Source organism: Bidens hawaiensis, unplaced genomic scaffold (genome assembly GCF_021521415.1).
Source record: "Bidens hawaiensis isolate Kalapana, Puna unplaced genomic scaffold, B.hawaiensis_p1.1 tig00028981_1, whole genome shotgun sequence".
In the NCBI taxonomy this organism is placed as follows: domain Eukaryota; kingdom Viridiplantae; phylum Streptophyta; class Magnoliopsida; order Asterales; family Asteraceae; genus Bidens; species Bidens hawaiensis.
Window position 1 is genome coordinate 144,633 of NW_027494757.1, and position 72,089 is coordinate 216,721.

The 72,089-nt window shown below is 36.8% G+C and overlaps 1 protein-coding gene and 2 pseudogenes across 1 annotated transcript; 1 reads left to right on the top strand and 2 right to left on the bottom strand.

Moving 5' to 3' along the window:
• Window positions 1–7,528: 7,528 nt before the first annotated feature.
• On the bottom strand, window positions 7,529–40,488 carry LOC143577964 (cytochrome P450 CYP72A219-like; annotated as a pseudogene).
• Window positions 40,489–42,720: 2,232 nt separating this feature from the next.
• LOC143577965 (chromatin remodeling protein EBS-like) lies at window positions 42,721–45,897 on the bottom strand. The gene is made up of 5 exons (XM_077061669.1): window positions 45,817–45,897; window positions 44,196–44,538; window positions 43,310–43,378; window positions 43,077–43,212; window positions 42,721–42,995 (listed from the first exon to the last, which is right to left on the bottom strand). The coding sequence occupies exons 1-5, from the start codon at window positions 45,887–45,889 to the stop codon at window positions 42,969–42,971; spliced, it is 648 nt and encodes a 215-aa protein (XP_076917784.1). The 5' UTR covers window positions 45,890–45,897; the 3' UTR covers window positions 42,721–42,968.
• A 17,016-nt stretch (window positions 45,898–62,913) lies between these two features.
• The window catches only part of LOC143577970 (TMV resistance protein N-like), a 17,368-nt pseudogene continuing 8,192 nt past the window's right edge, over window positions 62,914–72,089 (top strand).

Below are 72,089 nucleotides of genomic sequence, written 5' to 3' on the forward strand. Positions count from 1 at the left end.
TTCCAACAACGGGCGGACGCGAGAGGTAAACCGGGATATTCAACAATGCAAAAATGCACGGTGGCAATTCGTCAACTAGCGTACGGAACTACGAGCGACGCCATGGAAGAGTACTTACAGATGTCGGCGATAGTGGCTCGTGAAGCGCTTTACACATTTTGCGAATGTGAGTATTAATATTCTAATTATTTATTTCAAAACCGTAACATTTTAAGCATGAATTTCATAAAATTTGTTAAACTTAGGTATTCCACAACTATATCATAAAAAATATTTGAGGAAGCCGACTCAAAGCGACGTACAAAAAATATACGAGGTGCATCATCAAAGACACGGTTTTCCCGGGATGCTTGGTAGCCTCGATTGCATGCATTGGGAATGGGAAGCCTGTCCTGTTGCTTGGCAAGGTCAATATCATCGGGGTGATCATGATGGCCCAACAGTTATTCTTGAGGCGGCTGCATCATTTGATCTTTGGATATGGCATGCGTTTTTTGGGACGCCCGGTGCAAACAACGATATAGCTGTGATTAATGCGTCCCCTATTTTTGACCGCCTCACATACGGAGTCTCGCCCGACATCTCATTTTCCACGAACGATGTCAACTACGAATACGGATATATCTAGTCGACGGTATTTATCCGGAGTGGGCTACATTGGTTCTTAGCTTTACGTGCCCGATTGACGAAAAACGTCAGTATTTCAAGAAAAAACATGAGTCGGCAAGAAAAGACATCGAAAGGGCATTCGGCGTATTAAAGAAACGTTGGTCTATCGTTGGAAAACCGGCTCGTTTTATACAAATGGATAAGTTAAGAAACATAATGTACACTTGCATTATCTTGCATAATATGATATTGGAGGACTCGGGTAGAGCAGTTTGCCAAGACGAGTACAACGACGAGCCAGAGCCGATCTGTACACTAAACGAAGATGAGAAACTTGCTAATCTATTAAAACACGAAAAAGGGAAACGAATTTCAGCCTCTAATCGGATTTGGTTAAAATCTTTGGAGTAATAAGCAAGATGACGGCGACTAAAAATAGCTTTAGTTTTTTATATGTTTTTTTATTCAATTTATTTTGTATTTTAGTATTATTGTATTTTTTTTATTATTGTATTATATATTATTGTATTGGTTTTTTTGTTTAACAAAAATAGAAAAATGTTGGGCTTCGAAGCCCCCTCACCATAGATGGGCATTATGCCCTGGGGCTTCGATGCCCCCAGTGTCCACGTGGCCAGGGGCGGATCTACCTTGAAGGTTAAGGGTGCACGAGAACCCCCTAGTTTCGAAATAGTAATGTAATGCTATATATAAATTCTGGAGTGCACCCTTTTATAAATTTGAAGTGCGCCCTCTAAACAAATTAAAAAGGTGGTGGAGTGGCTAAGTTATTGGTTGTTAACATTGAAGTCTCGAGTTCAATTCTTGTTAGTGACGATTCATTTTGATTTTCTATTATGTTACTTAGGAGTGGGTATACGTCCAGCGTAATGCTTTTCTTTTCTTAACTTTTATCTCATTTTCATGATAAAATTTATTTTTTTTTAATTTTTTATAGATAGTTATTTATTTAATAAGTTAATATTAATACTTTCTGAAGTTTTGTTTTCTAGTTTGATTACAATCATTAGGTCATTTATTAGTTTAAATTTTATATATGTTATTTTATTTCTAGTCTATGGTTAATTTTATTTTGTGTTTTATATAGTGATTACGTTTATTTAAAATTAAGAAACCTATTTTATTTCATAAGGTTTTTTATTGATTGTTTTAATTTTACTTATTTGTGTTTCTAAGATTTAAGACCATTACTTCATCACTTGAACATTTAAGAGACGAGGAGGGTCCCGACCCCCTATTTTTTTTTTAGAAGTATAAATATAGCTCGTTTACTTTGAATAATGCTATGTTTTAATGTTTTCGGCTCTTAATTTAAATGTTCAAGTCCGCCTTCTATTGTATTGTATTTTATTATGTGATAAACTTTACCCTAATCGAACCGACCCGAACCGTCTAACCGGTCCGATTCTATGAAATTGAAACATCCAAAAAATAGTGTACCCCCTTAAAAAAATTTATGGATCCGCCACTGCACGTGGCGTTGACGTGGCACTGTGGAGGGGCTTCGAAACCCCCCACCATAGCACACAGCCTAACAAGTAGAGGTGCACAAATCGGTTTTTTTGAAAAAACCGGTTCGGTTATTAACCGGACCGGTTTTTTTTATCCAGAAAAAAACCGGTTCGGTTAATAACCGGACCGGTTATTAACCGGTTTTTATCAATGAAAACTCAAACCGGCCAAACCGGTTTGGACCGGTTTAGAAACCGGTTAGAACCGGTTATTAAACCGGTTTTTTTATAACCGGTTTTTAATAACCGGTCTAACCGGTTAACCGGTTTTTTTTTTTTTTTTTTTTTTTTTTTTTTTTTTTTTTTTGCTTTAGGGTTTAGGGTTTAGGGTTTCGTTGTTAGCATTCTTTGCTTGGAAGATTAAAAACACATAACTTTCATTTATAGCTTTTACATTAAAAATACAAACATTAAATCGTTATCGCATATTCGTAACTCAAAAATACAAACATTAAAGAATGCTTAGACACGATTACATTAACAAGTTGATGTTTGTTACTCATTTTCTTCGCTACCCGATCCCGAGCTATTCCTTAGGTAATCGTCGTACGCGGCTTCTTCATCGGTCATTGGTTGAGTGTGTCCTTGATTGACCTCGTCTTCATACAAGGCCGCCTCATACTCCATTTCCCCCTCGAGTGAGCGTTGATGTTGTGCCCTATCTAAAGAGTCCAAGTAATCCTTGTAGCAAATCGACATCTCTACAGCTGGTGGAGTGAGTCGAGTCCTCCTAATCGATATAACCCTGCCAGAAACAGAAAAAGCAGACTCCGAAGCTACCGTGGAAGCTTGGACCGTTAGTAAATCTTTGGCCATGGCGGCGAGGATCGGAAACTCATCCTCCTTACCTCTCCACCAAGCCAGCAAATCAAGACTTCTAAATTCATCCGGAGTCATGTGTTTCACAAAGTTGGTACCACCATACCTTCCAAGTTCACTGCTTGGGGTGTTTACCCTTTGACGTTTACCGGCGTCTTCCCAAATCATGTAGTACATCCCCATTTCAAGGTCGGTTTGGGATTGGGATTGGGCAACAGCTCTTAACGAGTCATGAATTTGGGAAGACGACCCGTGTTTTGTAAGGTAAACATCATACATGTTTGCCAAGGTGGTGTTGAAAGCATTCTTTAAAGTTTGGTTATAATGGGGGTTTTGATCGTCGTTTAACTCTAGCTCATCACAAATTTTTTCTATTAAAGCTTCAACACCACCAACATTGATGCAAGGGTTTAACGCAGCCGCACAGGTCAAAACAGCGGGTAGTTGTTGAAAATATTTTCTAAATTTTTCTTTCATTTTTGCACCCATATCAAAATAAGGTGCACCCCTACAATGAATTTCAGTCAACTTTGTGCACATGACAGCAATTTTTGGTAAAGCAATGGGGCTTGTTGGATAGTAAACCCCGGATAAACTAGTTGTGCAAGATTTAAAAATTTGAAGAACCTCCGTAACGATCTCAATCAATAACCAGTTTCTAGGATCGTACGGTGCACATTTACCCCTATTTGACAAAATTTGATGAAACGCAATTAACGATTGTTTTTGTTGGATGGCTTTCTCAAACATTTCACAAGTCGAGTTCCATCTTGTTGGACAATCCCAATTAGGCCCCAACCATTGACAGTTAGCTTCTTCACAAAATTTTTTGTATCTTGAAAATGTTGAATTGTTGCTAAAAACATCTCGTAACATTCTTTTAAAATTGTTTCTTTGCGTTTCGATCACGTTTAACCCATCTTGCACGGCCAAGTTGATAATATGTGCAATGCATCGGCTATGAAAAAACGCTCCATCACAGATAGGTTTATACTTTAATTTTAAATGGCCAACCGCGGCCGTATTGTTGGACGCGTTATCAAACGATATTGAAAAGATTTTATCTTCAATCTTGTATTGTCGAATGACTTTATCCAAGAGTTTAAAAATATTTCTACCCGTGTGCGGGTAATCAAACAATTGAAACGCAACGGTTCGTTTCATCATTTGCCACGACCGGGGGTCAACCCAATGAGCCGTCACACAAATGTATGAGTCGGGCGAACCATTAGGTACCGACCACACATCCGTTGTTAAGTTCACACCAGTTTGTAAGTTTGAAAAGTATGAAATTAGTTCGGATTTAGCGTTTTTCCATGCTTTAAGACAATCTCTTCTAAGGGTCGAACGACTTACGTGTTGGTAGCGTGGTTGAACATACTTTTGCATCATCTCCGTGAATTGAGGGTTGTCGAAGTGGTTGAAAGGAAGTGATTGTTGAATCACAAAGTTGCCAAACTGTTGACGTACCGCTTCAAGGTCGTACGTAAACACCGTTCCTTGATTCGTCATCTCCGGCTGCGAACTACTTCCGGATTCGTCCTTCAAGACCTTGCAAGAGGGCTTTTCTACATGAGCTCTTAAACTGGAGTTTGCTTCTTTGTTATAAAACTTCAAACAATGTTTGCATCTAGCTTTTTGGGTTCCGTTAGACATTTCGCATAGGTCGAAATGTTGCCAAATATCTTGGTTTCGTTTCGTGGGGATGACCCGAACGACGGTTTCTCCCGTGTTCGAGGCACCCATGTTGACCGATGAAGCAGCACTTTGGGAGGCCATGATAATCGACTACGAATTAAGAGTGGTATACTCGAGTATGAAATAAACGACTACGAAAGAAGAGCGTTTGGAGTTGTATAATCGCGTATGAAATAAACGTTTAGAGCGTTTGGAGTTGTATAATCAAGTGTGATCTAACCAATACCCAACCTAAACTATATATAGATGTTTGTGGGGGTAAAATGGTAAAAAAACAAAAAAAAAACGGCTAAAAAACGGTCAAAAAAAAAAAAACGGCTATAAAGCCGTTTGGTAACGTTCGAAAACCGGTTTAACCGGTTAACCGGTTATTAAAAAACCGGTTAACCGGTTTTTTTTATAACGGTAATAAACCGGTTATTTTAAAAACCGGTTAACCGGTTTTTTAATAACCGGTTATTTAAAAAAACCGGTTTTTTTTTATAACCGGTTATAAAACCGGTTTTGGCTCCAAAACGTATAACCGATACGTAAACCGGTTACGTAAACCGGTCAAACCGGTTTTTAAAAAAACCGGTTTTTAAAAAACCGGTTTCCGGTTGAACCGGCCAAACCGGTTCCGTAACCGGTTTTTTTGAACACCTCTACTAACAAGAATGATATGTGTTTAGTTTTTTTCCTTTTAAAGATTTACACGTATGATTTTTTATTTTACCACGTTTGATGTTAAAACATATACCAAGTCAATATAATACTTTTACTTTTAAAAAAACAACTAGATACAAACGTGGGTGATTAACTAAAATAGAACCCACAATCTCCATGCTCGATTGAATGTGAATAGTGATTTTGTGACATTGGTCACAATTCTAGCCTTTTTTTTTCTTAGGTTGACAGATCGATTTCTTATCTTTGATTTCCCTTATGTCAAACTAACAGGTCTAGTACGCATTGTATATTGTTATGTTGCATTAAATACTCTATACTTCTACTCCGGTTGTTGAGTTTGTCTAGGCAATTCAGTGTTTTAAATTGTAATGTTTGGACATCTTGGTCCGGTGTTATCGCGTCCGAACATTGTGGCTAGGGGTTGTCGTCCCAGGATATCATAGTTCGTGTTTCGATATCTGCGTAATCCAGCGTTACTACCAAACCTCAAAGTTCGATGTTACCGTACGCGTAACACCCACAAATTTGAAGACAAACTTCATATCTACCTAAAAGTTCAAGCATCATATTCACAAGAAGGTTCCAGTTTTCACAAAAAGTTTAAACGTCAGTTTTCTTTTTGTTTCATAACATTATATGTGGACTCAAATATACAAATTTTATCTTAGCCTTCAATTTTTCAAATTGATAATCTATTTACACATATATAAATGTTATATATGTGTAACTATACTATTTACATATTTGTAAATCTTTAAAAGTCAATCATTAATTTCTTCAAACTGAGCTTTAAAGATTTACAAATGTGATCGACTTAAAGATTTACAAATATGTGTAACTATACTATTTACATATATCTTAATCTTCATACTCATCTTTTACATATATTTGTTACTATTCGAGCACGTCAATGCTCTTGGTTGTAAGATTCAAGAACAGGGATATTGCGGTTTTGTGATTGTTGAATCTCAAAGCTTACATATAAACTTCCATTTATTGGTGAAGCTTGTTCTTATTCTTTGGTGGTTTTCATTTCCAAGATTAAAACCTTTCATTGCACACTTTTAAGTAGCTTTAAAGTGTTCTTGACATTGGTAAAGCTAAAACTAAATAAAGCTTGCAGGTGTGGATTTGTTTTGTTAGGATCGGTTTGCAAACACACACACAAACAAACTATAGAAAAGTAAAGAACACGCGAAATTTACGTGGTTTGGTCTAAACTGGCATACGTCCACGGGCTACAACCAGGGTATTTTGTTATTGCTACTTACAAGTACAAAATATGTATGTATATGGATACATTAGGTTTACTAACTTATTCAACAAGAAACAAAAATGGGCCCTAATAAAGAGATATAGGGTAGCCCAAAACCTCCCATGGCTTCTATCTTCATTAAAACCAAAACATTAGTGCGAACCCAAGCCTTCTCAAACCCAACATGTTTTGAAGAATAACACATTTGAGTTCTTACAGCTTCATCAAAGGACAACCACTTCTCATAAAAGATTGTAATGTTCTAAACAGCCTATTGATATTATTTTATTAGTTGCATCTTCATACATATATATTAATCTTGGTGGGATTTGTTTTATTAATCATCTTGACCATTTTATGAAATGGATGGCTATCGCTACTCAACAAAGGTTGTAATTTCAAAACACCTTTGATTTCTTATTTTACTTGCAAATGGATCATTGGTGGGATGTATATTTATAATGTTGTATATGTCTTTGCTTTCGTTGACTAAAAATTAAAAAGACCATATACAATGAATGTTGGCATCATTAGTTTCACTATTTATTTACTGCGGGATGACTCCATTGGTTTTTAGGTGATTTGTGTTGTAAATGGAACTTGTCCTGATTGGATTCTATCTTTGAGTGCCTTCAAATACCTCTGAAGGCCTATTAGGTGACCTCTGAGTTGGTCTTAATAGACAGACTTGGTATCTGGTCAAAAGTAGTTATGTTTTTCTCAATACTTTTATTCTATCGTGATGGTGTAAAATATAATTTCCAACACATCAATCTATGTACTAATAAAGTATACTGAAACAATCAATGGAGATTGAAGAAAAAAAATTCACAAGTTTAGATTCGAATATGAAGATTATTAAGAATCAAAATGATTGAAATTAAGAGCTGATGATTTAGTCGAAGACCACCAATTCCTTTTCTCTAGAAAATTATGTCACTTCATACAACATATGCGACATATATGTCACAACATAGATCATAATTAAACTATGATATATGTGATAGTTCGCTTAAAGTTTGTGCATGATCAAGTGAGAGCCAAACTGAGGTTGTAAAGTAGGCATTGCGAGTATGATGGAGATAGCTCAAAAGAAAAGTGTTGCAAAATCATTGAAAGAGCTATTTTCGCTTCTAGTATAGCGAAATTCTGGCCAATACATATGCGCGGCCCCCCACCAAACGGAAGGTATGCAGCTTGTCCTTTAGTAACCTTTGAAACACCGTCAGAAAATCGTTCAGACTTAAAGTCGTTCACATCTTCACCCCACATATCTTTTTCATGATGCAAAATCAATGCATTTATTTGGATAAGGGTCCCCGTGGGTAAGGTTACGTTACCTAATTTGGTTTCATCATGTATTAGTCGTCTCAGTAACACGGCCGGTGGATACAGTCTTAGAACCTCATTAAATATAACGTTCATCTGCATATAAAAGAAATTAGAACAATTGAACGTATTTTAAAAATAGTCATCAATCACATGTTTTAATAGTATAGTAGGTAAACTTACAACTTTTAGATGACTCAAGCCATCAATATCTGGTCTTTTATCTCCAAAGACATGTAAAACTTCTTCTCTAGCACGTGTTTGCCATTCTAAGTGTTCACCTAATAAAATCATAGTCCAAACAAGCATATTTCCTGTGGTCTCCTACCCAGCAAAGTAGAAAAGTTTGCATTCTTCAATTACATCTTCAGTGCTTAATCCGTAAATGTTATTTCCATGTTGTTTAATTTCTTTGTCATTGGAATCCAAAAGTATTCCCAAAAGGTCATCATGGCTAGCTTCCCCGGCTTTCATCGCAACAATTCATTTATTGATTATACTTTTTATTGAACTCCTCACTTGTTGGTCAATCTCTTTCATCCTTTTATTGTTTCTTGTCGGCAAAAATCTATTCGATCTTATTTATTAGCACAAGATTCTTCTGATGTTACCAATTTAATCGTCTAATAAAGTTTGGAAACTCACTTACCTTGAACCTGGAATGTAAACTGAATTTGCAGCCTTCATAACGAACGTTGCTTGTTCCCTTTGAAGCTCAAATATCTTTCTTCCTTCCTCAAAACTACTACCGAACGCTGTACGTGAGATTACATCGCTTGAAAAAGTTTGAAGATAAGGCCATACATCCACTTCACATGAGCTTTCTTGGGTTAAAAGTTTCTCCCATTTGTCGATCATCTCAACACAACTCACGTAAAAGGATGGTATCATGTGCTGCAAAAACAATTATAGACATTTTCTTAATAACTTTTAGGGATAATAGATCGGCAAGATTGGAAATAAATAATCTCACCTTTTGTGTATTGGCCGATAATTATCTCATCTTTAAAAATCTCTGTCAACGGTCCAACCTTTCTAACTATTTTTCTCTCAGTGGACTTCCGTTAAAAACACTTAACGTCGTTCATTTTTTTCCTGAATTTCAAACTGTTGTTTTAGGGCTTTTAATCGGAAGAAAGATATAAGTCGACTAATGTAAAAGTTATCTCAAAACGGTAATTCAAATAGCTTAATTTTTGTTAATTGGAAATTCAAACACCGAATTGAAACAATGTTTCGTCATTTGAATTTCCGTTTCAAGATAAGTTTTATATTAGTCGACTCGTATCCTTCTTTTGACTAAAAGCCCTAAAACATTGGTTTAAAGTTCAGAAAAAAAAACTTAACGTCGTTAAGTGTTTTTTTAACGGATGTCTATTGAGACAAAAATAGTTGAAAGGTTGGACAGTTGGCAAGGACTTTTATAGATGGAATTATTATCAGCCCATACACAAAAGGTGATATTACTTATTTCCAATGCCTAATAAATTAAGGTATGTTAACTAGTAACAAACAAGAAAAATGAATAACATGAAACCTTGAGCTTCTCCGTATGGAATGCAGGGTTGATGATTTTTCTATGTTTAACCCATTGATCACCCTCAGCATCTACTAAACCTTTAGCTAGCAACTTTGTTAATGGATTACCTCCTCTTGGCTTTTGGTAACTATTATAATTAGCCAACACTTCTGGTATCATAGTAGGTTCAGATAAATGTACCACAGGTTTTGTTCCCATCCATGTAAAACAATTGTTACCTATATAATCAAATACAAAAGGCCTAAAATTATAATAATAACATTTATTACAGTGTTAATTTTTTTTTAAAGTTATTGTTACACTGGGTCATGAGTTTCTCAACTCAAGTGGGCTTTCAAATTATCCGTTCTATATATAGGAGTAGGTTCATTTCTTAAGTGTTATTGATTGCAAAATGTGCGATAAATAAACATTGGTTTGAAGTTCAGAAAAAAAACTTAACGTCGTTAAGTGTTTTTTAACAGAGGTCCATTGAGATAAAAATAGTTGAAAGGTTGGACTGTTGACAAGGAGTTTTCTGTTGGCAGGGATTTTTAAAGGTGGAACTATTATTAGCCCATACACAAAAGGTGATATTATTTATTTCCAATGCCTAATAAATTAAGGTATGTTAATCTAGTAACAAACAAGAAAAATGAATAGCATGAAACCTTGAGCTTCTCCGTATGGAATGCAAGATTGATGATTTTTCTATGTTTAACCCATTGATCACCCACAAAATCTACTAAACCTTTAGCGAGCAACTTTGTTAATGGATTACCTCCTCTTGGCTTTTGATATCTACTATAATTAGCCAACACCTCTCGTATCATAGTAGGTTCAGATACATGTACCACAGGTTTTGTTCCCATCCATGTAAAGCAATTGTTACCTATATAATCATATACAAAAGGCCTAAACTTATAATAACATTTATTACATAGTGTTAATTTAAAAAAAAAAAGTTACTATTACATTAGGTCATGAGTGTCTCAACTCAAGTGGGCTTTCAAATTATCCGTTCTATACATAGGATTAGGCTCATTTCCTAAGTGTTTTTTATTGTAAAAAGTGCGATAAATAAACCAACCAATCATAAATTTTCATTTGTGATATGATTTATTTTAATCATAGAGGTAGTTTAATACAAATGATTTTTCTTATGTTTCGTAACTAATTATCTATGAATATAGTTACATACTAATTGTTTTTATATATTTTCTTATTATAATTTATATTTTTCCTTATTATAAGTTATAATTTTTGTTCCCTAATTCCAGTTTATTAAAAAATTATGAATTCTAACATTTTTTTATTACTTTTTTTTCTTATTTTAACAAACAACCCTATATTTTTTAATTCTGAACCATTTTTATATTATAATTTATACGTAATTCAAATTCCCATAATCAATATCTTCCCTTGTCAATAAATAAATAGATCTACATTTTTTATTTTATTTTTTATATCAAGATTTTTATATAAATAAAACCAACAGCGAGTTAAACAAATTAAAGCTATCATTATCCCTTTAAATAAAGCGAATTTAGCATTTGTGTATTGAAAAAAACAAGGCTTCATCGAAACAAAATAATATTTACGACAAAAACACACTGCCATTTCATCTCAGCTTAATTTAGACATGCATTGTGCAAGTGAATATTAGTTATATGCTAGTGAAATGAAAAGAACTAATAATCCCTGCGTGGTGAAATAAGATTTACGTGTAGGTCATATATAGGATGCCATATGCACGTTACACTAATGTAGAATGTTATACTAATGTAGGATGTCATGTTCGTCATGTAGATGATTAAGATCTATGCTTAGGTTATATGTAGGATGTTAAGTTCTTTTTGTATGTTATAATGTTATTTATGTATGTTACTATTTTCTATGTGTTTATTTGATGTGTAGGATGTATTAATTTATGTGTAGGTTATATTATTCTATGTGTAGATTTGATGTATAGGTTGTAACACATTTTTTTTGTAATGGATGTATTAATTCAAGTGTAGGATGTACCAATTTATGTGTAAGATACGTTAGTTTATGTATAGAATACAATGTCAAAATTCTACATGTTTGATATGTAAGAGAGAACGTTTTATGATTTCGGAGCACAACAAATTTGAAAGTTTATGTTTTACTCATTAATGAGAGGGCCGTCCCCAAGAGCTCAATGGTCTTTGTTGGCCTTGCACGAATTATAAATATGGGCTTCAAAATATATTAAAAGAAATAAAAAGCTCATATAATATATAAAATATATTCAAAGGAACTAAAAAATTATGTGTCTTGCACAATTGACTAGCTCACACATACTCTAAGACGGCCCTAAATTAATGACTACAATATCACATTTAATTAATGTGTATTTTAGAGTAAAAAATTTTGAAAATGTATGTTGTACTCTTTAATGGCTAGCATATCACATTTAATTAATGTGTAAGATTAATTGATTAAATGTGATATCCTGATGTTCAAAAAAAAATAAAAAAATTAAATGTGATATCCTAGTCATTAAATACACACATCCTATATATTAATTAAATATCCCACTCATTAAATATACTTTCAAACTCATTAAATATAGAGAAAATTTCTAAAATAGCCTCTTTTAGAGAGAGTTTTCTTAAAATAGCCATTTTTTCTTTAAAATTTTTTAAGATTTGGACTTTCCATATGCATTGGGAAAAGATAATAATATAGGGGTAGCAGACCAAATTTCTAAAGAATGTTAGGGAGGAGACCAGATTTGGAAAAATAATAAAGGGAAAGTTCAAATTTTTTTGAAATCTTGGAGTAAAAGTTCAGATTTTTACTAAACTTTTTTTCTCAAAAAACCGTCTTAAGAGATTGTTTTTTTTATGTTTCCTACCTTTCCCGTCCACATTTTCAAATTCTAGGAAAAAGAGATTTTGAAATATCGTCTTGAGAGACGAGATTCTTCCACCACCACCACCCACCGTTCGCCACCACCACCATCCACCCCCACCACCCACCCACCGTTCGCCACTACCATCGATCACCACCCACCACCATCGTCCGCCACCACTATCCATCACCACCACCCACCATCCTCCACCACCACCGTCTACCACCTGATGGTAAAGATGAAAATGAAGATGAGAAGGTGAAGATGAAGATGAGAAAGATGAAGAAGAAGAAGAAGATGATGATGATGATGATGACGATGATGACGACAACGACGATGACGACGGCGGCGGCGGAGGCGTGGGTGGTGGTGGTGGTGGAGGACGGTGGGTGGTGGTGGTGGATGGTGGCGGTGGTGGTGGTGGTAGAAGGCGAACGGTGGGTGGTGGTGGTGGTGGTAGAATCTCGTCTCTCAAGACGAGATTTGAAAATCTCTCTTTCCTAGAATTTGAAAATATGGACGGGAAATGTAGGAAACATTGAAAAACAGTCTCTCAAGACGGTTTTTTGAGAAAAAAAGTATAGTAAAAATCTGAACTTTTACTCCAAAATTTCAAAAAAAATTGGACTTTCCCTTCATTATTTTCCCAAATCTGGTCTCCTCCCTAACTTTCTTTAGAACAATGAGCACTACACAGGGGTTTTGTTTGGTTTGGTTTCATTCCTTGATAGCCCAATTAGTCTCACAACTGGGCCTTGCGTTAGCTGAGGCCGACCAATTTGGCCCAAAACCGATTACCGGTTAATCTTTTGTGAACCTAATTAAACAGAATCATTCATCTAACTAATGTATTAAAGCAACACAATTTTGTCCACATGTCCTTCACCTAGGTTGTCCACATAGGCTTCCATGTCATCAACCTTCTATAAATCTAATTTCCACATATTCACAATAAAATTTTAATCAATGATATTGACTTTTATATTTTTGTAACTTATTAATGTAATTATGCTATTAATTATTCGAATTAAAATAAATTTTATTAAATTTACTAGGTTTAATTTGTTCATCGTTTCTTCTTTAAAAGCCACATGCTTCGTTCAAAAATCATAACGCTCGCCATTGTTTGTAACCAGATATTTTGAATGTTAAACACAAATATTAATTATATTACTTTATAATATAATATATATTTATATAAACTTTGTGTATTGTTTATTTAAGTATTTGTATGAGTTGTATCAATCTTTTTATCAAACTCTATTCTTCTTAAAAATATAAATCCCTATATCAAATTAATATTAGTACTAAATGATTTATGTTTTTAGTAACAATCGTGTGTTATTAGTAAGAAAAGTTAATTAAATAAATTTTAACTATTATATACAAGGAAAGTTTTTAGAGATTTATGTCGCACTTTGTAGATTAAAATTAAAGACGGAGTCAATCTTCTAATATTCAATTAAGAGGGTAACTACAAATGCTGGATAAGAAGAAATTTTTTGAGATTAATGAAAATTTACCATCTAATTTTCTTTTTTTTATTTTATGAAAATTTTATTGTATTCAATGTTGTAATACATCTTTATATTCATTCATCTAATACCAAATTAATATAAGTATTTCACATTGTTTTGATCTTTTGTTAATATAGTTTACACAATCCGTGTATACACAGGTATTTAACTTAGTCTAACTAATATATTAAAGCAACACAATTTTGTCCACATGTCATTCACCTAGGTTGTCCGTATAGGCTTCCATGTCATCAACCTTCCATAAATCTAATTTCCACATATTCACAATAATATTTTAATCAATGATATTGACTTTTATATTTTTGTAACTTATTATTGTAATTATGATATTAATTATTCTAATTATTGTTAGAATTAAAAAACTTATTAAATTTGCTAGGTTTAAACTGTTCATCGTTTCTTCTTTAAAGGCACATGCTTCGTTTAAAAATCATAACACTTCCCATCGTTTGTAACCAGATTCTTTGCCTCATCTATAACCTATGCAGTCGATATTGCCGATATATCACCGATATATCAGTGATATATTGGTTATCGGTCCTTGGCGATATATAAGTCAGAATATCAGTTCAGAATATCGGTACCGATAATATCAACAATATTGACCGATAGTTGACTAATATTTGACCGAAATACCACTGATATTCCCGATATGAGTGTTTTAAGCCTTAATTATCAATTTTAGTGTTCAATGTTATTGTTTTAAGTCTTAATCAATTCTTACTTGCTATGATTATTAGTGTTTCGCAATTTGCAAAAGATTAATTTGTTAATGATAGGAGACTATATTGAATTATTAGTGTTAAATTGCTATATATATGAATTTTACATGATATTAAAATTACCGATATCCTACTAATATCTCACTGCGATAACCGATATCTCAGATATCGGTCCTTCACCGATATCCGATATTTTTCTGCATTAACTGCTTAGTCTATAACCGGTTCTTCATGATTTGTCGGTTTCATAATCCAAATAACATCAAATATGTTCATCGTTTGCAATTATCATGTATGATTTATATTTTAGTGTTTAATCGATTTTTGTGAAGAACAACATCAAATTGATTCACTGTTATTGGATTTAGGGTGTAATAGCATGATTTTTTATACTAAAGGTTAATAGATTTGATATTTAATTTATTCCTATTAATCGATTTATGTTTTAATCTATTTAGGGTTTAAATGTATGATTTTTTTTTTAAATTATCGGTTAATCGATATGATGTTTAATATGCTTGTTACTTGAAATAATGTTTATATATTGTGATTTTTTGTTTCTAATACGCCTTTTTTCCAAGTTTCACTAATATTAATTTATTATTATGACATATAAATTTAAAATTTGAAAATCTTATAATATATGGATAGGAACCTAACTGTTATAATAATTAAAATATCCAACTTATATATTAAAGCAATACATGTTTCACATGGCTTTCAAATAGGCCATCCACATGGGATGCCAACTAATCAATTTTCATTTATAAGTATTCCACCTAATTAAGTAATTTTTTAATTACCATTCATTCAATTTAATTATTTTTTATGTTAAATGATATAACCATTAATGTATTTATTACTATTTAATATTAATTAATTACTTCAATTAAACCAATTATTACTTTCTTAAAATTATATTATTAACAATTTCTAATAACAAATTAAGTTATTACCTCGGAAAGAATGGCTGGTTTCAACAGATTGATTAATTGGTTTAACTTTTTTTACAAAGATATTACAGATTTACGGGTCAAAAGTAGTGTCTGGTACAAGTCGACTATATAAAAGTTTATATATAGAATAAAAGATAAATTTATTGTTCATTTTATCTTAGTTTTTATGTTAATTTAAAAAAAACGGATTATGCTCATATTTAGTTCTGGTCAATAGTTTTTTAATAAAATTAATTCGGCTCGAAACAGGTTATGAACGGAAAGTGTTCGGTTCGAAACAGGTTATTTTAAAAGAATATCAAATTGGTTAGGTCAAAACATGCGTATCAAAAAGGGGTTATGATTCAAATAAACTCAGGTCGAATCGTATTGTTTTAAATCATAGTATTTTCTAACTTAAAAATAAGATTCATTGTCTATGTATTCTTAGTTTTATATTAATTTAAACATGCGGATCGGGTTTGTGTTTGGTTCAAAACAAGTTTAGATCAATGTGTTTTTAGAGTCAAAATAAGTTCGGGTCAAAACAAGTTATTTTAAAAGAGTATCAAATTAGTTCAGGTCAAAGCGGGCAGGTAAAAAAGATTTATGATCATAATGAGTTTGAGTCGAAACGGGTTATTTTAAATGCTATTATTATCTAACTTAAAAGTCAAATTCATTATTCATGCATTTTAGTTTTATTATGTTAATTTGAACGAGCGGTTCTAGTTCATATATGGTTCAAAATAGTTTGTTGAAACAACGAGTATTTTCAAACCCGATGGAAACGTTTTCCATTGAATTATTTCCTTTATGAACAATTTATGTTTAAATCATTCGTCACTATTATAATTAGTGTAATATATAATTTAATTTATAAGAAATTGTTACACCTTACTAAATTATTTGGCATTATGAATTTTTTTAAATAATTATAATTGTTTTATATGTTTGATTTCACTTATAACTTGTATCAAATATGTAAATATTTTTTTATTGACATTATATCATTTTTCAACCCGTGTAATACACGGGTTATTAACCTAGTATTTCATATAGTTTTTTCTAGCTTTTATTCATCTATTTAAGGTATTTTTATATCTTCCTTTCATATATTTTAATATGCATTCATATTATGTATTTTTAAATAAAATTTTAGCACAAATTGATTTGGGTTACTAATTAAAATTAACCAAACCGGGTCGAAACCAAATAAACCGAACTGATTGATTAATTTAGTTAAGGATAATAACTGGACCTTACACGCCCTAACAAGAATTACTTTATTTTTGATGTCAAGATTTTTATATAAATAAAACCAACAGCGAGTTAAACAAGTTAAAGCTATCATTATCCCTTTATATAAAGCGAATTTACCATTTGTGTATTAAAAAAACAAGGGTTCATCGAAACAAAATAATATTTACAACAAAAAACACATTGTCATTTCATCTCAGTTTTAGACTTACATTGGGTAAGTGAATATTAGTTATATGTTAGTGAAATGAAATGAGCTAACAATCCGTGCATGGTGAAATAAGATTTACGTGTCGGTCATATGTAGAATGCCATGTGCACGTTACGCTAATGTAGAATGTTGTACTAATGTGGGATGTTATGCTCGTCATGTAGATTATTAAGATCTATGATTAGGTCATATGTAGGATGTTAAGTTCTTTTTATAGGTTATTATTTATAAGTTATTATGTTATATATGTATGTTACTATTTTCTATGTGTCTATTTGATGTGTAGGATGTATTAATTTGTGTAGGTTATAGTATTCTATGTGTAGATTTGATGTGTAGGTTGTAACACATTTTTTTGTAATAGATGCATTAATTCAAGTGTAGGATGTACCAATTTATGTGTAAGATACATTAGTTTATGTATAGAATACAATGTTAAAATTCTACATGTTTGATGAGGCAACGTTTTATGATTTCAGAGTACAATAAATTTGAAAGTGTATGTTTTACTCTTTAATGATTACAATATCACATTTAAGTAATGTGTATTTTAGAGTACAAAAAATTTGAAAATGTATGTTGTACTCTTTTAATGGTTAGCGTATCACATTTAATTAATGTCTAAGATTAATTAATTAAATGTGATATCCTGATGTTAAAAAAAAAAAGAAAAATTGAAAATAAATAATTCCAATTTTGTATTCGCTGATAATAATCTTAACTTTAAAAATCACTACAAGCGGTCCCAACTTTCAACTATTTTTGTCTTAATGGCATCCGTTAAAAAACACTTAGCGTCGTTAAGTTTTTTTCCGAGTTTCAAACCGTTGTTTTAGGGCTTTTGATCGGAAGAACGATACGATTCGACTAATGTAAAACTTATCATGAAACGGTGATTCAAATGACTTGGTTTTTGTTAATTGGAAATTCAAGCACCCAAATTGAAACATTGTTTCGTCGCTTGGATCACCGTTTCATGAAAAAGGTTTCCACAGTCGAGTCGAGTCGTTCTTCCGATCAAAATCCCTAAAACATCGGTTTGAAACTCAGAAAAATACTTAACAGTGTTAAATGTTTTTTTAACGGAGGTTCATCGAGACAAAAATAATTGAAAGTTGGGACCACTGACAGTGATTTTAAAGTTTGGATTATTATCGACCAATACACAAAAGTTAGGACTGTTTATTTCTAATTTACCAAAAAAAAATTAAATGTGATATCCTAGTCATTAAATACCGCATCCTACATATTAATTAAATATCCCAGTCATTATACTATATAACAAATAAGAAGTTTGGTGCCGCAAGTTTCCTATTGGGTCAGTTGGTGGCACCAAACTGGTTCGTAAATTTTGTTTAGTTCAGTCATCATAAAGAACGTAATGGAAACCGACCGAACGCCAATTTTTTTTAGTTTCGGGATCATAACAAACATGATGGACACCGACCGAATTCCCGTAGTCTTGCCGCCCGGGATCGACAACTGTCGATTTTACCAACGTTCGAGATTTACCGGCCGACGCCACCACATTGATCCACCACTCCCCCTCAATTTTTATAAGTTTTTTGTTTTATTTTGGTGTTAATTCCGGTACAATAACGCACGCCACTGAAACCGATTGAATCCGCGTCGACTTATCAGCTTAACGCTTGGTTTTTACCAACCTGCCTGGCGCAACGCACCGGGTAAAAAAACTAGTTAAATATACTTTCAAACTTTTATATGGTTCATAAAAGAGAAGTGTTTAATGATTTTTTAAGGAAATGCTGGTTTTAGATAATCTCTGTTATACCTTATTGGCAAATAACAGTTTTAACTTCGCTTTTAGCTTGTGACGGTTCCTACTACAGATGTATTTTTACCAACGGTCCGCGACTAACGGAGTTAACCATCCGTTAATCTATGCTTACATGGCACGCCTAGTTATCAATAAATATATGTATCTGTGCGGCAGCATTACATGGCAATAATCGTCTGTTTCTTTTAAAAAAAAATAGTTTTAAATCATCTCAACTATGCGAGGTTAGCAAATAACAGCCCCAACTAAAGGTGTATTTTTTTTCCAACGGCCTGCTAGGCGTGCCACGTAAACAGCAAACTAATTACAGAGTTAACCATCCATTAGTCGCGTACTGTTGGAAAAAAAATACACCTTTAGTTAGGACCATCACAAAGCAAGTGTGAAGTTAGGACTGCTATTTGTCAATAAGACATAATTAAGATTATTTAAAACCAAGTATAAAGTTATGACTACTATTTACCAATAAGACATAATTAAGATTATTTAAAATCAATTTTCCTTTTTTAGTTACAACTTAATGGCTGTGGCAACTTATAAAGACAATTAATTTGGCATGCACAAAAGACAGTACTAAAGAAAGAGTTTCACTTGAGTTTTTCATTTTCTGTTAATTAATTTATTTTCTACCACAGTTACGTGTAGCTCTCAAACTTTATATAAAACTAGTATCTAGACCCGCCGCGTTGCGGCGGGCGTTTTAAGTTGGGAAAAAAAGGAACACGTGTCTCTGAACGTGTCTAAAAAGTTGAGTCTCCGAACGTTTCTAAAAAGTTGAATGTATAGTAAATTATCAAGACAGTAAATGGTCATTTAGACCGCCTCTCAGATCAAGGTCATCTCGTCATCATCGAGTTAAATATCATTTTCCAAATGAGATAGTTGTCCAGATGAAGTCGGGCTCATTATCTTAGGTTCTAACATAAAAAAAATGTTAGGGTTTACACCTGTCAACCTCAGACAAACAAATGAACTCGTACAAAAAATAGGAAGATCTCATATAAGTCTGCTCGTCATCATTGACTCACCCTACCAGCTTTCAAATTATATTGTGGCTCAGATGAGGGCTAGTCATCATCATGGCCTTCAAATTATATTGTGGCTGTTAGCTGGAAGCTGGTAGCTGGTAGCTGGTAGCTGTTAGCTGTAGCTTTTTAGATATATTTATGTATTTTGCAGAGTAGCTGGGACTTTTAACAAAACTAATTGGGTGCCAACGCGGTGCGGCGGAGCGCGCGCACAACTTGACATCAACCGCATAATCAGTGTCGGTACGTGATTCACTTGATATTAGTGCACGCATAACCCGCATGCAGAGGTGTACTTCGTGCAAAGGCAGTAAGCGTGTAATCGATGGCGAAAATCAAGAAACAAAGCTAAAATAAACAGTAATTTCAAATAGATAATTTTTTAAACCAACCTCTTTTGATCTGAAACCCTTTCCAACCCGACACCGTTTTAATCTGAAACATGTTTGACCTGGCCCTTTTAACTCAAAACCGTACTGACACAAACCGAGCTAAATTAACCCTTTTTTATCGACTCGTTCCGACCCTAATTTGGTCTTACACATGACCCGAGCTCGTCTGACTCAACTTGTTACCAATCATAACCGGTAAAGAAGTATAGCAATATCATACTCAAATGAAAGAAAATGAAATGCTCTTTTTTATGATATAATTTGTTTAAAAAAATATTAACGTGTTAAAAAGTTATAGACTTTTAAAGAGCCATGGGGGTAGTTAGTTTTGAATAAGGGTAAAATATGTAACTATAATATAAATTTACAAAAGTTGATGAAAGTTCAAGTACCAAACTTATAAATTTAAATGTAAAAGCTTGTAGCTTTTTATCAAACGCTAGTAGTAGTGGCGTTTAAAAAATGAGCTTTTTCTCATGACAAAAAACTTCAAGCTCCTTCAATCAAACAAGACTTTTAATTGAGTATGAGTTTTTTCTTAAAAGCTTGAAGCCCCCTAAAAGCTTTTAAAAACTCCTTGACAAACATACCCATAATATATGTTGAAAAATTCATTGAGCCAATGTAACGAATGAAGGCCTGTCTCAGATGAGCCTAGCTCGTCATCATCGAGTTACACTTAATACAGATAACAAACCAAAGCATATTGTAGCACTGCGACGGCCCTTTCACTCAGGCGCTGCATGTTGTAGCACTGCGACAGATGTATACAACCAAAAGTCGCCGGTCTACGCCACCACCGCCTAGGGTTCCAAATTGGAACCCGGCAACAGACGGTGGAGAACATCACCGACACACCTTTATCACAGCTACAGACAACCCTCTCCACCGTAGCCACCGCCTAGGGTTACAAAACAGAACCCGGCAACGGCAACAGCGTCAGCCTCACCTAGGGTTTCCAAAGTCGAACCCGGCAAAGCACGAACTGGAGAGAGGCGGTAGAAAATAGAGAGAAATCGGTGATGATGATGATGATGATGATAAAGATGCATGAAGAAAGAGTTATAGAGCCTAATCAAAAGGGGGTTTTACCGATCTATTTGGGTGATGTCTGATTTCCGACATCAAATTAGGAATCCAAATCGGCGAAGATGAAGGCAGATGACGATGATAATGGTGATGCTCTAGTAGAGTTAGGCTTGTAGTGGTGGTATTGAAAAAGCGTGATACACGTATACAAAGAGGTGGATACGTGGAGGAAAGTAAAAGAGGTGGAGCTGAAACAACCATTCAAGCACACCATACAACTTTCTAAGCAGAAAAACCAAGGAACAGTAAATTTGTGAGAGGCCACCGGCCTTCTTATTTAATATATATAATAATACACGTATAGGCCAATGATAATATCGATTAATACTTGAAGAAACACTAATCGACCCCGGGCAGATTACGGATAATCTGGGGGTTAAATAGATGTTTCCCACGAGGGGTTAGACCCGGCAAAGATGGTTCTTCTGATAACCTGCAAAACAGACACCGTGAGCTCGTCACTGAGAAGGGGGGGGGTACCTCCTTGTGACCACCCTCCGACGTGAGAATCAGACTAGATTTCTCTTGAATATAAGTGTATATTAAGAGATTGCTAGAGCAGATATCAGGTATAAGATGTAAGATACAAGATAAGATGAGATGATCATACCATTTGGGGTATTTATAGCCGAAGGTAGGTTTCCAAGAGGGTATAGCCGGTTGAATAGTATTCCTGTTCTACCAACTGTGGCCTACGCACGTGCCATGCTGGTAGTTGGTGGGTAGGCAGCGGCTGACAGTGACCAGGCCTGCTGTGTACTATTCCTTTTCCACCAACTGCAGGCTATGCACGTGGTATGACAGGAGTTGGTGAGTAGGTAGCGGCTAATAGTGACATACAGTACAAGAGCATGCTGCTCGCCATACTGTTGTCAATGGGCTGTCGTATCTCTGGTCAGATCTTTTGCCCATACCTCGTCAGGTACAGTACAAAAGATCTTCCAGTATCGTACGGACTGGCTCATTTGGGCGGGAGTATTCCCCCTCCCGCCTTTGTGCGGGATTGTTCCCGGCTTTGCTCATTCCTTCAGGTGACTACTGAATTATTGAGAGCTAAGTGCCTTGTGCGTGTAGCCTTGCTGCGCGGGTGGCCTTCCCTGATGGCTTGTATCCGCAGCTGCGGGAACAGGCGGAGTACTTCACCATTGGGAGGCATTTCCTGCGGGAACAGCTTGCGTACTGCGCGTAAGGACGTCACGTCTCTGAGCATGGTGGGTCCTGCGGATCCAGTTGGTTTCTGTGCAGACGTCTCTCTTCAAGGTGAGTCCTGTGGGTCCAACTGGGCTCTGCTGGGACCTACCTCTTCAAGTCCCCCCAGTCCAATGTTCTTCTCATGAATGTTTAATAAGTGAGGTGAACTTTTGGACTTAAGCAAAGGGTTTTTGAAAAGGGTTTAGTTTTAAGGTTTTCCATGGGGATTCTTCCCGCGGAAGTCCTTATGTCACTTGCAGAAATTCCCGACTTTCCTGCTTGATCTTTGGGTATGATGCGGGTAGGTCTGTAACCTCCTCGCAAGTCAGGAGCGTTGAGTCACACTTGTGTGGATTCTCCATGAGGTTTTGGTAGTTTTGAACATAGTGATCAATTATGTTAAAACCACCAATTCCATCTTGAAGCTTCAAACAATGTAGTTCTCGACGTTCCCGCTATGCGGGGATGTTATTCCCGTTTCCGCAAGCATTGCCCAGAAGATCCTTCTTGGTTTCAATTCCCTGCGGAGCGCTAGGTATGTGAAGGGTTTTGCCTTGACACTGTACCTGTGACAACTGCCCAAATCCGACCCGACCCAGGTACCCGTTTTCGAATCCGATTCTTTTTATGATTTAAAATTTGATTATTAATCTTTGTAAATTTAACATTAAATAAATTATATATATACATATGTTTTTATATATATTACTAATAATAATAATTCCTTTCCGCCGTCCCGCCTCTTCTTCTCTCTTGTCGCCGTCCCGCCTCTTTTTCTCTCTTGTCGCCATCCCGCCCCTTTGCTTAAACCCTTGAGCCTTGAACCCCCTTTTCTCTTAACTCTTTGCTTGTCCTTTGGTTCTTCCCGCCTAAGGATGTCTGCGCAGCTCCACGCGCCAGACTCCTTACAAGGAAGCCTGCGCGAAGACCATCTGTTCCTGCGATACGCGAGGCGAACTGTTCCCGTAGCGCGCTAAGAATGGTAGTCTTCCCGCGACGCGCTAAGGATTATAGTTCTTCCCGCAACGCGCTAAGAATGGTAGTTCTTCCCGCGGCGCGCTAAGGATTATAGTTCTTCCCGCAGCGCGCTAAGGATTATAGTTCTTCCCGCGACGCGCTAAGGATTATAGTTCTTCCCGCGGCGCGCTAAGGATTGTTCTCTGCCTGCCTTCGCCCTCGCGCGCAGCGCTCGAGTCTTCTCGCGCTAGACCTTAAGTCTTTTCTTCAGTTTAGGTCAGCCTGTATGCTTTTGAAATATCTTATCTTTTGTATGAGCACTTTAGGTCAGTTCTGACACCTGTCCGAAAAGCCACTTTCGGCGCAGCATGCGCACCAATCCTATTGGTTGACAGAAAAAGTGACTGACATAATCTTTTGAAATCTTCTTTTGCATGTCTTGAACAGTGTTTTATCTGACACCTCCCATGCTTTGATCTGTAACCTGTCAGCTTTTCCCCATCCCCTGCAGCTGCCGGCATATCTTTTAATATCTTTTGCTTTTGTTTTCTGGTGCTTTTTAATATCTTTTGCTTGTTTTGATAAGATCTTTTCCCCTTTTCAAGGGATTGTGTTCCCTTGGGTTTTCCTATAAATTAAGCTAATTTCTTGTTTATTAACACTACACACACTACACTTAAAACTCTCCCCAAATCTCTCTCCCTTTGCTCTCTGCCGTAGTTCCTCTGCAACGCCACTCCACTCTTTGCCTCCGTCTTCTCTTCTGTTCTGCCCAGAATCTCGGTAAATATATAATATATATAATTTTTGTTTAAGTAACTTACCTATATTCAAGACATAAAAACCAATCGTTAAACCAATAACCTCTTATTTATAGGTTAACTTGTGCTTGTTTAAAAGTTGGTTCTTGCATTATCTTTCAACACACCTTTTTCAGGTGAGTAATCTCGTACTTAATCCCCTTTTATTTTTAACGTTTTGGGATGTTCATGTGTTCGTACAACTTGAGTCTTAAACTTGTTTATGAAATTTATGTGCGCAAAACCCCATGTGTTATGGACGTTTACTTGGCTGTTTATTTGTATGTGTGAATCATTAACCGCTTTGTTCGGCCTATTCCGAAGTTTTCATGGATCCATTAGATGAACACGGGAGACCTATCGTTTACGGTTTTCTTGTTTTGTTTACACATGCACGTATGATTAATTGTTTTTGTGCTCGATTGGGAGCACGGATTGAACTATGAGCTATGATCTATTTAGGCTTGATCACAATCTGATTACACCCTATGTTAAACCCCAGTTAAGCACATGTTGCGCGCAGTGTTTGTCATTATCTATTTATATCTATTAAACTTGATTTCTCACCGACACGCAAGTGTTGACGTTTTATTTTAACACATGTTCAGGTTTGCTGTAGCTGCTTTTGGGAATCTCAAGGACACGTAGGATGTTTTCTTTTTGTTTGGACCTAGATTAAAATGTAACAAGACAAATTATGTTATTTGAATATTTTAAGTTATGATATGATTTATGTTACTCTACGAATCGTGTTCTGCGCGTGCGCAATGAAAATGTATTTATTAAATATTGACACCCAAATAGTGTCACGAGTAATGAAACAATACGTGGCGCCCCGATGTATAATCCGCCATCGGTCGGGGTGTTACAGATTGGTATCAGAGCTCCGTGACTTTAGGATAGGTGGTTAGACGTAACGACCTAGAATACCTAAGAGTCTCTTCTCGCGCATGAGAAATATCTCATGTTTGCGCGCTAATTGTTAATTACTCGATATTTATAAAATATGCTTGCATATACGCAGCACATGATTTCATGTTTATTTCGCGATCTTTCGATTTTTATTGTTAAAATTTCAATTTATTTCTTTACTTACATATTCGTTTGTTGTTGGGATTTAGCATTGAAAATCCGAAAAGTCATGGTGATACATGAATAGTTGATTTTCAATCCCCATTAACTTTATGTTTTAAATTGAAGATTTGAAAAGTCATGGTGATACATGAATTGTCAATCTCCAATATTCATTTACTCGATATTTTAAATTGAAGATTTGAAAAGTCATGGTGATACATGAATTGTCTACCTTCAATGCTCATTTACTCGTATATTTTAAATTGAAGATTTGAAAAGTCATGGTGATACATGAATTGTCGATTTTCAATTCGAATTCATTACCTGTATTAAGTTTGCATTTAAATTCATATTTTACTTCAAAATTTGATAGCATTTAACTCCGCGAAACAAGCTTTACAATGATATACTTTGCGCTAAAACGATTTCCCATACCAAGATATTAACAAAAAACTAAAACTTTTATAGAATGCCTCCGCTATCTCGCCGTCATCAGAGGAGAGAAGCCTCGCGCAGACGTAGGCAGCAACGTTCCCAGGAAATGGCCGCCGCAATAGCCCAAGCCTTAAACCAAAATAATACCAACCCCTCCGGATACAATATTAAATCCTTTAATGCGGGTAACCCTCCGAAATTCACAGGGCTTGAAGGAGCCACCGTAATGCTCCAATGGCTCGAGAAAATTGAGAACACCTTCCTCCATACCCAATGCCCTCCAGACCGACGAACCTTATACGCCTCAAGTGTCCTAGAATCAAGGGCGCTTACTTGGTGGAACGGAGTAGCTCACGCGCGTGGCACAGAGGCTGCTTCTAGCATGCTCTGGGAGGAATTCAAGGAACTTTTGACCAGAGAATTCTGCCCTCCCAAAGAAATAAAGCGCCTTGAGGAGGAATTTTGGAACTTGAAGCAGTACAGTGGCGAAGCGCGCGAGTACGCTACGCGCTTCCACGAACTAAGTTTGCTTGTCCCGCACCTAGTTACCCCTTCCCGCCGAGCCATCGAGAAGTTTCTTGGGGGTCTCCCCATGGAAATTCAAGATTCTGTATGGGCCAGGAACCCAGTAACCCTCTCTGACGCCATCGAGTTGGCCGCTGTGCTCAGCGACAACCATGTCAGGGCAGGAACCCTGTTCCTGCGAGGAGCCGAAAAGACCAAACTCACCAAGACTGTCCCAGAACCAACAGAAACCAAGCCAGAACCCTCAAACCGTAACAACCTCAAGCGTAGGCGCAGACCCAATCATCAAACCTACGCGCTTACCAGCCCGCTCATTGTCCAGCAACCCACCTACCAACCTCCAGTATACGCTCCTAACCCACTGTCAACCTACCCAACACCCCCTGTAGTCCATAACTATGCCTTAACCAATCCCGCACTCCCTGCCCCGTCAACTAAGAAACCTTACACAGGAAACCAACCCTTTTGCCCAACTTGTAGACTTCACCATCCAACTCAAGTCCCGTGCCGACAATGTAACCGATGTGGCCGTACTGGTCACACTGCTGAGAACTGTAGAGTCCTTCCCGCCAACCCAATCGTGCAAACACCACCAACTTACCCGCTAAACCCACAACCAACATACCCTAATCCACGACCCAGGTCGTGCTATAACTGCGGTGACCCCAGTCATTTCCGGAACTCGTGCCCGAGACTGCAAGTACAAATTACGCAAGCTAATCCGGTTAACCAAATTTCAAACCAAGTGACGCGTGGACGAGCTTTTAATATAACCGCGCACCAAGCGCAAGCGAATAATGACGTGGTTAATGGTACATTTTTACTTAACGGACAATATGCATCTATACTTTTTGATACTGGCGCCGATAGAAGTTTTATTTCTCGCGCATTTGAGCAAAAACTTGCGCGACCGCGAGTAAACTTAAACGAAAACTTTTCAGTTGAATTGGCTAATGGTGAAACTATTCTAATAAACTCCGTAATCAAAGATTGCACGCTTAACCTTAATGAACATGATTTTCTAATCGACCTCATTCCCATGCCTCTTGGAAGTTTTGATGTGATTATTGGAATGGACTGGCTCTCGCAAAATCGCGCCGAAGTAATCTGCGCCAAGAAATTGATTCGCATTCCTCGGGAAAATGGTGAAAATCTTCATATCTATGGCGAGAAACCATCTAACGGTCTTAAACTTATGTCATGCACTGAAGCCCGAAGACTTTTACGAAGGAAATGTGTCGCATTCTTAGCTCATGTGGTCAAACCCGATGAAGGAAAGAAGAAACTTTCTGAAATCCCCATCGTGCGCGACTTCCCTGAAGTCTTTCCCGATGATCTTTCTGGTTTACCTCCCGCTCGGGAAGTCGAGTTTCGTGTTGATCTTGTCCCTGGTGCATCCCCCGTAGCCAAATCTCCTTATCGACTTGCACCCGCTGAAATGCAAGAATTAGCAAGTCAACTTCAAGAGTTGACCGATAAAGGATTCATTCGCCCTAGCTCTTCGCCATGGGGTGCTCCGGTGTTGTTCGTTAAAAAGAAAGACGGTTCGTTTCGCATGTGTATCGATTACCGCGAGCTGAACAAGCTCACCATTAAGAACCGGTATCCCTTACCGCGTATTGACGACCTCTTTGATCAACTCCAAGGTGCCTATTGTTTCTCCAAAATCGATCTCCGTTCGGGCTATCACCAGTTGCGTATCCGTGATGAAGATATTCCCAAGACTGCTTTTCGAACCCGCTACGGTCATTTTGAATTCTTAGTCATGCCCTTCGGTTTAACCAACGCACCCGCTGTTTTCATGGATCTAATGAACCGGGTGTGTAGATCTTTCTTGGACCGATTCGTGATCGTGTTTATCGATGACGTTCTGGTGTATTCCAAAACCAAGGCCGAGCATGAACAACATCTTCTGTTGGTGTTGCAAAAGCTTCGAACCGAACAACTCTATGCCAAACTCTCCAAGTGTGAGTTTTGGTCGGATGAAGTACAGTTTCTTGGTCATGTTGTAAACAAGATGGGTATTCATGTCGACCCATCCAAAATTGAAGCAATCAAGAACTGGATTGCACCGTCCACTCCTACCGAAATCCGTTCCTTTTTGGGCTTAGCTGGTTACTACCGGCGATTCATTTCGAACTTCTCAAAAATCGCCTTGCCTTTAACAGCATTAACGTGCAAAGGCAAACCGTATATTTGGGGCTCGAAGCAAGAAGAAGCTTTTCAAACGCTCAAGCAATTATTGTGCGAAGCTCCTGTTCTAGCGTTACCTGAGGGTACTGACGACTTTGTCGTTTATTGCGATGCCTCCAACCAAGGTCTCGGTTGTGTACTTATGCAACGAGGCAAGGTTATCGCTTACGCGTCAAGGCAACTCAAAATTCACGAAAAGAATTATACGACTCACGACCTCGAACTTGGTGCAGTTGTATTTGCCTTAAAAATCTGGAGACACTACCTCTATGGTACCAAGTGCATCATTTTCACCGACCATAAAAGCCTTCAGTACATTTTTGATCAAAAGGAACTTAACATGAGACAACGCCGATGGAACGAACTCATCAGCGATTACGATTGGGAGATCCGATATCACCCTGGAAAGGCTAATGTGGTAGCCGATGCGCTCAGCCGAAAACCCAGTCAACTCAACTGTATTTTGCCGCACACGCAGCTTCACTTCGCGCCGATCCAAAGCAATCTTGAATCGCGCATTCGCGACGCGCAGCGCGCATCGATCAGCCAAGGAAACCTTCGCGCCGAGTTAGCGTGTGGTGCAGAAGCTCATCTAGTCCCTAACCTGAATGGAATTCTCTGTTATCTCAATCGCATCTGGATTCCCAATTATGTGAATCTTCGCTCTGTCATACTGAGTGAAGCGCACAAAACTCGGTATTCCATTCATCCTGGCGCTGACAAAATGTACAAGGATTTGCGCCTTACTTTTTGGTGGCCTGGTATGAAAAAGGATATTGCTGTGTTCGTAGCTAAATGCCTAACTTGTTCTAAGGTAAAAGCTGAACATCAACGCCCATCTGGTTTGCTCGAACAACCTGAAATTCCTACGTGGAAATGGGAAAGTATAGCAATGGACTTTATCACCAAGTTACCCTTGACCGCAAGCAAACATGATAGCATTTGGGTAATAGTGGATCGATTGACCAAGTCTGCCCACTTTCTGCCCATTCGTGAAACCTACCGTGTTGAACAACTTGCGCATCTATATGTCAAGGAAATTGTCTGCCGTCATGGTACTCCCTTGAGCATCATATCCGATCGCGATGGCCGTTTTATATCTCGCTTTTGGAAATCTCTCCAATCTGCGTTAGGAACTCGTTTGGACATGAGTACTGCATATCATCCTCAGACTGACGGACAGTCTGAGCGAACCATCCAAACCCTTGAGGATATGCTTCGATCTTGTGTTCTTGATTTTGGAGGTAATTGGGATTCACACCTACCTCTGATCGAGTTCTCTTATAATAACAGCTATCATTCCAGCATCGGTATGGCCCCATTTGAAGCACTTTACGGTCGAAAGTGCCGTTCACCGATCTGTTGGAACGAAGTGGGTGAAGTTCAAATCACAGGACCCGAACTAGTTCAAGAGACAACCGATAAAATCGCCAAGATCCGTGATCATCTGCTGACTGCCAGAAGCCGACAGAAGAGTTACGCAGATCGCAGGCGGAAGCCTCTCGAATATCAAGTTGGTGATCTTGTTCTCCTCAAAGTGTCGCCCTGGAAGGGTGTTGTCCGCTTTGGGAAGAAAGGTAAGCTTGCACCTCGTTATGTTGGTCCGTTCAAGATTCTCGCGAGAGTAGGAAAAGTTGCTTACAAACTGGACCTGCCGCCCGCGCTCAGCAATGTGAATCCAACTTTCCATGTATCCAATCTCAAGAAATGTTTAGCTGACGAGAACCTCCACATACCACTTGATGAAGTTCAAGTTGATGAGTCTATGTATTTCGTTGAGAAGCCTGTTGAGATTATGGATCGCGAGGTGAAGAAAACCATGCGCAGTCGCATCCCTATTGTCAAAGTTCGTTGGCAGTCCAAGCGCGGAGCCGAGTTCACTTGGGAAAGGGAAGATCAAATGAAGATCAAGTACCCGCACCTTTTCTCTGCGCATCCTACTTCGAGATAAATTTCGGGACGAAATTTCTTAAAGTAGGGGAGACTGTGACAACTGCCCAAATCCGACCCGACCCAGGTACCCGTTTTCGAATCCGATTCTTTTTATGATTTAAAATTTGATTATTAATCTTTGTAAATTTAACATTAAATAAATTATATATATACATATGTTTTTATATATATTACTAATAATAATAATTCCTTTCCGCCGTCCCGCCTCTTCTTCTCTCTTGTCGCCGTCCCGCCTCTTTTTCTCTCTTGTCGCCATCCCGCCCCTTTGCTTAAACCCTTGAGCCTTGAACCCCCTTTTCTCTTAACTCTTTGCTTGTCCTTTGGTTCTTCCCGCCTAAGGATGTCTGCGCAGCTCCACGCGCCAGACTCCTTACAAGGAAGCCTGCGCGAAGACCATCTGTTCCTGCGATACGCGAGGCGAACTGTTCCCGTAGCGCGCTAAGAATGGTAGTCTTCCCGCGACGCGCTAAGGATTATAGTTCTTCCCGCAGCGCGCTAAGAATGGTAGTTCTTCCCGCGGCGCGCTAAGGATTATAGTTCTTCCCGCAGCGCGCTAAGGATTATAGTTCTTCCCGCGGCGCGCTAAGGATTGTTCTCTGCCTGCCTTCGCCCTCGCGCGCAGCGCTCGAGTCTTCTCGCGCTAGACCTTAAGTCTTTTCTTCAGTTTAGGTCAGCCTGTATGCTTTTGAAATATCTTATCTTTTGTATGAGCACTTTAGGTCAGTTCTGACACCTGTCCGAAAAGCCACTTTCGGCGCAGCATGCGCACCAATCCTATTGGTTGACAGAAAAAGTGACTGACATAATCTTTTGAAATCTTCTTTTGCATGTCTTGAACAGTGTTTTATCTGACACCTCCCATGCTTTGATCTGTAACCTGTCAGCTTTTCCCCATCCCCTGCAGCTGCCGGCATATCTTTTAATATCTTTTGCTTTTGTTTTCTGGTGCTTTTTAATATCTTTTGCTTGTTTTGATAAGATCTTTTCCCCTTTTCAAGGGATTGTGTTCCCTTGGGTTTTCCTGTAAATTAAGCTAATTTCTTGTTTATTAACACTACACACACTACACTTAAAACTCTCCCCAAATCTCTCTCCCTTTGCTCTCTGCCGTAGTTCCTCTGCAACGCCACTCCTCTCTTTGCCTCCGTCTTCTCTTCTGTTCTGCCCAGAATCTCGGTAAATATATAATATATATAATTTTTGTTTAAGTAACTTACCTATATTCAAGACATAAAAACCAATCGTTAAACCAATAACCTCTTATTTATAGGTTAACTTGTGCTTGTTTAAAAGTTGGTTCTTGCATTATCTTTCAACACACCTTTTTCAGGTGAGTAATCTCGTACTTAATCCCCTTTTATTTTTAACGTTTTGGGATGTTCATGTGTTCGTACAACTTGAGTCTTAAACTTGTTTATGAAATTTATGTGCGCAAAACCCCATGTGTTATGGACGTTTACTTGGCTGTTTATTTGTATGTGTGAATCATTAACCGCTTTGTTCGGCCTATTCCGAAGTTTTCATGGATCCATTAGATGAACACGGGAGACCTATCGTTTACGGTTTTCTTGTTTTGTTTACACATGCACGTATGATTAATTGTTTTTGTGCTCGATTGGGAGCACGGATTGAACTATGAGCTATGATCTATTTAGGCTTGATCACAATCTGATTACACCCTATGTTAAACCCCAGTTAAGCACATGTTGCGCGCAGTGTTTGTCATTATCTATTTATATCTATTAAACTTGATTTCTCACCGACACGCAAGTGTTGACGTTTTATTTTAACACATGTTCAGGTTTGCTGTAGCTGCTTTTGGGAATCTCAAGGACACGTAGGATGTTTTCTTTTTGTTTGGACCTAGATTAAAATGTAACAAGACAAATTATGTTATTTGAATATTTTAAGTTATGATATGATTTATGTTACTCTACGAATCGTGTTCTGCGCGTGCGCAATGAAAATGTATTTATTAAATATTGACACCCAAATAGTGTCACGAGTAATGAAACAATACGTGGCGCCCCGATGTATAATCCGCCATCGGTCGGGGTGTTACAGTACCCGCACTCGTCTTACGGTTACTTTACTTCCAAGGTATTCCTGGCGTCAATTCCCTGCGGGTGCTAAGTATGTGAAGGGTTTTGCCTTAACACTGTACCCGCACCCGTCTTATAGTTACTTGGTTGCCAAGGTAAGGGGTATTTTCCCGCTTACTTTTGAATCTTTTTGAAATTTTGAAATTCGAAGTGTTGGTGAAAGGATAAGAACAGTCCAAATTGTTGAAACGTCGTCCGACGGTTTCTTCTGACTGTGTCAGGACGTGCAGGAAGTTATGGTGACGTGACAGTACATGGTCATTCCAGACGCTTTTTCAGACGCGTGGGCGCGATTTTTCGGGCGCGTGGCCGCGAAATTAATGGCACGCGTCCTTTCAACAGCTGTTGCCAGCTTGTACTTTACCACGTGTCATAGTTTCATTGCACCTGCGATTTCTCTCTCTTCCGCATTAAATTCATCGCATTAATTGCGATGAGTATATAAAGGGGGAGAGGGTCTCTTATAATTCACACTTTCACTCTTCTCTTCTTGGTAACGATTTCCGGCGAATACTTTCTGCCAAGCATTCTCCTGAAATCACTATTCTTTACCTCCAAACCATGTCTTCTACCTACGATTTTGAAGCTGCTGCCGAAGAATCTGACGTGCACGTCGAGATCCCGACGTCTACGTCTGATAAAGACGATAAGAGCACTGCTGGCGAATGCCAGTGTGCTCTTCCGGCCGACCTCTATCGGTACGTCGTCCGGAAGTTCATGCTCGAGTCGTTCGAGCCTGAGTTTCCGGAGCCACACCAGACGGTGTATGATGCCCCCCAGGGCAAGATAGGGGTGTACGCTGCATTCTTCGTTTATGGGAATCTCAGGTTCCCATTGACGAAGTTTGTATACCGTGTCTTGGAGAGGCACGGCGTGCATCTGACGGAGGTACACCCGATGGCGATCGCCAAGATCCGCCACTTTGAGTGGGTGTGCCTCATTCTGGGCGTGGAGCCCCATGCTGACCGGTTGATGACCTTCTATTCTTGGAGGTGCATCCAGGGGTGGTACACCTTGGTCAACCGGATCAAGGGGTTGAAGATCTGCGCTACCGAGCGCAGTCTTCGGTTATGGAAGCGTGAGTTTTTTTATATCTCCGCTCGCGTCATCCCCCTTGCGATGACCTTTAAGAATGGGAGAGCACTCCCCACCCTTCACGCCCTCAACTACCAGGAGGCGGAGTGGTTCGCCAAGATCTCCCGGGTCCAGACTCCGGTATACCGCTTTGCGGAGTCTGGGATGGTGATGCTTGGGATGAGCCGGGTGTGGAAGGAGGCGTCACAGGTTCCCATCGTCCTCGAATACGGTTTGAACTCTGTTCCTTACGGTATGCTCTTTCTTCTTTGTTTATATAAGTTTGTCTTCTAACTGTTTTTCTTTTATTTTTAGAGGGGAACGACTTGCAGTCGCTCCTACATCCGCGGGAGGCTGATAGTCCCGCTCGGATGGGTACTCGTGCTCTAGATGAGAACGAGTTGCCCATCCTTGAACAGACGGCGGATCGGTTCGTGGAGGTCTACCCGCCAGGCCACGAGATCCAGAGCGCCAGGCGGCCAGGTAAGGAGTTATTCAACCCTCGACCCCTCAATGCTGAAACCTCTGCTGGAATTCCTCTAATCTTGTGTTCTGATGAGGAATCCGCAGATGGTCATCCGTTGGTGCGGAAAAAGAAGGCTGCCGGCGGGAAGGGGAAGGCGAAGGTGGCCTCCACTGCCGATCCGGTGCCTCGGTCTGATTCAGAGACCGAGAGCGTGGAGGTGGCGGGGAACCCTGGTGGTGATAAGACCACTGCTCCGGAGGCTGCGACGACTGTCACCTCCGGAGAGCCCAGGATGACGACGGTGAGCGGCGTAAAGAGGCCGGCTCCATCGGGTTCGTCCCCGCCTGTTCGCACTTTTAGGCTCAAGAAAACCCGTAAGTACAAACTTCCTGTACTTTTAACTTCATAGCTTTCCATCATTAATACTTATCTTCTTTGTGCAGGCGTGGATGCTACCGCATTCCAGGGTGGAGCGGGGAGGAGCACCTCCGGACCCATGACGGTAGGCTTGGTCAGCCTACCTGAGGCGACGACCCAGGCGGCTGCGCCTGCTTCAGTTGGTTCAGTTGCTCACCCAGTTGAGCCAACTGTTCCAACTGTGATGACATCACCGCCGGCTGTCAGTGCCATATTCACTGAATCTTTCACTGAGCCGGCGGTGACTGTTTCTGCGGACTCCTCCGCAGCGGCGACCACGGTTGTGAGTTCACCTACGGTGAGTTCACCTCCGTTGGTTTCTACTACCGCGGCGGCCTTCACCATGCCTCCTCCGTCATCGGCAACGACGGCCGATCCTTCAGGTATGCTTGGGGCTTCTCGCCAACCTCTGCCTCCTTCCCATCTGCCTGACCTCTTGGATGGATTTCCCTTGGGTTCAGGTGATGGGTTTGGCGGCTATCGGCCTGTTGTCGACCCTAGAGGTGCGTAGGGTTCTTTTGGCCTTTTTTTTTTATCATCTTTTCCTAACTGCTTTTTGTTTTTTGCAGTGTCGGATTCCAATGAAGTGTATGTTCCACGATGGAACATCCGCCGAGGAACAGCCCTTCGCACGCCTGTGGAGTGCGTGGAGTGGGCTCGTCACGCAGCTCCCAGTGGTGCGTTGGGGGAAGCCATGGCTAGCTACCAGGAGGGTAGGCTAACCAATGAGCTTCGGGTTCTCCTGGCCCGGATGCAGCCGCGCGTCGAGCTGCTTTGTCGTGAAAACGACAAGTTAAAAGCAGCTCGCATTCAAGAAGTAGCTCAGGCGCGGGCTGTCCGGGAGGAGAATAGGAGGCTTACCGCAGTGGCTGCGGAAAAGGAGAAGGCCTTCAAGGCCCTCGAGGTTGAAGTTCAGGCCCGGCTCGAGGCCCGTTCCAAGGCTGCCCAAGCTGTTAACGAACAGCTTCGGCTGGCTAAGGAAACTGCACGGAACGCAACCGAGAGGGCCACCAAGGCTGAAGCAGTTGCTGAGCCTTTACGCCTCGAGAATGAGGAACTTAAAGCCAAACTAGAGGCGCTCCAACAGGCTCATGATGCCTTGGCGATGGAAGACGCCAAGAAGCTCCAAGAGATCTTGGACCAGAGGGGGGTGCTTGACCGTATTGAGCGGAAGCTAAAGGGCGTTGAAGAGGCTGCGGCTAAAGAAGTGTTGCTTGCCAACCTTAACAAAAGTGAAGCCGAACGCGCCCGTAACCAAGCTCAAGCTGCCCTCCAGGAAGCTCTGGTTACCAAGGAATGGCTTCTTCGAGAAGCGTTGTCTCAGGTAAGCTTAGCTTCATAATGTCTTCACGCTTTTCTTTGTAAATAGAAAAGGTTTTGATACTTGTATATTTTTTTTTGTAGGTTGTGCATCGAGTCTTCACGGACACATCATACGACGATGCCATGAGCGCAGCCCTCAACGCTTCTCATGAGGATGGGGAAAAGGCCGGCTTCCTGCTTGGTCTAGGGTTCGTTGAGAAAGGCATCCCGCCTTCCAACTTCCCTTTGTATGATGTGGATACTGAAGCTGTTTATGACCAAGCAGTGAATCAGTATGCCGCCTTCCCGCATCCGTTGGTGGAGAAGGTGAACGAAGTTGCTGCTGCTGATGATGGGCTAGCTATCCTTAAAGCTTTCCTTGAACCGCCACGCTCTACTGATGGTGCTGGTCCAAGTGGAAGTGGTCCTGAAGCTTGATCCTGAAGATCCCTTCCCACTGTTAGGATAGGTTTAGCTTGTATAGATTTATATTCTTGTAGGCGGGTAGTTACCCGGCCATTCTTGTAATGAATATTATGAAATATAAATCTTTGTGCGGGTAAGACCGCTACTTTCACTGGATGACTTGCTTTATAAACGTTATATGACTTGCTCATGCATACTTTAGTTTAAATTAGCAATTTTCCAAGTGTTTAGAATAAGTTAACCTTTGAACGTGGTAGATAATAGGTTGAAGTTTTGCTTCCTCCTTCGTGATTGTGCGGGTAGGACCGTCACTTGCATTTAGTAGGATGGCTAAACTTTACCTATATCTGACCTGCGTGGAGGTTTTCCTCATCTTTTTAGAAATTTTCTAAGTGTTTAGAATAAGTTAACCTTTGAACGTGGTAGATAATAGGTTGAAGTTTTGCTTCCTCCTTCGTGATTGTGCGGGTAGGACCGTCACTTGCACTTAGTAGGATGGCTAAACTTTACCTACATCTAACCTGCGTGGAGGTTTTCCTCATCCTTCTGTTAGAAATTTTCTAAAGTATTTTGAATAAGTTAACCGTTCGACGCGCGGTTGTCAATAGGTTCGGTTTCCTCTCATGATTTGTGCGGTTAGGACCGGCACTTTCATTTAGTGGGATGACCAAAGTTTACCTATGACTGACCTGCGTGAAGGTTTGCCGTTTTTTGGGTTTATGCGGGTTTTGCCGCCTTCCCCACGCAACGACTTTCCACGTAATTATGCGGTGAGTACCGGCATCAGTGTTGAATAAATTAACCGTTCGACGCGCGGTTGTTAATAGGTTAGTGTTCAGTTTCCTCTATCATGATTCGTGCGGATAGACCGGCACTTTCATTTAGTGGGATGACTGAACTTTACCTTTAACTGACCTGCGTGAAGGTTTGCCGTTTTTTGGGTTTATGCGGGTTTTGCCGCCTTCCCCACGCAACGACTTCTTTCACACTTATGTATGCGGTGAAGACCGGCATATCCGTGTGGAAAGTTCATAAGTATAAATGTAAAATCATCAGCGTCGATGTTCTAAGGAGAATCATTTCCATTAGAAGTGGCTCTGGGCCTTTTCTTTACAAATTTGGAATTGATCTACATGCAAACTGTGTAATTGAGCTCCCTTCCATGTTGTTGGGATGGGAGTGCCATCGAGCCGATATGCACCTGGTTCGGGATCTCGTTGTTTACGCAGTATGTAGTCTCCGGCATTGAAGCTGCAATTTTATTCGTGTTTTCCCCAGCTGGGGTTCTACACGCATCAGCCTGCTCAGCGTTCGTTACGCCACGAGGTGTGCGAGCGTCCCATCTCTGACAAATGCTTCGACGATGTCCTTTACGTCTGTGCATTCTTCAGTGTTGTGGCCTTTTGTCCTGTGAAAGTCACAGTATTTGCTCCGATCAGCATTGTGACGATGTCGGATTATTAGAGCCTTTGGCCATGGGAGCTCCTCAGTGGCGAATATCTCGGTGACGCTTTTGGTGAGTGGCGTCCATCTGGAGTTCTGGTTCGACTGTACGTTATCCCTTCCGCCTAACCGATGTTGCAAGCCGGATGAGGTGTCAAAGTTTACCCTTGACTGCCAAATGCCTAGCTTCCGCTTTTTGTTTAGTCGGGCGGTAAGGACGTTGTCTTCTCTTGTTTTCTGGGTGTAGAGGTTTGTGCTCTGGGGGAGATCTCTACCCAGTTGCTTCTCCGTTTCCGCAAAGCGTTTAGCTGCTGTCATGATGGCATCCCATGTGGATGGCATGCCATCTTTACCCGTTAAGGTGCGGATGAGCTCTGGGTCGTTCGCGCCCTGGATGAAAGCAGCGCGAACAAGATCTTCGCTAATATTACCCAGACTTAGCTTCTTTGAGTTGAAGCGAGTGATGAAGTCTGGCAAAGATTCATCTTCCTCTCGAATGCATTTGAGGATTGTCCATTGCTCTTCGGTATACTTTCTTTGTTGGCTGAAGTGTTGGCTAAATTTCTGCTGGAAGTCTTCCCAATCGTAGATGTGGTGGACCGGTAGACGATCGAACCACGCTCTAGCTGCCCCAACAAGCGTCATTTGGAACATGTAACACCACGTAGGTTCCGTCCAACTACTGACGGTTGCCCCCGCTATGAACCTGTTCAAATGATCGTCTGGATCAGATATACCATCGTAAGTGCCGATGTTGGACATCTGTTTGGCACTTTTCAGGACGATTGCTTCCGCAATGTCCCTTGCAAATTTGGACGTTCCCGCCTTTGCAGCAGTTGGTGTAAATGTTTTGGAGAAGTCACGTGGGTTTCCACCCGCGTTTTTTGGTTTGAAGGTTTCTCCAAAATGCCTTCTCGGTTGGGAGTCCGTTTCCTTACGCTTCCCTTTCGCCCTATGACGAGGGTTTGCGTCACTATCGGATTCCTCCGAATCATCGTCAAAGTACTCTACGAATTCATCAGACTGTTGGAGTAAACGTAAGCGTTCATCCAACTCAGCTTGGAATTCTTTTTGACGTGCTTCCGCCCACGCGTTAACTTCATCGAGTGTTTGGCGGGGGAGCCTCGTTCTTTGTCTCTCTAACTGGGTATCGGTGAATCCCAGTGAGCGATTATTTACTGCACTTGCCCCAGCTTGGGTAACTGGGGTAGTGTTCGTAAAATTTACTGCACTTGCCCCGGCTTGGGTAACCGGGGTAGTGTTCGTAAAAACTGTGTAGTCGCCGGTATTCCCTTCAGTAGCTGGGGTTGTGGTTACCTGAGTTTCTTTAACCATCTTTCCAGAAGTTTGAAAAAACTGAAAAGAAATGAAGTTCTAGCTTTGTCCCACGGATGGCGCCAATGAAGAAACACTAATCGACCCTGGGCAGATTACGGATAATCTGGGGGTTAAATAGATGTTTCCCACGAGGGGTTAGACCCGGCAAAGATGGTTCTTCTGATAACCTGCAAAACAGACACCGTGAGCTCGTCACTGAGAAGGGGGGGTACCTCCTTGTGACCACCCTCCGGCGTGAGAATCAGACTAGATTGCTCTTGAATATAAGTGTATATTAAGAGATTGCTAGAGCAGATATCAGGTATAAGATGTAAGATACAAGATAAGATGAGATGATCATACCATTTGGGGTATTTATAGCTGAAGGTAGGTTTCCAAGAGGGTATAGCCGGTTGAATAGTATTCCTGTTCTACCAACTGTGGCCTACGCACGTGCCATGCTGGTAGTTGGTGGGTAGGCAGCGGCTGACAGTGACCAGGCCTGCTGTGTACTATTCCTTTTCCACCAACTGCAGGCTATGCACGTGGTATGACAGGAGTTGGTGAGTAGGTAGCGGCTAATAGTGACATACAGTACAAGAGCATGTTGCTCGCCATACTGTTGTCAATGGGCTGTCGTATCTCTGGTCAGATCTTTTGCCCATACCTCGTCAGGTACAGTACAAAAGATCTTCCAGTATCGTACGGACTGGCTCATTTGGGCGGGAGTATTCCCCCTCCCGCCTTTGTGCGGGATTGTTCCCGGCTTTGCTCATTCCTTCAGGTGACTACTGAATTATTGAGAGCTAAGTGCCTTGTGCGTGTAGCCTTGCTGCGCGGGTGGCCTTCCCTGATGGCTTGTATCCGCAGCTGCGGGAACAGGCGGAGTACTTCACCATTGGGAGGCATTTCCTGCGGGAACAGCTTGCGTACTGCGCGTAAGGACGTCACGTCTCTGAGCATGGTGGGTCCTGCGGATCCAGTTGGTTTCTGCGCAGACGTCTCTCTTCAAGGTGAGTCCTGTGGGTCCAACTGGGCTCTGCTGGGACCTACCTCTTCAATACTCGTTAAGGCTATGGGACTTTTTATTTCGGCTCGACCGAGGTATTTAAGTCATTAGAGACGGCCCTGTCGATCACAACATGCAACAGTTCTAAACAAAATAAGAGAACCATACCAAGAGTGGTGAGAGTTTTATGAAAGAAAGGCGATACGCGAGGAGCGATATCATGAGTAAGATTCATCGGTTTAGACTTGGCGTCGATCATCATCCGCACCATCTCTTTGAAATCTCCATACAAGAATCTATAAGGGGTACCCTTGAGTCCTTGATCTCTTAGAAACTTTTCGATCTTCTTCGGTTTGAACCACAACCAGTTCAAAATCCTCCATGTGTAAAACAAGAAAATTATTGCTATTCCAATAACAAAAGAGGCTGTAGTGATCTCCATGGTCGGAGGGTACAAGAAAAAGGTTATTGATTTTTTTGAAGCTAGTGATGATAAGAAAAGGAATGATATATTGAGAGTATTTATTGTTAACGTTCACTTAACCCTCTTGTGGTTTGAGTGGTTGATGGTTATCATCCATGTATTTTTTAATGTTCTCATGGCAAGCCCTCCACAGTCCACGTGAGTGATAACCATGTATTTTTTAATGTTCTCATGGCAAGCCCTCCACAGTCCACGTGAGTGTGCATAGTATTTTGAACTTTGGATAACTAGATTAGACCAGGGTGTTAAGTGTTCACAACCGATATTGTATTTTGAACGACCAAAATTTTTGGACAGTTGATATTACAATTTGAATCCGTGTATTTGAAATATAAGAAAATATACATTTAAGAATTTAAACAAAAAAGAAAGATATGATCCGGATATCTAAAACATCCTTATATTATTCTAAGCATCCAGATATCTAGGAACCGGCCTTGCTAAACTATAAATAGGTTTTACGGGTTTGAGTGTGACAGGTCTTGTGAGTCTCGCGAGTCTTATCCGATTTTTGCTCCCCTAGTTATTATATATGCATATTAGTTACTTATGAAAGCTCTTAACAAGTTTATTTATGATATTAGGAATAAAACAATTTGTTGGTTTATAAAATCAAAAAAAAATTACGAAGAAAAACTCAAAACACAACAGAAAGTCGGACAAAGGTGTGCAGGACAAGAAAAGAAAACGTGGGTCTTCTAGAATATGTTTTGGATGAGAGGTTCGAATCTTTTCACTAGTCACCGTCGATACCTTATAACTATTTTAGTACTCTCTATATTAAATATCTAACTAGTTAACTGAATGATTGGTCTCTACGGATTACAGTTTTTGCATGTTTGGTCCTTAAGGTTCACTAATTACCCGGTTAATCATGATGGTTGGAAAAATGTTCACTAATTGGCCCGATATTTACGTTTTCATAACATGGATGATCCTTAGTAGTTAACGTCCTTAAATTCTCCTGTTAAGCTCAAACAAAATTACCAAGCTACCCTTCCTATTAACAAAATTCAATAAATTAGATATTAAAATAAATATAAATTTATTTAGGGTTGTTTGGCAATCTAGTGTTGAATTGATAAGAGGTATGATCGATGATTAAGAGGTAACCTCTGAGCATGCCTCTGAAACTTAACCTTCAAGAGGCTTTGGAAGGCATTAAAATGTGTAACCCAACACACTCTACATGACTAATTCAGAATTAGCCTCTTAACAGGGTCGGCTCTCATGGAATGCAGGGTGGTCGACGGGCCCGAGTCTGACACCCCGCTAGACTTGATTTTTTTTTAAATATATATATATGCATACATATGAAAAACAATATGTATATTTAATGTTTAAACTCAATTATACAACCACTAGCTTGGTCTAGTGGTAAAAGAGTGTGACTCTCAACCAAAATGTTGTGGTCATGTTTAACCCTATTGTTAATTGTTATACAAAAAGGTTTTTACACAACCCAAATCATAACCAAGTAAGGTTATTTAAAAGTTCAATTGTTTAAACCTAACAAAAAACTTTTTTACAAAACCCATTTTTTTTTCATCTTCAGCCCAGAATTTTTTAACAATTCTCAAAGATAGCCATGCCTCTTAATGTAATCATTAAAAGTCTACCAAACATACATTCAATTTTACAAATGTATTTAAGTGGGTTCCGCCCTTTCTCTCACGCAAAATGCACCCAACCCCACCACCATTAAATCCTGGCACCTCATTGCCACCATTAAATCCAGCAAATTGAGGTAGTTACACCTATATACCCATGTATAAATTACATACACAATACATTCACATAAATAACTTAACATCACCAACAGACAAATGGTTATACATCAGGTTAATAAAAACAAAGCCCTAACCACCAACAAAAATCTATACATCCAAAACATGAGTCATTTTCACGGTGTGGCGTTGTCATCGACATGCACCACGGTGAGATCAATATTGAAAAATCAACATCATAATACATACAAACTAGATTTGCCATTTTAAATGTTGAGTATCAGTGTTTACAGACATGCTTCTAAGGTTTTATATAATCCCTTTAGGTTGTTTAATTAGAGATATGCTTATGGATATCCATGATTCCTTCATGTTTTTTTATATATGAACTTCAATATTGAGAATGAAGTGTGTATGTACAATTGTACATACATAAAATCATTTCAATATTGATATTGTAATATTATAATAAGTTTTAAAAAGTTTGGAAGCCATAGTACTTAGGATGAGAATACACACAGGGGACCAAACCCGACTCTATGAAAAACAACTTAACAATAGTTAGCAAAACCCGAGTGAGTGAACCAAGACCACGGTGCGGTCTAAAACAGCTAAGCCTGACAAACGAACGACCAAATTCGGAACAGAAATCTCAAATCACAAGTGGAAACACTTAAATACAGTTTAAACTACGACTTCTCGTCACTAATTGTTAACACCACAAGGTTTTTGAGCATGACATCTGCACTGTACAACACCCATAACACGTGGTACAACCTTGTTCAAGCTAACTCACTTCTTTTGGCGCTTGCTTGCCGCCTGAAAAACATCCAAGAAATTGAAATCAAAATGACAATGATATGAAATAAATTGGATTAAAATTTGCAAATATAATCTCACCTTGCCATTGGGCAGGCCCGATCCTGAAGTCCGACCGTGAGGCCTTTTACCATCTAAGGACGAGCATTCGTCACACGTAAAACTATCTAGTTGCTTTGCCTGATCGATTGTCATATTTAGACATGCAGGATGATACCTGAAATAGCATATGGATTATAAAAGGCAAAATAATTCAAACCGTTATTAATGCACAACTCATGAAATTTGTATGATCATTTTGAAAATGTATGTACCAGTCTTTGCAGGCTTCGCATTGAACCATCAAGTCATCAGGGTTATATGGCATCTCGCATTTGCAGTACCTTTTCAAAAAGAAATCATGAAACAATAATTGGTCAAAACAGTTCTTTTTTGCATGGTTGGAAGGGGTGTAAACGAGCCAAGCCACTCGTGAGCTGCTCGAGATCGAATCAAGCCGAGCTTAAACGAGCTTGAGCTGGCTCGCGAGGCTATTCTTTATGTAACTTTTATTTAATATATTTAGCGTATATTTGTTAAACCTGCACCTCTCTGAGAACACGGTTAAGGATAGGAGCTCTTAGATATGTAAGATTTAAGGTTAAGGTCTTTTAAGGACTTTTAGGGGGAGATATAGTTAGGTTAGAAATATGTCTTAGGAGCTTAACTTAACTTTACCTTAGTTTTTGTCTAGTGTCTCTCCGATGTTTGTTTCATACCCTCATGCTTCCCCACATTTTTTTTTCTATTTTGCATTTATTAGTTTAAGTTAGCTTCATTTAACTGTTTTTCTTTAGTACTAAATATTATGTTATTCTTATGACTAAACCCGTCCCACACCCAAACTCGAGCTTAGTCGAGCACGGGCTCAGCTCGTTTACACCCCCTAATGGCTGAAATAACCCAAAACAACTTTTGTCAAAATTTATATTCTTTTAATAAATAGTTAGCTTTTCAAATTTGATTTAAAAAATTACAATAATAATTCTAACTTTGAACAAAAAGATTTGAAGTTTTATATATTAAAAGTTTAAGCATTTTGGGTTGACCCGTATGCCCATTTTACTTTACCCATTTAACTAGTTAAAAAAGTAGCACAACCCAACCCAACCCATTATAACTAAACAAGTCAACATTAACACCGAGCATGCAAAAACTTACACTGCGACACGGTCAGGCGTGAACCCTCCTGTTGCAGCCTTGTACTCAAACCGACAAAAGTAGTCCTCGGGTCCCACATCCTCAAGCTTGGTGTAATTCTTGAAAGTATGAACAATACACTTTTCTTCAATTGTATGAGCACTTTGAGTATCATAATGATCTGATAAAAATAATTCTTTTATTCCATGAAATTGCCTTCTTCCTCCAATTGATTCTTCAGGCCGATAATACCATCTAACTCGAACCTTAACGTTTCCCTTAACATCGGCCTCAATGCTCTCTATACGAGCCACGTATGGATTTTTTTCGTTCTCAGAGGATCGAAGCAACACAGAATCCCCAACTTGCAAATAAGATGAAAACAGGAAAAATTAAAATCTTGTTTTCTTAGTTTGGTACGCATATAGATATGTAATAAACTTTTAAGATATGTCAATTTATGGTAATATCAGTCATGTGTATGCATGCAAACGAACCGAACAAACACGAACAGTTAAATGAATAGGGGTTTCCTGTACGTGTTCGTCGTTAAGAAAATGAACATGTTTATGCTCTCTATACGAGCCACGTATGGATTTTTTTCGTTCTCAGAGGATCGAAGCAACACAGAATCCCCAACTTGCAAATAAGATGAAAACAGGAAAAATTAAAATCTTGTTTTCTTAGTTTGGTACGCATATAGATATGTAATAAACTTTTAAGATATGTCAATTTATGGTAATATCAGTCATGTGTATGCATGCAAACGAACCGAACAAACACGAACAGTTAAATGAATAGGGGTTTCCTGTACGTGTTCGTCGTTAAGAAAATGAACATGTTTGCGTTCGTTTATGTTCATTCGCTAATAGTATAACCGAACGGTTCGCGAACGAACATAACTGAACATAGATTAATGAGCACAACTTACCAAACACTAACTAAAAGATCACGTGAGCATCAATCTTTCGGGCCTAAAAAATTAATAAAACTAGACTAAATTGTAACGGGACTAAAATGATAAATAAGTATACAAACTAGCATAAGGAACGAACTTAGACAAACATACACTAACGAATGTTCACAAACATAAATGAACGAATGTGACACCTGTTCGTTTATGTTTATTCCCTCGTGTTCCAAATTAATAATAATAATAATAATAAAAGCACATTTTTGGGCTTAGGTGTCAAAATCGCACTGATTAAACAAAACGGCAGCGCCATTTCCCCCTTTTTAGCCAAACCAAGACCATTTTCGGCCACCATCCTCATTAGGTCACCGTTTAGGGTTTCTTAACTGCGCATATGATGCAAAAGGCTAAAATGAAAAAGCACAGCATGGAGTGGGCCATGTAATGGTTAGGTGGTTATATTGTTGTTATTGTTAAAAAAAGGTTAAGTCAAAATGACGTTATTCAACAATAATCCTAACTGAAGTTTACTTTACACACACAAACAATATTGCTGCTGCTGCAATAATCATGTTGACTGCACAATCACAATCCAATAGAAACAGTCTGCAATTAACTCCCTAAAATGGTGTATGTATAGAATCTGAGGGATTTGATAAAATCTAGTTATAAAAATAGAAATTAGAAGAAGAAAAGTGTATAAATAATAAATAAAAGGTTAGTTACTACCTCTGACGACTTTGTTGGTGCCTCTGATGGTGTAAGATTCCAAGTCTCGCTTGCCTGGTCTAGTTTTCGCCATCCTTAATTAACTAAATCTGATGATACTTTATTTATTGAGGGATGGATTTGAGGCGTTTCGTCATTCCTAAATCCAGGACCATTATCCTTCCTATGAAAATCAAATGTGCTTCTTTATTTGGGTTAGGTTACAGCAGGAACTACGCAATTTTTTTCATTTTTTTTTTAAGGATATGCATTGATTGTGAGTTTTTTAGGAAACAAAAATCATTGTCATAATAAGCGTTTTTTTATATACGTGAGCATCATATTATTATATAAAATTAAGAAAAAAATTAATGGAATTTTTTTACACTAGGTTATTGGTTATGGTGATTTTGTTTTTTCTTAATTGTGTTTTACTAAATTGTTCTCAATGTCTTTTATTATTACTAGGCTATTGATCCGTGTACGAAATGAGTGGATATATAGAAATCGTCTAACAAACATATATAATTTTAATTGACAAGATAATTTGTAGTATATTTTTTGAGATGACAACATGATATTTATTACGTACGTAACTTAAATACACAAATAAATGTAATATAAAATCATTGAAACATGAAAAAACCTATAAAAACATACAAATAAATATTGTAATAAATACTGCAAACACATAAAACTAAAAGTTAAAAAGATGTTTGGGTTTGCTTAATATCAAAAGATTAACTTATAACTATTGCAATAAATATTGTAATATTGACTTATAACTTATTAAAAAGTTAAAAAGATGTTTGAGTTTGCTTAATATGTGAGAGAAAAAGTTTCGTAAGAAACAAGGTTGTAACTTATGACTTTTCCATAAGTCATAAGGAGGTAAAAATAAGGAATCCCAAACAACCCCCTAATATAGAACTTAAGGAATTAATATAAAAAATTATATTGTTAAAAAGATAACTGAAATTTATCATGTCGGTCGTCCTTACGAAGCATCATGTCGAATAATACGTACACGCAATATAAGTTCCAACAAAAATCAATCCATTTAAACCATGATCATTAGCAAGTACATAAATATTAGATATTCAGAAGAATTACACGAAGGGACGCGGTAATATAGAGGATGCAAGCGTTATCCGCAATGATTGGGCGCAAAGCGTCATTTTACAACTCGATCCAATCCATTCGTTCGTAGAGCTATTTACTCGATCGCAAACTTTCCTGGACAAACAGTTTAGCTTTAACCATGTTAATGATCCCATATTATTGGTAGATAGAAAATCAAAGTGAATTTTGAGAGAAAACATTTGAAAATTTTCAGCCGCTTCACTGACTGGAACATTTAGCGGAGCTTTTAGAAATTGGTTAATAGGTAAAGATACATGTACTTGATAAAATTATAATGTAATTGGATTTAGGCAATTTGGCTAAGTATTTATAATGGACTCAAAAAATGTTGTTGATTATACCGAGGAAAGTAAACTAACGCAGTGTTAAAATTTGTAGAAAATAATATATTTCTAAAAATTCATAACTTTAATAAAAATATCTAAACAATATACTTTAGAATTTTAATAGTTAGCATTCATCACATTCACTTAAATAAACACAATAATTTAATAGGATTTAGGTTTGTGGCATTATTACACCTTATGTTATACTTTTATTTATTATAGGCTAATAAAAACAACCAAAGTTGAATTTCGGCATTAAGTGTAAAAATGCATTATGAACGGGTAAAGACCGCCACCTACAACAAAACTGTAACCTAATACGTTGATATTTCTATTAAAATAATAGTCGAATTCCCCGAAATCCATGTTGACGTTATCACAAATGATTAACCTAAGACCATGTAAAAGCATGTTACAAAAAAAAAAGAAAAAATCACCTTAAGATAATATTTTAGTTTTTTAATTGATTTACTTATGAATGAGACAATTTTGATTTTGGCAAGTATGCATGAAACCAAAGAAGGCTTGTAACCGAAGTAACCTACATGACCCAACCCAACCTAAAATTGAATGAGCCAATTTTGGCAGATTTAAAAACAATAATAGTAATAGATATTTTATTTTGGCCTATCAACATGTTACCAAAATCGACCGTTCATTAGTAAACGGGTTGAAATTGACACTTTTACTCATTACATTGGTTAAACCATTCAAATTATATAAGTGGTAACTTATAAAAATAGAAAAGTAGCATATTACATTAAGTAAAGATGAATTTAATTTACACTTATAATTTACAAAATTATAAAAAAAATCATAAATCTTTAAAAGTTTGCTTAACGAATACGCTACAAAATGAATTGAACAACATTACGAACATAGATATTGGGATTGTTTTGATGAATCTAGTGGATTAGCACAAAGCATATGATTCAAAACGAATTAATGTTTAAATGAGTGTATTACATTTATAACATGATGGAGCTTATAACATGTTATGAATTTTGTTTACATTAATGATTTTAAAACTAAGCTTCAACTATTTAGAGAAGAGATTAAAATGTGCATAGAAAATGCTTAAAGTGCAGAGAAAAAGAAGAGCTTTTTAAAGTAAATTATTAATTTAATTTTGAATTATTAATCTGTAAAGAAATTTTAAATATCCTAGTTATTTTTAAAAAATAGTACAATCAACCAATAGAAATTGGTTATATTGTATTTATTTAATAGTATATATAGATACAGATGTAGATGTTCTTTTGTGTTTAACATGATGTTTCTTAACTTATGTTTTTTTCGTTTTGCTTTTTTTTTTGTGTGTGTTTTAGGTGTTTTTTTAATTATGTTTTTTGGATTGTATATTGTGTTTTTTCATTGTATCAGAAAAAAACACAATCCGTGATTCTCACCTACAACAAGCTAATCACCACGCACTCTCTTTTGCCTCACAGAACAAATTTGAAATACATAACTTACAATAATAAAATACAAACATAATGAATAAAATACAAACATGTTAAAACACAATTCGGTCCACTGAGTAAGTGAGTAGAGTCCCAATATCATACCTCTTTCGTTCTGCAAATTACAATTCAGTTCACAAATGGGAAGCAAACAAAGTCAACGCCGACTAGTGGAACCACCATCAAAACAAATTCAACCGTTTGGAACAGGAGCTCGTTGTAGGTCGATTTTTCGACGAGCAGGAGATGGGTGAGATGGTGGACGTAAGTGATTGAGACGGATCAGAATGAAGCTTGGTGTTGGTGGTGGTGGATGGCATTGAAGCTCTATGGAAGATGAACCATGATAGTATTGATTTATAAAATCAATTAAAAAAAACTAGATTGACAAAAATACATTTATTCCTAGCCTTCTTGGGAGTGTTTGAGTGAGCTTTTAGAATTGTTTTTTTTTTGCTGATTTGATTCTAGAGGAAACTCTTAGCAGTCGCCTTCACTCCCTCCATATTTTCATGGCAGATCTCGAGCTACCGGAGAAGAAGACGAAGTCGTGGTTCGTTCATCTCGAATACCGAGGAACATCGATATAGATCAGGTCAGATTAATTTCGTGTTTCTTCAGCCACTTTTGAAAAGCTTCAATTAGAAGCTTTTGAAGGAGCTTTCCCAAACACCTTTGGTTTTCAACAAACAAATAGCAAATAAGCAAGTTTTAAAAGCTTACCCAAACACCCCCTTAGCTTTAAGAATATCAAGCTTCTTAAACTTAACCTTATTTATTATTATAGCTCTAGAAGATAATTAGTTTTTAGAGAGAATTTCGATTTTGGTTTCTTTGGTTTCTTAAACTTATCAATTTTGGTCCAATAGTTTATTTTAGGCTTTTATGATATAATAGTTTCAGTTAACTATCAGTTTTAGTTCAACTCGTTAACGTCACCACAAACTAATAGTTAATACAACTTTGAGGGGCTTTATTGTATATTTCACAAACTTTTAATCATAAGAATTTTTGGGTTTTCTACCAAAATTAAGTTTTATACTTTTGTTATTTTTTAGTATTATGGTTTCTTATATTTGTTTTTATATAAATATCACTTTTTATTTTTAATAAATACAACATTTTTGAAACTGACACTTTTATGAAGTGTATATTTTTAATAAATATAAACAGAGACATCATTCCCATTTTGATGGACTGACAAGGTGATTAAGATGAGAAATAATTGTTTCAAACTCTATAGTGTACACAAATTTAGTCGTTCGAAAAAAAATACAATCCAAGAATTAAAATTAATAAAAAGATTTTCAAAAACCCTCCGTCATTTAAAAAGTAAAAAAAAAACAATATAAAATAAATATATGCTCTTTCTACCACTGAGAAATAAAAGCAGAAAAGTTAAGTTTTTTAAATCATTTATAGTTAGTAGAGGTGTAGACATAAAATGGAACTTAAAAAAAATAAATATTATGCTTTTTAAAGCCTAGATATTACGACTATAAAAAGTAAAAATAAAAGTATTCAAATACAAATAAATAAATACACAGTTGCGTAAAAGCTCTGGTTTCGGAAAAAAAGTATTCTAGAAAAAATAAAAAAGTATATATTTATATATAAATAAATATAATAAACCATAATAGTTAGAAAATTACAAAAGTATAAAACTTATGTTTAGTAAAAAAAAAAAAGAAAAATTCATATGAATTAAAAGTTTGTGAGAAATATAAAAAAGCCTCTTAAAGTTGTATTAACTAACGGCTGATTGATGATGTTAATGGGTTAGACTAAAACTAATAGTTAATTGAAGCTGTTGTACCATAAAAGCCTAAAATAAATTATTGGACCAAAATTGATAATTTTAAGAAACCATAGGGATCAAAACCGAAATTTTCTCTAGTTTTTATTATGGCATTTTTAAGTTTTTATTTTGTTAGATTCTCTCTCTTCAATTGGTTGTTAGTTGAGTCAACCCGATCAGGTTTCGGGATAACCGGGTCAGGCTAGTCAGACTTTCAAAAAAAAAAATCTAATTCGTAACCTGACCCTATCAAGGTTCGGGTTTGTGTTGGTAAGGTGGGCTGAGAATGCTCTTACAGCATTCGCATCCATTCCCCTCTATTCAAACCTAATATTATAATAAAAATCACTATTTTTTTCTTCTCCTACTTAATTAAATGATATTTTGTAATACCTTTGTAATTAACCTTTCTTTTTCATCCACTCACAAACTCTTAAAAAAAAATTAGAAAAACTAACACGGTGCAATAATAACTTTTCAAAAAATATATAGAAAATCAATACATTTTCTCTCTTCACCACTTAGATCATGTGTAGTGGGCTACAAATTGAGACGACAGGGGATGATTTCTTGCAGGAACACAAAGTGTTTAAAGGATTTACTTTTGTTAAATCATTTTAACTCAAGGTGTTTAAAGGCTTTGCTTTTGCTGCTTCTATGTTTTACCTTTCATCCATCAAACGTTATCTCTTTTAATGTTATTTCCGCTGATTAAAATTATTAAAGTTAGATATGGAACTTTTCATGGAAAATCTTGCTAGCTAATCTTTGAGCAATCAAATTATGAGTTGTCGATTACAAGAGCATCCCTTGTAATCCCATTTTAAGAACAAGCGTAATGGGGCGTTATATCGTAAAGACGCCCAAAAAACGCCTGTAAACCATCACCCTTGGCGTTATATGGACTTGATGGTGGGGTGGCGTTTTTAAAAAACGCCTAACTAATTCCATCGATTTCTTGAACAAAGCAACATTATCTTGACCCTTCCAAATTATTATGGATAGTAATGAAAATTAATTGAGATGAGAGAATAAAAGAATAAACTAGAAGCCTAGAATGATCAGATTTTTTTAGAAGAAAACGGCTTTGCAACTGCAAATGGTTAGATGAAGAAGAAGAAAAAACCTAACCAAAATTGTGTTTTTATTTTATTTTATTTTATTTTATTATTATTATTATTATTGTAAGCCAAAGAACAATCTTACAAAGTATAATAATAGAATTATTTTACAAACCAAAACACATCATATGTTGGCACGATTGAGGAGCAATAGTGTGGATGATAATGAATGAAATATCTTTGTTTTTATTGGATATGCGTTTTTTTTTTAATTTTAATGAAATATTTTATTAAGTTTGCACCTTTTTTTAGTGAAGTATTTTAGGTTTTCTATCAAGAATTTTTATGTTACATTTTAATTTAGAAAATAATTAAATAAAAAGATTATAAAAGTATCTAATTATTTGATAATGATTAAAGAGACGTGAAAATAGCTTGAACCATTACACTTGCTAAAGTACCTCTAGTGACATTGCGTCCACAATAGAAAATGACACTAAAATATTTGAATCACTACGGAGCTGTTTGGGATTTCTTATTTTTACTTTCTTATAACTTATAATTTATGATAAGTTAAAAAAAAGTTTTTGGGTTTCTTTATTCTGTGAGAGAAAATGTTAATAAGTTACACTTTTGTAACTTATAACTTCTCATTATAAGTTATAAGGCGGTGAAAATAAGGAATCCCAAACAGATTTGCTCTAAGTGTTTTTTGTGTTCAGTGGTACACCAATTACTATCTTTCTCTTTGTTGCACTAATCACGAGGTCCTAAAAGTGCTATTTCTCTCAAGTCTCACCTATCACTTCTCTCCGGTCACACTCAATAAACATTTTTTATATTTTAGTGTTTTGTAGAGTAAATAATCTTTATGTTCTCTCCTTCGTATCACTCTTTCTCTCATCAAAAACATCTTTTAAAAACATTTATTGTAGATGCTCTAAGATTTGTAGTTCCTAGCATAATTAGTGTTGGACAACTCTGATTAATTTGAATCTAGTGGATCGTGCCTTCAAGACATCCCTTCCTAACAACTTAACACAAGATTTTTGAACGTTTTTATTATACCTAGTTTTACATTGGCGTGAGCAAACGGGTCTCAACCACAATACCTGACCCGGACCCTATTAAAGGTTTCTTAGGGCCCAGGCAACGACCCTATTTGGTTCACGCTCACCCATAGTTTTAAATGAGAAGCCATAAAAATAGGTATAATCTAAATAAATGCACATTGTTGTTACAACAGATAACGAGACATAGTACTGGTATCTCCAGGGGTTCGAAGCTTAAAAAGTTCCACAAAACAAACACAACCGTTAGCTCACTGCATGAGGGAACATGGAAGAAGTGATGTCGAACCTGAGGTACTTAAGGCACCGTTTTATAGTCGAAGAGAGCTGGACTTGGTCGTCATGCAAACCCTTGAAGGGGTAACACATCCTTCATCTTTTCAGAATCACAGAGGAGACTATTCTCTTTTCGGAAAAGGAAGACCATTACCACTGGATAATAGATGGGCCTCCATTTCACCGAAGTCAGCACTGATATCTTGGTCTATGAGCGTGAGATGTCACTATTACTCCGGAAGATACTATTTGACTCGTCGAAGCATCTAACTGTAGCCAACTATGCCATCACACATTTATGATAGAGATGTATAAAAAATAGCACGTAGACGTTACACTTTTTATATCTTTGTTATGGTTTGTTAGTTTAATTTTGATATTATTGTACCTCGGATCTGTGTGAAATTTTGTGATCAGGGTGGTTTTTTAATTTATACTTTTATATGTACTATTTCGTTAAATTTATTGATTTTTAGTTTTTCAATTTACACTTTTAATTTTTCATAAATATCCTATATTTTCCTTTTCGTTAATTCTAATTTAAAAAGGCTAATAACTTTAAAGCATGTTAACTTATAACTAAATTTATTGAGGTTTGATCAAACACAAATTAAATTTGTGTGTAAATTGTGAGAATCAAATAGTGTAATTATATAATTATATTGTAGTGTAATTGTAATTACATAGTTACACTATATTGTATACTAGTTTTTATCCCCTGTATTACGGGGGTTGTTTTATATATTTTATTTTTTAATATTTATTTTTTGGATTTTAATTTTTTTTATTTTAAGAAAAGTTAATAATATACTTAAGCCATGTTTGAGATTCCTTATTTGCACCTCCTTTTGACTTATATAAGTTGTTTTTGATAAGTTACTCCCTCCAAACTTATCAAAACCTCCTTTTTCCTTCTTTAAAAAACTTAAAAAAGTCACATTACCCACCACCTTTTTAATTAATAAAAGTTAATCAGTTACAAGAAGGACAAAATAAGGATTCCCAAACACTCCATTAGGGTTTGATGATGAAATGGTTTCACAAATAAATAATATGCTATAACCTGTTTAAAAGCTATCTAGATTTGGTGATCCATGACCCGCTTATTTGTTTTCACTACAAAATTGTTTCTTAATTATAAATAATATCCTTTTTAAAAAAAATCAGATATTAATTTTTAGTATATCCCTATTTTATAGGATTTTCACATCAAATATTTGGTAAGATTAATTTTTAATTTAATGAGATGTTATAACCCGTTTAAGAGCTATCTGGGTTTAGTGAGACCTATAACCATGAATTCGGGTGAAATGCATAAGAAGCCTCCATTTACAAATAAAACAATCTGGTGGCCTGATAAAATTTAAGGAGCAACCAGAGAGCTTTTAAAGGCTTTCGTTTATATATATACTAGATTTTATCCCTCGTATTACGTGGGCTGTTTTACATTATTCGTTTTTAATATTTATATATGTATATTTGGATTTTAATTTTATTTATTGTAAGAAAGTTAATAATTAATATACATGAAGTTTGATGATGAAATGGTTTCACAAATAAATGATATGTTATAATCCGTTTTAAAAGTTATCTGGGTTTGGTGATACCCATTACCCATTTATTTCTTTATTATAAAATTGTTTCTTAATTTTAAATAATATTTTTTTAAATAAAATATGATATTAATTTTTAGTATATCCCTATTTTATAGGATTTTCATATCAAATATTTGATTAGATTAATTTTTAACATAATGAGATATTATAACCCGTTTAAAAACTATCTGGGTTTGATGAGACATTTACCCGTGAATTCGGGTTAAATGCGTGAGAAGCATTCATTTACAAATAAAGCAATATGATGGCTTGAGAGAATGGCTGTTTTACATTTTTCGTTTTTAATATTTATTTTTTGGATTTTAATTTTCTTTATTGTAAGAATGTTAATAATATACTTAGGGTTTGATGATGAAAAGGTTTCATAAATAAATGATATGTTATAACACGTTTAAAAGTTATCTGGATTTGGTGACCCATGACTATCTTATGTTTTTTACTATAAAATTGTTTATTAATTATAAATAATATTCTTTTCTTTTTAAATTTGATATTAAATTTTAGTATATCCCTATTTTATAGGATTTTCATATCAAATAATTGGTAAGACCAATTTTAAATTTAATGAGATGATATAACCCGTTTAAGAGTTATCTGGTTTTGGTAAGACCTATACCCATGAATTTGGGTTTAATCAATGAGAGATCTCCATTTAAAAATCAAGCAATCTAGTGGCTTCCATAAAAGGGGGAGCGACCACATCACGACATGTAAGATTTTAGGAGTTTCGTTTATATATATATTATAGAGTTTCGTTTATATATATATAATTACACTATTTAATTCTTTTATACTGAAACTTTCAGGAAATTTCCACAGTATTCAATTATATTGAATTGGAAGTAGTTGTTGACTTTAACTTACATTGTATGAAAGTCGACGTTAAGAACTAGGTCCCTTATCAAAAGTAGTTGTCAATATAGTTCTTGACTTCAAGTCTTCCATACTAGTTGGTTAGGGAACTTGAAGTCGTCCATATTGAAGTGAACTTTTAGGAAGACTTTAGTGGATATCAATAATAGATAATATCTCCCGAGATATATTTGATAGATATTTAGAAGATATTTTAGAGAGAGAAATTTGAATTCGGTTAGATCATTCCTATTTACAAAGTAACTCAACCAAATCTTTACTATAAAATTAGGTTTTATCTATTATATTACGAGTGTTGTTTTACATTTTTCATTTTTTAATATTTATTTTTTGAATTTTAATTTTATTTGTTGTAAAAAGCTAATAATATACTTAAGGTTTGATGATAAAAGGGTTTCACAAATAAATGATATGTTATAACTCGTTTAAAATCTATCTGGATTTAGTGACCCATGGCCCGCTTATTTTTTTTTACTATAAAATTGTTTCTTAATTATAAATAATATATATTTTTTTAAAAAAACTCGGATATTAATTTTTGACAGAATTACAAATTTTGTCCTTTAAAAAAAGCCAAATTACGGTTCGTGTCCTTTTCTTACTTTCCTTGCAGGCGGTGTACTTTAAACTTTTTTTTTCTACAAGTTTTGTCCTTTACGCTAACTGGGTTAGAAAAAGTCAGTTAAATCCCCTCACGTGAGGTGCATGTGAGGGCATATTGGTCTTTTTGCCTACCCTGCAACTTCTTCTTCTTCTTCTTCTTCTTCTTCTTCATTTTGCAGATCTTTACCTTCCCCTCCTTTCTCTCTTATTTCTCTCTCTACGCCACCACCATCACCATACCACAACCACTCCGCCCATGGATATCCTCAAACACCATCACCACCGCCACCACAGCTCCAGCTCCGACCACTCCTATGACGCAGACGCCGCCACAGCTCTGCCACCAGCCACTCCGGCCATGAATTAAGATCTGCGATTTCGATTTTTCAGATCTGCGACCACCAACCACAGCTCCGTACACCGCCGCCACCAACCACTCCGGCCACCACCACAGCTCCGCCACCACCGCTCCATCTCCGTCACTGCTTATTCGCCACCACCACAGCTCCGCCACCACCGCTCCAGCTCCGACCACTCCTATGATCAGTGAATAAGAGGTTGAAGAAGAATCAGCAGAGGTTGCTCAGGTGGCCGGAATTTCTGATGGTCACCTGAACCATCACCTCCGATTTCCCCAATTTTAAGCAAGCAACAACTGAACCCTAGCGTAACCGTAACCGGCCGTAACCCACCCAAATCCGTAACCCTAATCGCCGCATCATAACCCCCTCCAGCCACCCACCAGCACCAAATTCGTAACCCACCCATCATAACCCTAATCTCCGGAATTTCTAATCGCCGCATCATAACCCACCCAAATTCATAACCCTAATCCACCCAAATCCACCACCACTACCGTAACCCACAACCGTCGCCACCACACTCCACCAACACCACCATCCTCGCGACACTTTATCTGTTGAGGTTAGTAATTAAAGGGTTTTTTTTTGTGGTGGTGTGGCGTTGCGCCGGTGGTGCGATGGTAATGGTGTGGTGATGGTTGTTTAGAACTAAAAAGAAGAAGGTGAGGGTGAAGTTGCAAAGTTGCAGACATTAGAATTATTATATATATATATATATATTCTTTTCTTTTTTTTTATATTTAAAGACATATTAGAATTACAATTATGCCCATCACATGTCTGGCACATGTCATACTTAACTGCGTTTTTCTAACCCAGTTAGCGTAAAGGATATAATGTGTAGAAAAAAAATGTTTAAAGTACACCGTCTACAAAGAAAGTAAGAAAAGGACACGAACCGTAATTTGGCTTTTTTTAAAGGACAAAATTTGTAATTCTGTCTTAATTAATTTTTAGTATATCCCTAGTTTATAGGATTTTCATATCAAATATTTGGTAAGATTAATTTTTAATTTAATTAGATGTTATAACCTGTTTAAGAGCTATCTGGGTTTGGTGAGACCCATACCGTGAATTCGGGTCAAATGCATGAGAATTATCCATTTACAAATAAAACAATTTGGTGGCTCGAGAGAATTTAGGAAGCAACCAGAGAGTTTTAATGGTTTTGTTTATATATATTATAGATTGATTTCTCTCTTTTTCATCTACCTAATCCAACCAAACCAAACTTTCAACACTCATTAGCAACCAAAACTTCACTATTTTATTATAAAAATATATTTTTTACAAACTTTTTTTAATAAAATTATATCGTGTTTTAAAAAAACTAACTAAACAAGATTGTGTTTTTAGATTTTTTGAAAAAACTTATTAAAAGTTATTAGAGAAAAGCATTATTAATGTTAAAACTAATTAGTATGAAAAGAAAAGGAAAAATGAATTAAAATGAGAACCAATCATGTAATACCATGTGGCATTGAAGGTGTTGAAATCTTGTGGTTCAAACTAGTTTGCTTCAGCGACCCATTTTTCAAGCTTTTTCATTTTATTTTTTCTAAGTAGTGGTACAACCCAATCCCAATTCACCAATGAGTATGGGCTTAGTAAATATTTTTTGAGCTTTAGTTTTTATCTCAATGTAATTTATTCTCTATAAATAGAGGTTTATGATTTCAATAATATTATTCAAAAATTCGATCCCATTAACGTTTGTATGTTTGCATGGTATCATAGCCTAAATTAAAAAAAATCCTAGTGCGTTCTTCATCATAATCGTTGCTTTTTTCATCTTGGTCTCGATCAAAGATGACAAGCAAGAAGGACGATGTCGATCAAAGTAGCAATCAAGGAGACATGGCAACTTCTCTCCATCCGTCACATTCATTAACTGACATCCAAATAAAGATTCGCTAATTAGATGGAATGAAGGTTTCGTCCTCATTGTGGACAAAGCTTTTCAAGCTTCACGCAAAAGCCTACAAACTCTTACGACATATCGATGGTATTGATGCACCTAAACTGGCATATGAAGAATATGTTTGAATGGTCGGAACATGATTCTTTGGTGATACACTGATACAAGGATTTATAGTACCGTGTTTGATACCTTACTAGTTTGAGTTATTGAAAACGACACGACTACATGTGTGGTATGGTTAAAATTGAAGCAATCTTTAAGGCTGAGGGGTGTGGGGGCTCTAACGGGGGCGCGAGAGCCCCTCCGCTCGCGCCCCCAGGCGCGAGCACCACACCACCGGGGCGCGAGAGGGGCGCGAGCACAAAAAACAAAGCAGGCGCAAGCATGTTAGCGGGACCAAGCTGGCGTAAAGGGGCATGGGAAAACGTGAAAGAGCCGTTGGACATTAAAATTGAGCCGTTGGGCTCTTATTTAATAAAAAAAAAAGTTTTTTCTTCCTATATATAACCCATTTCATATAAAACAATTACCACAACTTCAAAAAAAAACCCAAAATCAACCCATCTTCCCAATTTTTTTTTTAAAAAAAATGTCGTCGTACTCGTCTGATTCCGACTCCTCCGAAGAGGATGATTTGCTTCTTCATGTAGAGGGAGTTTTGACCGCAACCGTGGTCAATCTCTTGCAAAATCAAGCCCATCAACCTCGAGTCCCGAGGGTTAGAGCACCACCTCGTGATCGTGATCGATCGGGTGCTAACGATACTTTGATTAGGCATTATTTTAGCCCTCAACCGGTATATGAGGAGTCGGATTTTCGAACTCGTTTCCGAATGAGCAGACAATTGTTCATCTAGCAAGTGATTTAGAGGCACGGTATCCCTTTTTTCAACAAAGGGAGGATGCTAGGGGTCTCCCCGGTTTTACCCCTCTTCAAAAATGCACGGCTGCTATCCGTCAATTAGCGTACGGCATCTCGTCGGACGCTTTGGATGAGTATTTACAGATGTCGAAAAGGGTTGCACGTGAATCCCTTCATTTTTTCTGCCAAGGTAAAAAACATTAATTTTACTTTTTATTAAATATTTATTACATTTTGTAATATATATTATACGTAGGAGTCATATCGACTTACGCTCGGAGATATCTGCGTAAACCTACAATGTATGACATCCAACGCATATATGAGGTGCATGCAGAAAAACATGGTTTTCCTGGGATGCTAGGTAGCATCGATTGTACGCATGTTGGATGGGCTATGTGTCCAACGGCCTGGCGAGGTCAGTTCCACCGTGGTGATCATGAAGGGCCGACCCTTATACTTGAGGCGGCGGTGTCACAGGATCTTTGGTTTTGGCATGCTTTTTTTGGTGTTGCTGGGTCAAATAACGACCTTAATGTTATCGATCAGTCAAATTTGATCAACGACCTTATCGACGGGGTTGAACCACCTCAATCTTTTGTTGCAAATGGAGAACTCTTCAAGTACGGGTACTATCTGGTCGTTGGTATTTACAACGAATGGGCTTTGTTAGTTCAAGCTTTTACAGATCCAATCGCCGACAAACGGAAGTATTTTACGAAGAAGCAAGAGTCTGCTAGAAAAGATATTGAAAGAGCTTTTGGAGCTATAAAAAAACAATATTATGTTCTGGCGAACCCGATACGTTATTGGACTCGGGAGAGGATAACGGACGTCGTCTACAGGTGTCTGATCCTACACAACAAGACGTTAGAAGACGAGGGCAAAGCTATCTGCCAAAACTACCAAGGTGACATTCCGCCACAACCGTCCACAATCAGTGATCAACAAAAACTTCATAACATAGCAAATATCAAGAGCCGTGAGATACACATGGATCTTCGACATGAGTTGGTTGAACATTTGTGGGCGAGGCGACCCGATGATCTTGTATTAGATTAGTGTTATTATTAAGTATTATTGCTTGTTTAATTTTCAGTATGTTTTTTTTTTGTAATTTGAATTTTAAAAAAAATATGTGTTTTTTTAAATAATTTATGAGTTTTTTTAATAATACGTTTTTTTAATACATTTATAAAAAAATAAAAAAAAAATCCGCTGGAGCCCCTGCTGGAGCCCCTCCACACCAGGGTCAGGGGCTTCAGCGGGGGCTCCAACACCCACCTTATCCAGTTTCTCTCTCTGCCACACGTCACAATATTATTGGCTGGAGCCCCCACTCGCGCCCCCGTTAGAGCCCCCCACACCCCTCAGCCTAATAAACGATCACGAGCAACGCCCCAGAATAAGAATTTTCAAACCTCTTGCTCAGTTATGCACATCCATCGATGATTATTGTCAGAAGCTCAAGGATCTAGACTTCTTTACAAGTAGTTTGGGGTTTCTGCAAGAATAGGATGCCGTTGGTTCAATTATGAATCAAACAACACCCACATGGGACAAGGCTCATACAATGATCCATATCGAGCAATAACATGGCGCCACCTGACAACAACACCACACCCGCAGACAAACCCATTTGCCTTAGAATTAAAGGGCATTTTAGTCCTAAAACCCAAACTTTCACTTATTTATTTTCTTAATGTTAAAATACAAAAAGTTTAGTATAAAAATTTAATACAAAAAATCCTTCTTAGATTGAATTAACGAATATATATATACTAGATTTTATCCCCCGTAATACGGGGATTGTTTTACATTATTCGTTTTTAATATTTATATATGTATATTTGGATTTTAATTTTATTTATTGTAAGAAAGTTAATAATTAATATACTTGAGGTTTGATGATGAAATGGTTTCACAAATAAATGATATGTTATAATCCGGTTTAAAAGCTATCTGGGTTTGGTGATACCCATTACCCGTTTATTTTCTTTATTATAAATTTGTTTCTTTTCTTAATTATAAACAATATATTTTTTAAATAAAATATGATATTAACTTTTAGCATATCCCTATTTTATAGAATTTTCATATCAAATATTTGATGAGATTATTTTTTAATATAATGAGATGTTATAACCCGTTTAAGAGCTATCTGGGTTTGGTGAGACCTTTACCTTTGAATTCGGGTCAAATGCGTGAGAAGCCTTCATTTACAAATAAAGCAATCTGATGGCTAGAGAGAATGGTTGTTTTACATTTTTCGTTTTTAATATTTATTTTTTGGATTTTAAATTTCTTTATTGTAAGAAAGTTAATAATATACTTACGGTTTGATGATGAAAGGGTTTCATAAATAAATGATATGTTATAACCCGTTTAAAAGCTATCTGAATTTGGTGACCCATGACCCGCTTATGTTTTTTGTTATAAAACTGTTTATTAATTATAAATAATATATTTTTCTTTTTAAATTGGATATTAAATTTTAGTATATCCCTATTTTATAGGATTTTTATATCAAATAATTGGTAAGATTAATTTTTAATTTAATGAGATGTTATAACCCGTTTAAGAGCTATCTGGTTTTGGTAAGACCCATACCCATGAATTTGGGTTAAATCAATGAGAGGCCTCCATTTAAAAATCAAGCAATCTGGTGGCTTTCATAAAAGGGGGGAGCGACCACATCGCGACACATAGGATTTTAGGGTCTTCGTTTATATATATTATAGATATATGTAAGAATGTTGTCATTGTGTAAAATTAAGGAAAATGCTCAATTTATAATTGTTATGGTGTCCAAGATTTCTTTTTCTTTGGCTAAACAATATATTGAATTCCAAGTTATTTCACGAGTCATGCTATAACCAATCCAAGATAAGTTTGTCACGTGACAAATGTCAAAACCGAGTCCAAGATACGTTCATCAAAGAACTTATTTTTAATTATTTGTAGCATTGTAAATTTAATTTTGAGTTGCATAACTTATGTTAAAACCATACCAATCGAAGGCACAATAATTCATCGTCGCAACACGGCAGGTACAAAACTAGTTTGATATTGTTTAGATGAAGTTACTTCGATATATTATCGAGGGAATAGTTGTCGATAATATCTCAATATTCTATTGGTATGTGTCGTATGCTCCAACGTAGATGACTTATCAGCCTCTGGAAAAGACTTGTAAGCCACATAAGAAAACCCATTTGTAATCTTGGAGAAGTAGCCATGGATAGTCCCACGCCACATTTTTCTTGTAATTCATGAAAACCAAATTACCTATTACCTGAAAACTGTTACAAAGTTGTCTGTCGATGATACTCATTTGTTAAGTAATGAAAATTACCCTCGTCATCGTCGCCGGCATCCATCGTACTCTTGTAATCATTTCCACCACTCATGATTTCAAAATTTATTTCTTATTTTCAAAATTTAGATAAATCTTTTTCAAAGTATTTCTTGTTTTCAGATATTGTTTTACATAATCCCATTTTATTTTTAGATATGACTTTTCTTGTTTTTGATCGAATATTTTTTGCTTTTAGACATGGATTTAGTCAACATCGTGGCTTTTTTCTTGATTCTCAAAACACTTAAAAGAGAGTCATATCCATAAGACTTGGAATTTGACATTAATTATTTTGGAAAATACCAACCATTTTTTCCTTTACTCTTCTATATTTATATAGATTGTCCACGCCTCTCAAAAATCATTCTTACCTTCTTGTAATTCATAATGTATATACTTGATGAGGTTGTAGAGGCTAGTTTATCTTCTCCGTCAACAATGTATGACATATTTTTAAGTTTTAGAGGCGCTGACACGCGTCTTAATTTCACCAATCACCTCCACACCACCCTCGTGAATGCCAACTTCACAACCTTTTTGGACGATAAAGGGATTCAAACTGGAGAGTTTTTGAAACCCGAATTGGAGAATGCAATTAAAGCATCAAAGGCTTCTATCATTGTGTTGTCTGAGAATTACGCTTTTTCATCATGGTGTCTTGATGAACTTGTGATGATCCTTGAACAACACAGGAAGTGCAACCAAATCGTTATACCTGTTTTCTATCATGTTGAGCCTACTCATGTCCGGAAGCAACAAGGTAGCTTTGGAAAAGCAATGGAAAAGCATAATCTGAAGATGGAGGCGGAGATAAACGTGCACGAAAAACGTAAGTTGGCTGAGAAGATGGAGATATGGAAGAATGCACTCGTACAAGTTTCTAATTTAAAAGGGAAGGATGCAAAGGGCCGGTAAGTGTAACCATCTCATCTCACACATGATAATTTAACTTTATATGATTATATCATTCCATCTATAAATCAAGAATCAAGAGATAATCGTAGGTCTGTAAACGAACCGAACGCTTGATGAAATGCTCGTGAACCTTTCGGTGGGAAGTTCGTATATGCTTGTTTATTTAATAAACGAACAAACATGAACAAAAAATTTGTGTTCGTTTAATTATATGAATGAACATAAACACATATTTCATTCATTCATTTATGTTCGTGAGGTTTGTGTATTTATGTATATTTATATTCGTTTATGTATTTTTTTTTAATCGAAGTTTTATATAATTTACTATAAAACGATTACAATAAAGTGGCAGGCAAACGGGCAACAAGCTGCGCCGCAACCCCCTTTTGAACAGCAAAGCCAATCCTGCTAAAAACGAAGCTTTGAGACCTAGAAGCTGAAGAGGTTCCGTGTACGACGCGCTGAACTCTACTCAAAAATTTCACAGCCTCTGGAGCCAGAAAACCAAATGTATCAAAGGCAAATGGTAGAAAGACATGTTGATTATCTAAACAAGCTTTCTCGTGTTTAACAACTTTGCCCGATTCAGCCTTCAACGCAGCCTGACCCACAACAAACCCACGGTCCCTGAGCCCAACAAGAGGAGACACTCCTGTAAGATCCACACAAGCGTGTTTCCCCCCTGCCCACCCGAACACAAGAATATCAGCTGGTCGTAAAGTAGACCTCCCTTCAATAGGATCCGTGAGAAAGTTAACAGGGGCCTCCTTTATGTATTAATAGAAAATAATTAAATATTATCTATATAAGTCATCTATTTAAATATTTTATATATGTTCTTTTGCATTCATTTAAGTGTGTTCATTTACATTTGTTCATATATGTTCGTTTATCTTTGTTCAGTCATGTTCATTTATGTTTTTGAACTGTTTGTTTAGATTTTAACCAAGCAAACATAAACAAACATGAGCAAAAAAATATGTGTATGATTACGTGTTCGTGTTCGTTTAAAGTTATATGAACGAACACGAACATGACCTTTTTCGTATTCGTTTGGTTCGTTTACAAGCCTGGTGTCACACCCCGAACAAAAGCGGCGAAACATGTCGGGGCGCGACGTGATTGTTTCAATGCACCCGACACTATTAAATAAACAATATTTAAGCAACTCATTCATTTCATTTAACATCAAATACAACACAACATGTTCATTACAAATAAACAAAGTACAGGAACATAAATAGTTCATTTTATTAATAACCTAACGGTGTAAAATAAACTAACGTCTTCAAATCTTTAATCAACCAATAATCAAACCTGTAACGTTGCATAAAATATATTTTGTCAACACGAATGTTGGTGAGCAATTCCATGATTTTTTGTGTATATATAATGTAACACCCCGGCATTAAGCGGAATACGCCCGGGTGCAACGTACAGATCAGTCATAAGCTCGTAACACTATTAATAGTGACAATATATTTATTTTATTCAAAAATTTCACAAGTACACAAATAGTTTGATAATGAGACAAACAAAATTACATGTAAATGAAACAAATATTATTCATTGAAATAATCTTAAGGTATAACTACTTTTCTTGTCCTGACACGTCATCGTATCAACCTGCAACACGCATAAAATAATATGTTTTGTCAACAACACATGCTGGTGAGTTTTCATAAGTTTTTGCGTATATAAATATATATAAAATGCGTGATTCAACGATCGTCATGCAATAAATATTCAAACATAATGTAAATGAAATCAAATAGTATCATCCTCCCATTCATTAAGCCGAAGCCGTAGAAGTCGGGGAAATGAGAACCACCTTACGTAAACAACCGAAGTGGTTACTTTAGACGGCGCAGGTACGTCCTGTCGGACCCTCCCACTATGTGTATGAATTTGCGTTTGCGTAACTTCCACCATAAAAACAGTAAACACGTTGCACATAATTCACGTATAATCATAAACAACATGCAAGAATAATATTAACATGTACGATAAATGTGAATCGTTTTATAAACAAGCGCATAACTAACTAAATAAAAACTTGTGATATGCTACACCCCAAAAATATTAAAAGCGTTACAAAGGGCTATGAAAAACTCACCCGCTAAATAAGCGAGACGAGCAAATAAGCGAAAATAGCTTTGAGTGAGTGAACCGATAAAGTTTGGTTCAATGAGCGACTTTAGATAAATAAATAACTAGGATCAAAATGAGATTGAAGAGAATAAGGAAAAGGTGGCCGATATGTTCGGTTTATAATTCTTAGACGAAAACGTTTGTTAAAAATATATTTTTATTTTATTTTACTTTTATTAGTTGAAAGAAAAAAAGTTAGTTCTTTGGTTTTAAGTTGATTTATTTTAGCCTTAGGAAAATAGTAGGTTATAGTAATTATTAGTTAATTTTAAATGGTTTCGGTTCGTTTCCGAGCCGAATATTATTTACTAAAACAAGTTTAACGAATGGTTCATGTTTTTGGTTGGACATGAACTCGGTTTGATTCGGGTTCATGTCTAACATGCTTTAAATGATAAGATGACATCACATGTTGGAAAATCTTAGTCTTGTTAGTTTTTAACATAAAACTTATTTTTAACCGAACATTAACGTGCCGACGAGCGATAGTGAAAACACAACCACGGTTTTTAATTTAGAGTGACAACATGATGATTATCACATGATATGTTGTACATAAATAACACAATAATTACCCAAGGATGGATTATCAAAGAATAAAGAATAACTTGAAGCTTCAACTTTAGCACAAATTGAAAAGTAAGAACACAATTGAGAGTGTAAAGTGTTGTGATAAATAATTTGTAGAAGTTTGAGAGGCTTTATATATGCTTTAAATCGTTAACAACAAAGTTGAAGTGATTAATTGCATAAGCTAGTCATAAGGCTAGTCTTAAGAAATAGTAATCTCCAAATTAATGAGCTTTGACCTAATTTGGTGAAGGATGAAGTTAATTATCAACAAAAAAAATAGTCTAGGTTCATTCAAGACTTGGAAAAACGAGTCAAAGGGCGGGAATTTAAAGAGGATGAGAAGAAGGCGGTTGACCCATCTTGAAGAACACCAATAATTATAAACAATTAAATAACACAATCAAATACACAATAAATGCGGAGATTTTATTAATAATTGACGATCCGAAAAGTATCAAAATTTTAAAATAGGTCGGGTTTTCGGGTTTTTAAAAATGACAAATGTCACATATAATATGAGACAAAATCCATAACTCTTATGCGAAACCGTAAATAATAACAACAATTGCGGTATATAAATCATAAATAAATGAGGCTCCTTTCTAATAGGTAAAAATACCAAATTACAAGGAGGAGCGTATGATCATACCTATTGAGGATGAAGTCAACCAACAAAAGCAATAAAATTTAACAATTAATCATATGAGACATATAACACACAATCGAGCAATTATTTTAAGTAACACATAAACTAGAGTTTGCGGTTTGAGAATTCGAATCTTAGATCATTTTTGTTTAAGTAAGTATGCAAGCTACACCCAAAGTATAAAACCGAAAACGGGGATCAAATTACTCACTTTGAAAATAGTGATATCGATGAAGAAAACTTAGAATAATAATATTAATCTTCAAGAAAGCGAGCCGACGATTTAACGTGCGTGCCCTAGATTGAAAGACCTTGAGTTAATAATGAGTCTTGAAGATGAGATATAAATGGTATAAAAGTTCATAAAACAAGGCGTGGGTTTTTGAGAGTTTAAGTTATATTTTACAAAATGCGGTTAAATAAAGTAAGCATAACATGAAATGGTTTTACATGAAACCGGGCCTTTGATGTTTAGTTTTACTCAACCTTTGTTAAGTTTTACATAGGGGAGTTGGTTTAGTGCTAGTGTGCATGATCCCGCTAATGTAAGCATCAAAATCCTACTTTTAAGATTTGTTCGGTTTAGTCGATTCGAGACTTGAAAAAGTAGCAAATCCACATCCAATTTACCAAACATTTTAAATATACGAATAACTTCAATAAAAAAGTAGCTTAAACAAGTTTGAGGAAATTTATCAATTAAAGTCCCAAAAACTCGGGTTTAAGCGAGTGTAAGTCGGCCCGATCTCGTTATAAAACCAAGTTTGGTTTCAATACACCATAATCTTAGAAATATAAATATTATAAAGTGCAACATGCGTTAAAAAGGTTTGGAAAGATTTTTGATGGTTTGAACGGTGACTAGCTCGTTAAGACGAGTAGTTCGACTTTTACTCGGTTTTTACGAAACTTGGTTTAAGCCCAAGATTTGTTCTAACACTTCCAAAATCTGAAGTAACATGAGTAATATAAAATAAAACATAACAAAAAAATAAGTTTAACTTTTGTTGTTTTGAACATTAGTTAACTTGCTAAAACAAGTGTTCGGTTTTACTTGGTTTTTACCCGAAACTTGGGTTCAAGCCGAGGCTTGTTCTATACTTCCATATCAACCATATAATGACTAAAATATGAAGAAAAACTCAGACCTAAAGTGTTTGATGCAATATAGTTGCTTAAAAGCTAACTAAAGTTCTTAAACGAGTGTTCGGTTTGGTTCGGTCCTTGACTCGGTATGAAACCGAGGATGGTTGCTTAAAAGTTAATTAAAGTGTTTAAACGAGTGTTCGGTTTGGTACGGTCGTTGACTTGGTATGAGAGCGATGATGGTTGCCACATGTCCAAAATCATAGAACTAAAATATAGTAAAATTTCAATATTTAAACTCAAGCAAGAAAGTTAAGCGAACAAACTTCCCGAAAATGACCAAACGAGCTTAAAATGCATAAATACGTGTTTGAAGGTCCAAAAGGCTTAAAAAATATGAAAATGGTTTTCTTAACATATATTAACTTAGAACAACTTAAAATATCAAAAATATATATACCTGAAAAGGATTGAAATGTAAGAATCGGTTCCGTTGACTTTTAAAGTCAAACTTAAGCAAAACTAGCTAGAACAGCTTGCAAGATCAAACACTTTGGGGGAAGGAAGTGAAAATGAGCAGGAGAAAATGGATAAAATAGTGGGGTATTTATAGGGGAGTATTAGGGTTTGAGGGGTTGGATAAAACTTTTACCCAATGGATAACTGGAACACTTTGATGCTTTATTAAAAGAAATGAGTTTTGATTTAAATAAATTATAACCAAAGATAAAAACATGTTTGGAGGGTTTTAGAATAATTATGAGTTGAGTCTTGGTTGGTTTGGATGGTTACAACACGCATTCGGGCCTCAAATGAGCTTAAACGAAACAAAAAATGTTAAAAAAAGTGATTTTTTGCTAAAACGAGCTAGGGCTGCTGCGCTGTGGGCTGAGGTCAGCCTTATGCGTCACGTGAGGTGGGGTTCTCAGCCAAACTTTGCTTTTTTGGCATTTTAGTCCCTGTAGTTCATTTTAAGACGTTTTGAGCATAAAATAAGCGTTTTAAACACCGTTAAAGACTTTGGAACGAACCGACAAGTATGAAACATGACTATAACATAAAATTCTTTGTCTTATTAAGGTGCAATGATTCGAAAGCCAAAACGGGTTGGGTTTATAATATAAAAAGAGTACAAATGTGCACCGAAAATGACGAATGTCACAGTATTCCCTACTTTTGAAAATTTCGTCATGAAATTAGAAAGTAGCTACGACAAAAGTATGTGGATACTTATCTTTCATAACGATTTTGCGTTCCCAAGGAAATTCTGCACCACGCCGTGATTCTAACGTACGTAGACTAACCAGATGCGGCTTCACTTGGTTTGTTTCTCATTACGACCCACGATTTCAACGGGTTTTTCAATCATTTACATTGTTTTGTTGATACACACTTCGTTAGGGGTATGTGAAGATTTCCCTCGGCTAAGCACTTTTTGAAGTTCGAGACATGAAAGGTTGGATGAACACCGGTAAGTTCTTGTGGTAACTTGAGTCACATTTCCAATCCTTTGAGGATCTTGAATGAGCCTACGAAGTGGGGTGCTAGTTTTCCTTTCTTTCCAAAACAGACTACCCCCTTCCAAGGGGATACTTTGAGAAGGACAAGGTCGTCAGCTTTCGCCGTTTATCGGATAACTTTTTTGACGACTTCCAGCAGCGAGAAGATTCTTGCGAATTTGATCGATACGATTGGTAGTATCTTGAACAATCTCGGAACCGGTGATTTGGGCTTCACTAATTGTCACACCCCAACCTAAGGCAGAAATGCCTAGGCGTGAGCATGATTGCTCATAGCTCAAGGTAACTATCATACAATAATGGTGACAATATCTAATAATTTATTTTATTCCAAATAAAACAATAATATCCAAAAATAGCAAATAAATTCCAACAATAATCCATAACAAATAAAGAAATAATCTAGGTTAAAATTTAAGTAAATTGTCTTTATGATTTCCTAAAGTCTCGACTAGCAATCCAATACTTCAAGTCCTTAGTTCATGCGAAAACCTGCATATACGTAGAAAATACAATAGGTTTGTCAACAATAATGTTGAGTGAGCAAGTCATTAAGTTTTGCAATAATACATAATATGAAAAGTTGCAAAACGTAAGTAAAGCGGTAAATAAACCAAACCAATGAGCAAATAAGTGTCAAGTGAACCATTGCCAAGCGAATCGGTCGCCGGTTAAAACTAGACGGTCGTATGATCATACTATAATGAGAACATGGTGGACCTCTCCGAATGCGCAAATTAAACAAGTAATCAATTAGCAAATAAGTCTAGCAATTCACACACAATACAACGTTTGCTAATGATTAAGATATGTATAATACGAAATACTATAAGTACGTATACGCCCCCAAAATGTTTGAAAATATGTGAAAACGGTGGAATGACAAAACTCACCTTATAATAAGCGAGTTAATATGACATTAAGAAATAAACAACGAGTCTTCCGATTAACGCGCCGAACGAAGATAATCAACAGAACCTGAAACTTAACGGTGTGAAAGTATGAGTAAAAACGAACCTAACGCCGCTGGATTCAATCCAAACGGATGAGTAGAACTCAAGTTATGTCAATTTTAACGTTTAAACGAGTCGAGTCTGACCAGAATCCGAACTTCGATTCGGGAGTCGGGTTTTTTTCAGAACCCTTAAAATTTAATTATGAGAAGAAAAGTCTTCTGGACCGAACATTGAATCCGACCAGAAGTGTGAGAAAATGAGAAGTCAAAGATGTTGACTGTTTTACCCTTTATCGGGTTTTAAAGCAATTGACCAGTCAATACCCTTCAATCTCAGAAATTGATTGAAGTTTATCGACTAGTGAATGTTTATGAATGATAACTCAGTTTACAACTTACCAGGAAAGTGCACGAATGAGGAGTTATAATGAGTCAAAGGTCGTTAAGCATGCAAAGTCAACCGTTTAATGAACGGTTCTTCAACGAAACACCAAAAACCGAAGAGATTTTTGAGAGAGACAGAGAGGGTGACGGCTGAGGGATGAATATTAGGGTTTAGGTAAAGTTGTGACAGGTGATTTAAGGTTAGTTTATATAGCAAAATCTAAACCGAGCCAATTATAGTCGTTTTGGCCCGTTAAGCAAGAAATTACGTAATTAATGAAAGAATCACAGCATATATCATAAAGATCTGATCTTGGTGAATAAGAAACGAGGTATAACATGTATATCAGTTATAAAACGATTCCTTGGCCCTTAATTCTCGCGATTCATGCCGAAAATAACCGATTTTATGCCAAAAACGAACTAAGGAAACAATATAAACGAGCTGACTGTGCAACTATCCCACCGCGTCGCGCGACGGCGGGCCTAGGGCCGCCGCGCAGCTCTCCGGCGACCAGCAGGGGCAGCTTTCATGTATTGGCAGTTTTGGTCCCTCTAGTTTGAACATTGATAATTTTATTAATTATTTTGGATATATTTAGAAATATACAATAATTAAAACATGGAGGGTTAGATTTGAACATAAAGAAACTTAATAACTCACAATGCAAGGTTTTATAAAATATTAAGATCTGAATAATGCTCAGACAATGATAAACAAATATGATAAAAACCGAAATGTTACATCAATCTCGTTCCAACAAATAGGAGAACGACACTTGCGACCATTGAGAGCTTCAAATGGAGCCATACCAATGCTAGAATGGAAGCTATTATTGTATGAGAACTCAATAAGCGGAATATAAGAATCCCAATTTCCACCAAAATCAAGTACACACGATCGAAGCATATCCTCAAGGTTTGGATTGTGCGTTCGAATTGGCCATCGGTTTGAGGATGATATGCGATACTAAGATCAAGGCGAGTTCCCAAAGCATCTTGAAGTGATTTCCAAAAATGAGAGGTGAAACGAGCATCACGATCGAAGATAATGGTTAATGGTATACTATGGCGGCACATGATATCACGAACATAGATTTGAGCGAGATATTCCACGGAGTACTTCTCTCGGAACGTGATGAAGTGAGCCGATTTGGTTAATGCATTAAAAAATTCATAAATGCAGGGGCCGAGTTCAAATTTTAAGTCGAAATGGGTAAATTTACATTACGTATAAAAATTTTCGAACGAAAACATGTAAATTTACACTACTACACAAAAAACAGGGGGGGGGGGGTGCAGGGACTCACTAAATTTCGCCCCTGATGTC

Coding starts and splice junctions, on each gene's coding strand:
- LOC143577965 (XM_077061669.1), bottom strand. CDS start 45,889: ATGGCGAAAACTAGACCAGGCAAGCGAGACTTGGAATCTTACACCATC. Junction 43,379..44,195: donor ACGCCTGACCGTGTCGCAGT/GTAAGTTTTTGC, acceptor CTTTTTGAAAAG/GTACTGCAAATGCGAGATGC. Junction 43,213..43,309: donor TGCGAAGCCTGCAAAGACTG/GTACATACATTT, acceptor ATGCTATTTCAG/GTATCATCCTGCATGTCTAA.